The following is a 72089-nucleotide window of genomic DNA, read 5'->3' on the forward strand; positions in this document are numbered from 1 at the left end:
CACTCTTCCACCTCGCTTTCTGCCTTCTCTCTTTTCAGGAGCAGATTTCATTCCACTGTGTCAACACTCCGCGAGAAAAAAAGTTCATCGGGTCACCACGAGAGGGCACGCACGCACACTTCCTGGCAGTTTGGCGGGTAAAAATGTCATCCCGAAATTTTTGCCACAGACAATTATGTTTCTAACAAAAATAAACCATCCCTGCCTGGAAGGCTGAGGCTGAACCCTCTTGTTGTCTGTGTGCTTTTTGCAGACGGCCTGCCTGCGCTGGTTGAGATTATGTGTCGAATGGCTGTTAAAAACTGCCCCCTCTTTTAACAGGCAGTAAATTTGCAGGCTTCTCTTGCATCTTGAAGTTGTCGTCCTGCTTTCTCACAGACTTAAGCTGCTGGAGGAAGAAAAAAAAAAAGCTGAGTTGATGTTATGAGAGAGGGGAGTGGGGGTGGGGTCCTTGCTCTATATGTGCGTGCCATATGTGTTCACGATCAGCATGTTTCGGCTTACATCACGAGGAGAGCGCCAAAAAAGGGGGGATGTTGTTATTAATAATGTGCTGACAAAGGGGAAAGGCAGTCGTCTCCAACCATGGGGCCGTGCAGCCGAGGCAAGGATGATGAAAACACTCGTAGCCACTTTTTCCAGTAGGAGCTGTGTAAATTGCAGCGCTTGCAGCTGGCAAAAGATCAAACGGTGAAAAACACCTCGCTGCCTCCTCCACAGAGCTTGTTACAGGGACACACTCACTTCCTGTTTCTTCAGCGCACCGGATGCTGCCTGTCAGCCAGCGGGACGACACTCTAATGCTGATGTTTATGTGTTTTCAGTATGATGGATGAAAACACAGGTCCAGTGAGTTACCAGATTTATCTGTGACTGTTTGCTGCCTCGGGGTAACTGGAGGTAGAAATCCTCCTCCCTGTCTGTGCTCATAAAGAGGAGAGAAGCAGCAGTGGAAGCCATGCGGGGGACTTTCAATATTACAATGAGCTGAAGACAGAGGTCTGCATCCTCTGTGACCAAGAGTTTCTGGAACTTCACACATCAAACTTGTCTGGAGTCATCTTCAGAATAATAATTCCATTTTCAACCACTTTGTGTTGCATTTACAAAAATTCAGAGCTGAGATATTCAGAAAATCTGTGTGATTAAATCAAGTTTCTTATTTAAAAAGAAGTTATGTTACTTCATACCAGCGCCACTTTTTCACCACAGCACTCATCTCACCCAAGTCAATGAATCAAGTTAATACACATAATTTCATGGCAATGGTTTGAAAACAATGGAGTAAGCATGCAAGGCCATGAGTTGATGATGCTCTTGGTTGTCTTTCTCGTGAAAATACACATACAGGCCAGGAACAACATGCTGTAAACTTGAACCATGATGAAACACGGACTTTCGATTGGACAAACCACAAAGCTGGACAGGTGACTGTCAGCTATAAAACTAAGAGGTCCCAGGAGAATATGGACAGGGAGTCATTCCACTCTGAAAACGATCACTGTTTTAAGTATATCCACCACCCATTGTACATGTTTGTCCACTTTATCATCGTACTGACTAATGTGAATTCATTCAGCAGTTATTTCCTCCACACTGTTCAGAATGCTGATATCCTACATCTGTTATTCCAAAAAAAAAAAAAAAAAAAAAAAAAAATATATATATATATATATATATATTATATATATATTATATTATATATATACATATATATATATAGTCTGGAGGGTAGCATCGTTGTGTGACAGTAATTGCAAGCAAATTTGCAGCTCATGGAGTAAATGAGAACGTCAGTGAGCGTGATTTAGCTTGTGGTTAGCTTGAACTTTTGGCCTGAAACAAGCGGTTCCAAATTTTCTCCATGGCGGGAGGCCGCAGGAGGCTGTGTGTCTCCGCTGGTCTCGGCTTATGACACGTCTTATACAGGCTTGACTGATGAGCAGCATGCTGCCGAGTGTGACCTTATTTGATTTGTCTCCCTTTATTTCTGTATATTTACATGTAAGGTGCGACAGGTCATCTGTTTTTCAGTGGTATTACGATGGTTGCTTGACTATATTATTGAAGTTTATGGCTTAAATGTTTTTTCTTTTTATTAGGGAGTTGGTGATTAGTGACATGGTTTGATGTCAAGTAAATAGGCACATCTCAGTGAAAAGTAGCTCTATATTTATCATAAACAATTGAAAAGATTCTATTTAAAAAAAAAAAAAACTCCTGTACTGCACAATTCGTTACCGTTTGTGAATTTCTCCTTCATTCAAGAGTGAAATTTCAATAATTCTACCTGACAATAATCACAAATTGGTTATTTAGTAAGTATACACCACTGTTACAAAATAAAATATTTAAGATAGAAACCAGAAGACCAGAAAGTTGAACCTTCCTGGTGAGCTACTAAAGCTACATGATCTAATTAAAGTTACACATCATTTTCAGATGTTTCATCCAGGCCAGGAGTGAAGAACAGTAAAAAACCCCATGCTAACAGACAGAAAACTGACTGAAACATACAGAAAAAACACTCACAGAGGGCAGTATTTCTAAGAATATATCATGATAAGAAAGTGGAGGGTAAAACTTGAGTGAACTCATACATAGAACAGATTTTTTTTCTTTCATGTATCGAAGATATTTCCCCCTTTTAATAAAAGCTAATGGTAACACTTTACTTGAAGCCCCTCTTTATAACACATTATAAGTAGTTATAAACACTAATACATGATCACAATGCTTTATAACTCACTATACAGCAGTATACAGCACAGGATTAAGGTTAGGGTTAGGGTTAGGGTTAGGGTTAGGGTTTGGTCCTGGCATTGTGATCATCTATGAATGTTTATAACTACAGCTACACATGTTATAATGGCATTATAATGCTTTATGAATGTACTTATAATGTGTTATGCAGGGGGGCTTCAAGTAAAGTGTTACCAAGCTAATATGTTAATTTCATGACTTCAGCATCAGAAGCATCTCTAGATAGCTGCAGGCTATCTATAGATGCTTCCATTGTAAAATGCTTTGAAGTGTTTATGATACCTTGAAGCTGTAAGCATCAAACATTAGGAGATCTACTAATAAAATCTATAAGAAAGGCATTTGTGGAAGATCCCCGACCATGTGACCTCCAGCCACAAATAATTTATATTTATATGTTTTGATCACTGAGTATTGATGCTAATCCCAGTGTATTGATCATTGGTTTGACTGCTACACTTTGCAGTGATTATGGAAAGGGAGTCATGGCGAGATAACACAATCCAAACCCTGTAGAAACACTTAAAAGACCAGAAAACTGACAGTGTTTAAAGTCTGGTTTGTTTTTAACCTCCATTTTTAATGTTAAAACCACTCGATCATCCACATTCTTCCAAAATATCTGGCTGTAGCAAACTCGAGCAGCTCATCCCCTGCTTCACTGGCTATACTTTCTTTTTACTAATTTCAGGATAGATTAGAGTTCTGGATATGAAGTAATCCTGCACAGATTTGATCTTAAGACATGTTAAAAAAATAGTTATGATACAGTTTGTGTCCTAAAGGGAAAAATCCTTTACGAATGTAAAAACTTTTTCCCTTAAGGGTCCTTCTTGTTGTTCTAAAATCCATCTGGTTCATGTTGGAGGATGATACAAAAAAAAAAAAAAATGCCTGGATTAGCAGCAAATGTGAAAATTTATTAATAAATAAATAAACGTGGAAACATGAGAAGCTGCACTGACAGAAAATAAACAGCACTGCCAGAAACACAGTCTGACAAATCATCTGTCAAAAGTAGAATTTCATGGATTATCACTTCTGTCTCTGTGGATGTCATCCTTGAAGATCGACTTTGTCTGAATTTTTGCTGGCAATTCCACAACGTACGTGCGTATGTGTCTGTTCGGGGTGCTGCCTTCAGAAATGATCAGTTCTACTACTGACTTTGACTTCTTGGCTGACCTAGTAAAATGGGAAAAGCCAAGTATAACATTGTTGACACACAAGTGAAAATGCATTGTTTTAACGTTTTGATTTTTGATTTCCAGAAAGTTTCACATAATAACGGTTTGAAAACATGTTCTGTTGATTCAGAAATTACTTAGTTTTGCACAAGATGCTGATGTTCTGTTCTTTTGAAATACGCTGCAAACATCAGTTGGAAAATATTCATTACTCTTTGGTGAATTTTTTCATATACAGTATTTTTCTTTACAGTACATACAGGTACGATTGTGTATGAATGTATGAAGTCAAAATGACTGACTGCACCCTGCTTTTATTTACTTCTTACTTTTTATTCCCTGGTTTTTCTTTTGAACACTTTGGAATATACTTTTTTTTTTTATATATATTGCCCCGATGCTGCTGCCCTAACCCCGAGGCAGCACCACGGGGATAGAACTGTGGAAGGGATTTGTACTGATGGATGTCCAGTTTCTGGCCACATCAGAGAAGCCAGTGGGCAAGCAGACAGCAAGCGCTGCTCCCCTCCCTCTAATCAGAAACACATGGCTCCCCATAATGACTCCAATGTTGTGTCCTGTGGAGCAGAATGAGCCAGTGAGGGTCACATACAGTATGCGTGTATCACTGGCGTGTGGCACTCAGCCACTGTGAGGAAAAGTGCCTTAACTTTTCCTCGTAAACAAGAGAAACACAACATCGTGTAGTTCATATATTCATCTACATTAACAGACCCTGCTGTCTTGTATCGTTTCTGTTTTCATTTCAGAACAGTTTTGTGTTTACACAGCAACATTTTGAAAATGGAATCTGTGTAAACAGAAAGGGCAGAAACGATGTAGTTAGCATGCCAGACCACTATATGAGTTGGTACTATTGGTTGTCAAGAGTTCTGACCATTACACCATGGTGCTGCTTTCAGTTTGTTCTAGCTAAACAACACTCATTCAAACTTTACTGTAGTATTTCTGAACTAGCCCTTTCTTTCTGTTGACACCATGAAAAAGATACGACCGCAAGTAAAATTCACACTGACTCAAGTAGTCCCCACCTCTGTCCTGGAGTACTGCAGTCCTGCATGTTTTCAGTGTTCCCATTCCAGCACACCTGAATTCAATGAATGTATCATGAGGAAGCTCTGCAGAAAGTCTGATAACGAGCTAATCATTACTATCAGGTGTGTCGAAGTGAGGGCTCATTAAAACAGCGCAGCAATGCGGCTTTCTAGGACCAGGAGGGCCCACCCCTGCAGTTTTGGTAAAGAAAAATTGGAAGAAAATAAAAAAAAAGTTTGTGCCTCAAACACCAAAGCTCCTGGAAGCTCCAGTTGGTCAGTAGCAGACAGGTTGTTGAGACAGCCAGGGCTCACTGCATTAAAAAAACATATACCATCCACTTATTTTCCTTTGGATTTTGAGCAGACATATCGGATCTTGTGATCATCATCATTTTCTGCTGTTCCAGGATGGAGAGAAAGAAAGAGAGAGAGAGAGAGAGAGAGAGACAGAGAGGATTATGTGGAGCTGACACACGTTATGAAGTACATCGTCCCACTTTACTGCACAGGTAGCGGATGAATGGGTGTTTTAGGAAATAAAGAACAGGAGGAGGAACAGAGGAGAGAAAATAGGCTGCAAAAGCAATGGAGAGGGATGATTTAAAAACAAAAGGGAGAAAGGAAGAAAAAGAAGAAACAAAACATGTGACTTATCTGCTTTCTATTAGCCATCCAAATCTTCCCCGCTAATACTCTCATTCCTTGAAATTATGCTGACAAAGGGGGAAAAATCCAGGCCAATTTGAAGTCCCAGACAACTGTTTGCACACCCCTGCAAGTGAGGGGGAAGAAAAAGGAAGAGAGACTCCATCTGGACAGAGAAAAAAAAAAGAGGTTGTGGTTTATTCACATTTTTGGCAAACCCCGCTCATTTGTATTACCATATTTAAAGACAAAGTCATGAGGAAAACTCTTCTTTGTCCTTCAACATGTCTACAATAACAACACATCAGCTTGGCTCTGAGTAGGCCACCATGATGCTGCGAGTTGGAGGGGGAAGTGGTTTCCGTCTTGTGCAACGAAGCACAAAGCCGATGGGTCCATCCAATGGCACCAACCTCAGGTCAACGATGGCGTTTGTGAAGGGGTGCATGGTTTGATTCCTCCAGTATGCCATCTCATCTTAGGAATTTTTCAGAAATAGGAGGCTACTGTGCTGAATGGAGATTTTCGAGTTCGTTGGCTAGTTGGTTGTTTGGTTATCCAAACAATGTCAATTACAGCATACCTGTCTCATGACACTTTCACAGCTGACTTTCCTGACTGAGGACTTATCAACAATGTATGGTTTTAAATGAAGTAATCATCTCATTTGACCTCTATATGCAACTGAGTGACCTTGCCAATTAGATGATGACATCATTTAGAACTTTCCTGACCTAGAAGTTGGCAACAATGTATCAATTTGAAAGCTTTTTCTTTTTACAAAGCACAATAAAGTACATCATATTTAATGTAATTAATAACCATTTAAATGTTAAATTATCATTATGCACTTTCATTTAAATTATTATGACATTGTAATATGCATAACACAACTCAACATTCAATTCAGTTCAACTATATTTGTATGATGCCAAGTACGACACAATCATTTCTAGGCACTTTCACAAACCCAAAAGTTCCTCATGAGCAAGCACAGGCGACAGTGGAAAGGAAAAACTCCATTTTAAAAGGAAGAAACCTGTCTTTTAAAGGATAGGGGTGGGGACAACGGAGGACTATAGGAGTGAGAGCACTGACTAGAAGAGAGACATAGGTAAGCACTATTGCACAAGTTACTTTTAGAAAGTAATTAGTTATAGTTAGTTACTTGCTCAAAAAAGTAACTGGGTGAGCAACTGAGTTACAGTATTTGTAAAGTAACTAATACTACGCTAAGTAACTATTGCATTACTTTAAAGAATGAGTGTAAATATGTTAAATGGTTTGGATCAAGTCTTATCATCCAATAGAGGTATGCTAATAGATGTCTGTACTTGCATTTAAAAGCTGCCTTTGAATGATCAAGGTTCTCTTTGACTGTGTCTCTGTCATGTCATGTGACTCACTTTGCACCAATATAGTTTTTTTTCTTTTTGTACACAAATATCATTCTCCGCCAGCTCATCTGGACTCCAGTGGAGGAAAAACCAAGATGAAAGTGGCAAATTATAGAAATGGAACTGCACCTTATACTATTGTCAGTAACGGTAGCAGGATTGTAGTCCCATCACTGTCCATGTGTCTCAAACACATGCTCTTGAACTTTGGGAAGAAACTGGATTACCCAGAGAAAACCCATGTGAACCCAGACGAACATACAAATCCCACTCTGAAAAGCCTCCAAACTCAACAGGACATAGACAGACCACAACAAACAAGAAACTTATTAGGCTCATATGAACTAACTTCAGCTTGCTAAATCATGCTAATGCTAGATGGATCACATAAAGACAAGTGCAGAATGGTACAATTGCTAAACCTATTGATCACTGGGGATTGTAATCTGTGAATGGTAAAAAGAGGCTGAAACTACACAGATGTTTTCCCCAGCAAACAGCCTTGTTTCATTTCAGTCTCCTTCTAGAATGCTCACCTGGAGTTTCATTTCAGGGGTTTTGCAGCCCCGGCTTTAGCTTTGGCGGGTCACGAACCCTGTGAACTAAAGAGAGTTTCTATGTTTCCATCCATCTCAGACTGGGACAGCTTGGGTTTTCGCTCCTCTGACCCAGTTTCCGATTCTCAGCAGCTTGTCTGAACATCTCTTTGGGAGGTCGGCTTGTTGTGCGGTTGGTCTTAATTTGTGCATTAGGAAGAGGGGGTCTATTTTAGTTCAGTGACAACAAAGAGGGAAGTCTTCAGGTCTCTTATAACGACAGTCTTAAATCCCAAAGTGCGTAGATGACACTGGAAATCTATAAATGCACATTTGACGCTGGTGCTGCCCCAACTCCACAACTTCACCCTCTTTTTCTCTCTCTCTTCCTTTCTAGTTGCAGGCTGACCTCAGTTCTCAGTGGTTTTGGCTCAACCGAGGCACCAGCTCCATTTCCAGTAAATGTCATTTCATAGTTACTGCATTTCCACAGGGCTGAGAAACAACGTTTAATACGTAAGAAGGACTGCAATTAGACAGCGTTTCTCACAGACACAGAGTCGACAGGGTGAAAGAACACAAAACTGATTCTTTTTTTCTTTAGTTCTCCCTGGGCTACGTCTGATGCATAAAAGTGACAGCATTTTCAGAGATCTTGCTACAAAGAGTCACACGTTGATATCAAACAGTGATTTAAAAAACTGCTTTAGTGCTTTTTGCTTTAGAAACATTAAACTTCACAATCTCTTTGACACTGAGGTTTTTCCAGAGGGAGCTGGTGTGTAGTTTTTTTGGATGCTGCAATAGAATAAAATAAAAAAAATTTGAAAGGGAAAAAAAAATTCTCTCTGTGACTGCACAGCTGGCTCGCCTTTGTTTCTGGAGCCAGTTTATGCATGTGGCTAATGTACATAACTCCCCAACCAGTGATTCTTTACAAGCTTAATCCACCCACCCCAGCGAATGCTGAAAAACTCTCGACTTGGCCCACCATAAAATTAATATTTTCACCCACTTTCAAGTGTAACCCGACTCCGCTTTCTTTCTGCTTTGCATTGCAGAAAATATTTGTCTTTTTCCCCCTTGCTCATAAATTTCTTTCTTCCTCTGCTTGCAGAGACTGAAATGGTTACCAGATGTGGTTTCAATCTGTTCTTGTTACCATGGAAATTCGGGGACTGCTGTAGATTTTTTTCCTCCTTTTTTTTCTTGTGAGTCCAGGGTTTTTTGGCTGACTCATAGAGCCCAGGTTTTAAAGCCTCACGGTTTCTGTAGACATGGGACACTGAGGACGCCCCAGTTCCAGCTTCTCGTGTTTAGACTGGCAGACAAAGTGCCACTGATCGCACGCACGTACGCTTGTGCACATGCACACAGCATCTTACCTCCTTCTGTTCATATTTCAGGGCATCATTAAATAAAATTTGAGGTTAATTTTAAATGCACATATGCGATTTGAGGATTAGTAAATTTCATATATATATGCATATTCCAACTTCAAAAACCAATATGTTCTGGGCCAACTCATGTCTATTACAAGGCTGCAATGGACAGTTGAATTGTTAGAGGTGTGTGTACCTTGTTTTTTTACCCCTTTACCCTTGTTTTTTTTTTATGTGAGCTAACATGGACTCCCATTTTAATCTGGGTAAAGCAAGTACAGAGTATAGAATACATCATTGTTGGCATTAGAAAATAAAATGTGTCCTACTGGTTGAAGAAGTTTCATTTTTTTGTCCTTCACAATTATCAATGTTGCCCGTTCCCACTCCTTGACTTTTTGACTGCTCTAATAAAATCCAGCGGTATTGCACTTCTGTATCTTTTGTAATTGCATTGTCAAAGCGATTTTATGTCTTGCTTGTCAACATTCAATATCGAGGAGCAAAATATTACCCTTAGCTGGCCGCACAGGGGACATGAAAAGGCCAAGTTTCATAATCACATTCAGAAGCCTCTCTCTCTCCGAGTCCATTCAAGAGCGGCAGGCGCAGGGAATCCATCAAGACTTGGACAAATGCTCAGTCAACACAGTTTATCCTGAACTGCTGTGCAGCAGTGACATGTGATGTGCGTCTCCAATCTGTGACTTTCCCACAACATGTCAGGGATGAGAAGCCATGTGGTGGCGTGCTCAGCTGAGAACCTGCTCCATCTGCGAGCTCAGGATGGGCAGATGGAGGCAGTTGTGTCAACATTCTTTCTTCATTCTAGTAACAAATCTCACTATGAGGCGCTGTCACTTGATTTGTAGATTCAGGTCTGGAATTGAGTTTGTTATAAGCTTTGGCCACCAACCGTGAAAGGGATGTACCAATTAAAATTGGTTTTGGGAAATTTGGGAGGTTTGTCTTACTGAATTAAATGAAAACCAGATCCCAAAGGCTGGTGTGGTGCTGTTTAGCACCCTTGCCTCATTGAGAAAATGTCCCAGATTGAGTCCAGATTGGGCTTGCTGTGTGTTCTCCCTGCATACCCCTAACAATCTCAGAAAAATGTGTTTACTGTTTACTGGTGATTCTAAATTGGCCATAGATGTGTATTTGATGTTGTCCGTATTTCTGTATTGCTCTTGCAGGCTATGGTATTCTTTTTGACATAATTTTGCTGCCAGCAAAGATTTGTCCAGGGAGTTTGATCCCAATAGATTGTGACTCATCAATGACATATTCAACAAAAGTGTCTTGCCTTTCTGTGCCATTCTATTGGTCATGTCCACTACTTGGATTAGTGCAAGGGTTAAAAGTAGCACTCCAGATTGCCCCACCTCAGCCTGAAGGTCTTCACATGTCCCGTGTGATATTTTTCTCTAAATTGTACCGACCTTTAGAGTTTCTTTTCAACTGCGCAGGAAGCCTCTCAAAGTTTTATGACTGTCATCACAAACTGTTGAACTAATCACCTTGTAGTAAGTACTGTGGTCGATAATGGCATTCCTGACGTTCCTCCGCAGCTGTTGCAAAAATAATCTGCAAAACATGTAGAAGAAACCAGCACCTTTTTTCTCTTTTTAAAGTTTCAGTGGTTAATTCGGAACACATGAGCATAAAAACTTAAATCTTGCTTGTTAGTCATCTAAATAGTTAAAAACAGTCCCAAATACATTCACAAATTGCAATGATTTAATTTTTTGGGTTACTGTTGGTCATTTTATTTGTTGTTTGGACAACAAAATATCATTTGTGACTCTAATTTCTGTACTTTGTCTTATTTTTTATATTTATCTGAAGCAGATCTGTAGTAAAGCATGATCATCCAGTTCAGCAGCTGAGTGAATCTGAGACTAAACAGTGACTAAAACAGGAAACAAGAAGTATTTGTCAGGCTTTAGACACAGCAAGAAAAGGCTGATCATCTTTTTCTGAAGGATCTGCAGAGGTCAGATCAATATCTACTTGTACTCAGTGCCAAAAAGAATGTTGATCAGCAGGGTTTTTTTTCACCCAAGCTCACAAAGTGGATAGTAAAGGAGTCTCAGGTTTTACAACCCTGAAAATACAGCTCAGCACTTTTTATATGCATTGCACACATGCGTGGAGTTAGTAAAACACCACGTCAAGGGAGAAAACAAAGCCGCTTTGCCTTCTGGTTCCAATTACTCATCACATGACCTATCCGTCGATGCTTATATGCATCCATTCATCCTCCTTCATTGCCTTGTGGCCCAGTTTTAGCTATATCCTTCTCTTCTCTCCCCAAAAAGAGGACACATATGCAGCGCGTGATTAACTCCTTAGCACAGAGTTTCCACTGTTTTTCCCTCATGAAAGGAGCTCTTGTCCCCCCTTGTACCCAAGCCCACTCCACCTCATCCTGAAGGAGCCAAATCAACAGTCCCCTGGTTTCCCTCGGACCCTTTGAAGAACCGCTGTGACTGAACAACCCCGCTGGACTCCTGCAGTCCGGTAGCACCCAGTCACAGGAAAGGCTCAAATATCAATCAGCAAATTATGCTCTTTTGAGGACACAATAGAGGATTTATGTGGTGTTTATGCTTCGCCACCTTATTGTTGTTTTAGTGGATTGGATGGCGGAAGGAGAAGCCAAGGAGAGTTCACGACCCTCTGGGAACGGGCGGGGGCAGCAAACGACGGCTGTCACTGTACACTGATTCAATGACTGTCCGTCTTTATAGTTCCAGTATGACGATGGTCACATACAATGGTGGGGTTTTTTTATTCCAAGAAGTAAATGAAGAAACACCCATTTAATACACAAAATGAAAGTTTCTATAAACAAACCACAAAAAGACAAAATATTACATTTGGTAATGTTTTTGCAGCTTTTCAGGCCCTTCTTTACAAAAATGCACTGTATGCCTATGAAAACAGGCATGGGCCAGTCGAGAGAGAGAGAATAGAAATTGCCACTTCAAAATTACACAATATTATGACTTCAGGAGTATGCAATTATTTCAAAAGTGGTATTATAGTAGTGCTGTACAATCCTTTCTGTACAAGTTTTTATGGGAGGCAATAATAACAAATGGAAGGAACAAGAAGGTTACAGATTTCCTCAGCAGCTATTAATGCCATATAATTACACTCTGCGTCATGCAGTTAAGTGTTACACAAACAATAACATCAACAGAGAACAATTACCAAGCCAATGTAAACTTTACAGAAGGAAAGTACTCATACTGCAGGTTTGTTTCGGAACCCCCCCAGCCCCACCCACCCAAGACACAAAAGAGAAGCCAGTTCATTTTTACACCAAGAAAAACAGAAGAACCTAAACAGGTCACATAAGCACAGCTTACAAAGATAATAAAAAGTACACAACGTATACAAGTAAAAAGTAGAAAAAAAAAATAACCGAAGAAATAAGTTGTACCTTTATCAAAACACAAAATACAAAGTTTTTTTTTTTTCTTTTTCGCAAACTAGCTGTAACTGTGAAATCTTACTGGTTGAAGTATACTGAATTTAAACATCCCCCAATCACTTTTTCTGGTTTTATGCAATTGGATCAAACATCGCAACTGAACATTCGTAACAGAGTAAGGCAAACATCACTTTTTGCTTGAACTGATCCACAGTTGAGGCACATTTTTTTAACACTGTAATGCAGAGTACCATGTAGTCCAAGAGTCTCAGCCCACAACAATGAAGTCAAAGCACCTATTTTTACCTCAGCGTGCTTAAGATAAAACGACTGTCAAGGGACAAGACGGCCTTTGACTTTTTTCCACTGAGTACCCCTACGGCATATACAAACTCACATGAAACGTCTATAACTCAAATTCTAACATCGACCTAATTTTCTGCGAGAACCTAAACAAAACAAAACAACACAAGGCAGACTGTCTCCAAACTGGCGACGACGATGCTGAATGTGAATATTTTGAAAACATAATCAATTGCACAAGGAGGATATGATGGCTTGGCGTTTCATCTTTGGCTTAGTGGTTTACCTGATGCTATAAAACGAACAGTAAGAGCACATTCTGGTGATCTGGTGTTAGCAAATGTATGAATCAAGTCCTTGGTAGGAGTTTTGGTTTAAAGATCAAGTCGTTTGGGACTTAACTAGTTTCATCCAACACAGTTTGGAACAGTGAAAATATAAGTTTGAGTAAAACAAACAACTGTTTGATGTGAAAAATAAGATGATATCCAGTTCCAGAAAAAAAGTACTTTTAAACCTCAGGATGAAAATGGAAGGGTGAAATTATCCAGTAAGTTGCAATAAAACTACAAAAGTTCCTCCAATCTAACACTAGTGTAGTTTGTAACCTGCAAAGACATCCGTTGACATAAAAATGTAGCTCTTTATCTGGATTACATACTGCATTTCTTCAGGTGGCCTCCAAATGAGAGGACACCAGTAAAAAAACTTTGCAGTTGCTAAATTTTGTTGTACCTGTTGTACCTGTGAAGAGCATATAAACAATAACTGTTTTTAAATCACCAGCATGAAAAATCACTGTTAAGCAATCCATATATAAATATAGTGGTGGATGTACTGCAGCAGAAAAATAGAGATGAATGAACTCTTGAAAAGATATTGGTGCCACTGTCCTCATAGTTGTAGCCAGCTTCACCACAGGTTGCGCTGCGAGGATGATACAAGTTTGTTGAATTCTTGAAATGTGATATAATGGTGTATATATGTTTATATAGTTTATCTCTCCTGTACAACTCAAATCCACTCTTAGATTTGGAAGAATATTCCAATCTTGACTTGTCCTCGTGTCATAGCACACTTGCACGGAAAGATTAAACTCCTTGATTGGATTGGGTTGATTTCCTTGATGGGTAACCTATTTTGCTGTCCACTGTTTTTCTTCTTCTCGAAATACATTTCAAACTTTGTGCAATGTGTCACTAAAAACCCTTATTTCACAACCTGTGGTGGCATAATGGCTGTCTTTTGCTGAGGGGTTTTGCTTTCAGGCGTATCCAATGTACCCTCTTTGCCTTTCTTCCTGGGTGGCTTTTTTATGGGAGTCTTCTTTGGCGTTGGATCTGACGAGTCCCCTACCCTGGAGCCGTTCAAGTCCTGCTTCTCCGGGCTCTTGGAGTCGGGGGTCCCGACGTTGGTGGCCACAGGCGCCACCATCTTCTGGAGACTGCTCGAGGTGGGCAGCAGAGGCTTTGTGGAGCCTTGCTGGCTCAATCCGCCAGAAGCCGTCCTCTTTGCTTTCTGTGGAGGTGTGGGCTTCTCCCGGTTCGACTTGGGAGTGGAGAGGCCATTGGTTTTCAGTCCTGTCCCCTCATTTCTATTGATGCTTTGTGTTTTCTCCTTTAACTGAGCTGCCAGCAGCGTGGCAGCCTCCGAGTTCATATGAGGATGGATGACTTTTGGACTTTTAGGAGGCTCTTTAATGGTCTGCTTAGGACTGTCAGCACTCTTTTTTTCAGACGAGGAGCTGTGGAAGTTACTGATCTTCTTGAGAGCATTCTGAACAACACCATTGATGTGCTCCATGTGACTTGGACTGCTTTGCTCATCCCCAGACTTCTTACCTCGCAGAGGCTTGTGTTTGCTGGGTGACCCATTGGTATCTGACTCCTTCACCTTTTCCTTCATTTTCTGTCGCTCTTCACTCTTGGACGAGCCATCGCTGGCACTCCTCTTTTTCTCCTTTGGCACCGCAAGTGCCTTCATTCCCCCCTGCTGCTCCGGCAGGGGAGACCCCGTGGTATTTCCATGAATCCATGACACCTTGGGCTTGGTGGAAGGGTCTGGAGGGCGTGGTTTAAGCTTGCCAGGTGATGGTGGCGGCTTCCCATTCCGCTTGGCCTCTGGTGTAGGCGTCCCGTCCCCATCCTTGCCACTGCCCTCTTCGTCTTTGGACTGCTTGGAAAGGCGAGCGATGCGGGCGTAGAGGGCTGCAGTGGTGGACTCAGAGCCGCTGGTGGAGCCTTCGCTGTCAGAGGACTTGAGTAGGGGCTGCTCGCTACCCTCCGGTTTGGTGACACTTGTGTCTTTGAGGGACGTGTACTCCCCTGCATCCTCTTCATTAAGGACTGCTTCTGGCTTCTCTGTGGCGGGACTCGGGGTTCGCTTCTCTTTGCTTTCACTCACAGATTCTGTGGATCATTAGCAGATCAAAAGATATTACTGAAAAACACTGTTGTCTCATGTGGTACCTTTTGGTCTTTGGTATATACAGCCTGCATAGTTTTTGTAAGACAGACTCTTGACAATAGGGATGTAGACTGAAAGGAACCAGTCTTTGCTGTTATAATTACACCATCTGACTATTGGAATCCATAAGTCATGGACTAGAAAACCCTACAAAGCTCCTGTTTGTCTTCAATATTATTCCTGAGCCAGCAAACATATGTACCTCTTATAACAGTCAAAATTTTGTAGCCTCTTTCATGTCAAGCATGTCAACATTAAAACCATGACTTAGAAAATTGATGAGCAGATTCTGAATATATAATTTTGACATCATTCTCCATCAAATATTTACCTCTGAGTCTGAATTTGCTGAAACAATCAGTCCTGAACCAATTTGTTCAAAGTTCAGTTTGCACGTAGATCAATTCACTTCAAGTATTTCAAATGATCTGACGATGTTCTTCAGTTTTGTGCTGGGAGTCTTGCTAATTCAACAAACTTTAATGTGAGAGCCTTGGAGCATGACACTACACCATTCATATACACTTCTAAATTCACTGGTTAAACTTTTCACTAAATCTGTAACTTCTCATCGGATTGTTTTTCTGGATGATATAGAAATGTAATGTGTCGGTCTGTACTTTTGTTAAAATTCAGACTATATCCAAAAATGAAAATGAACTCAAAGTCTCCTTTGTGTAATTTCAGTGACAATATCCTGATTAAAACCGCTTTCAGATAATAGCTGATGATGTAACACACTAACACCACCAACAATTTCCTCAGGAAGTTAATTTCCCGCTGGATCACTTCCTTGCAAGGTTACTAACTGGACTCAATTAGTTTGATAGTTTCTTTTTTAGCGTTGTAGAATTTTAAAGTGTGAGAATGTATGTGAATTGTAAATCTGTGCTCTTCACACATTTCATTGTTTCCTCTGTAAGGAAGCCATTTTTTCAGACTTTTTCCCTCAACAGGAAAGCACTTACACAACAGTTATTTAAAGATTTGTAGGTTGTTGTTGTTTTTTTTTTCTTCTTTTTTTGTATTTTTATTGTGTGGGATGGAGTGACTTCAGCGCAGCAAAGCGTGTCTGTGAGGCTCTAAATCAAAAACCGCTCACATTGTTTACAGATATCATTATGTGCCTGAGGCTTTTCACTCAGAATCCATTGTTTTGCAGCCCTTGAACTGCTCAAGGGGAGAAAATGAACTAAACCCAAACAGCTGCGCTACGTGAGCAGTAAAAATCCATCAATCAAACATGCACACAAAAGTACTTAAAGCCTGATTTGCAGTGTCATACTTCCAGAATAGAAACTGATGGAACGGGTGTTTTCCACCAAACTTCAAGGAGTTAGTCACTGTTTGGATTTGCGCCATATGCTGACATGACCGTTCCATTTCCTGTTTATATTCTCCCAGTTCCCAAAGGAAAACCTGGACCTAGATGGCACAGGCCTAAAACTGTATCCAAAATAAGATTTCCAGAAGTGCGTGAATCATCGTCACATGCCGTCTATTCGTATGTGTGCGTGACAGCCGATTAGCTGAAGACAAATTGCAGATTCATGAGTGTCACTGGAGATAACTAAACTGTTTATTTATTCATATAATGACTCACCTTCATGGGGAACGCAGTAAACGGGTCCCTCGTCTCCGCTCTCAAAGGAAGAGAAGGACTCCTGGGACGACCAGGAGGAGGGGGAGGGCTGCTCGGCTACGGACAGCGGCTCGATGAAGCTGCAGTTGAAGGTGTTTTCTGGGTCGTGGTGAGCGACTGAGAACAGAAAACAAATGCAGAAGCCAAAAGGTCAGTCTGGGGGTATTGTACTGTGTTACAAGATCAACAGTCTGCTCTCATTCAGTCTCAATGACGTGGTTTTAAAAAGCAGTGGCTTGAGTGAGTCTGCAGAAAAATGTAAATTTTATTGGTTTTACACGCTGACAGACATCTCATTGTTACAGATTATTAGATGTGAATATAAATAGTTTTCAGTATATTCCCATGCCGATTGTTTCTTCAGTTTACATTTTTTCCCAGTTCCATTAAATTCATTGAATTTGAAGTAATGCATGTGAGAAAGCAATAAAACAGCCTATTACTTTTGGTGGGTGTGCAGATATGTTGTCTCAATGTATCTGTCAATTCAAAATGAGCAGAGCAAAACGATTTTCAAGTAAAAAAAAACAGGGAAAACAGGTAGGTGCCTGCCACTACAGAATGACTCTATAGGGGGGTGCTGGAATGTACCCAGCGAAAGTGTGGTGAAGGTCAAGACTTTCTTGATTAAAACCTATATATCATAAGGTTGTTTTAAAACAGTAATTAAAAAATATTTTTACTCATTGGCTTTCGACGCAACATAAGATTTTACTCTTGAGTTTGTTTTTAAAGTTCCAACTTTCTGTCATTAGGCATGTCTTTTTTTTAACAATCATTAATGTGAAGCAATTTGTTTTTAGATCTGTGTTGTTCGGGGGGATATTTATGTACAGTACTTTGCTTCAGCGGTGCTTGTTTTTGAAGTGCTGTGGAAATAAAGTTGAGTTGAGAACCTGATCAGTATATGCGGAGGGACAAATTGTCTTGATTATCAATTCACTCTTTGATGCAGAAATCTATATGTACATGTAAAATGTTTGTACATGTCTTGCATGAAATCCGTAAATAAATTGTAAAGTTGGAAAGTTCTGAGTGATGTACAGTTAAACAGACTGTGAGTATATGGACAACAATGATGTAAAGGTGAAGCAGCCTGTGTTGTGTGTGATCATACAGTATTAACAAAAATCACTTTAGCCGCTTGTTTTTGTCTGGATTAAGAAAGAAAAGTACCTTTTTTCCAAGAGCAACGCTAGGTGTGGGATGGGACTCACTTAGAAGTTCCACATCCCATTTTTTGTCAAAAAAAAAAAAAAAGATGAAAAGGATATGAGTGATAGGTAAAACCAGGAATTATATAGTTGAAGCACATGTGTATGATGAATAAAGGAAATTAAAAATGGGTCTTTCTTGGGATTCCAAAAAAATTTTTTGGTAACACTTTACTTGAAGCCCCCCTGCATAACACATTATAAGTACATTCATAAAGCATTATAATGCCATTATAACATGTGTAGCTATAGTTATAAACATTCATAGATGATCACAATGCCAGGACCAAACCCTAACCCTAACCCTAACCCTAACCCTAACCTTAATCCTATGCTGTATACTGCTGTATAGTGAGTTATAAAGCATTGTGATCATGTATTAGTGTTTATAACTACTTATAATGTGTTATAAAGAGGGGCTTCAAGTAAAGTGTTACCAATTTTTTTTTTCTTTTTGCTTGAGCATTGTCAACACATTTTACATGATCCGCAACAAACACACATGCATGCACATCCACCCCAGTACTTTTTTAGTACAAGTCTAAAGGAAAGCTGCTGATTTTAACAAAGATAAACCATTAGCCACTTGGTGACCACTGACCACTTGGTGGCATCGTTATAAACCCTCCTCAGCCATTTCTATCCTAGAAGAAGTGAAGATGAGCATTCCTCCCACTCATAGCACACATGGCAAAGAAAAAAGTCTATTACTGAAGAGAAAATTCTGATAGACAAATCATGAGCTGGATCCTGATTTGAAAGTTGAATTTTATGTGATGATCAGCCATCGCTATTTTTCTTTTCTACTGTAGTGATTCACAGCTAAATGAGCCCCAAATGGCTTCTTTGGTCAGCTTCCAGTGACTCGGCCTCCTCAACAATATGTAGGTCAAATCATGTTCCTCTCTCTCTCTCTCTGCTCTGCTCTCTCTTCCTTCCTCCCTTCCAGACATCAGCACTCTGTTGACCCTTCGCTCTCAGAACAGCTGTGCTTTTCCGAGGGATACTTGGCTTTAATCTTCCCATCTGGCGTGAAGAGCACAGTTGTGGGTGAAACTGTGCTGGGCGTTAACTCGACATGACCGACCACATCAGATGCTTCTGTTTACATGCCCGATGACATATGGGTCCATCCGTTTGTTTAGCTCTCAGATAAACTCTCTATGGAGAGAACCCCCCCCTCCCTGAACTGTACCAGGACGCTGGATAGGAACAACTCTTTGCCTTTAGTTACTGTCTCACTTTTAGCGGGACTTAGTAGCAGTTGTAAATTTAAAAAACAAACAATAAAAGGAGTTTTGGGGCTTACATGTGTAATTTCCTAGTCTTCAATGTAACCAGTAGGATCTGACTTAAATGTAACAAATGTACCAGTTAAGATTAGGTTAATTTATGGCAGATCATCTGAATTCCATGCAATCTATTGTTCCGCTGGTACTTAGAGGGTAGATAAAGTCAACACAGGTGCAACATGTCTAAGCAAACCCAGATGTGTCTGAAAGAGTCACAACGTAGCAGAGAAAACAAATATTTTGAAATATGGGGGGGACTTCCTTCCTTGGACACCCACTAATGTGATCGCTGGAGGATATCCTGTTTACCCCAAAGCTACCAGCCTCCTCTGTCTACAGTTTGTGTGAGACTGGTGTTGCTTCAACTTGAAGCACTACAGGCTTGATTGTAATAACTGATAACTAAATGAAGTGAAATCCATGGGCGGTATATTCCAGGGGGTATTTTGCTGTGGAGAATGGGAGTAGTTTACCTAAGTCTCTATGTTTGTATCTCCTTCTGCAGCTTTATTTTGACAGTCATTACAATGAGTAATCCTTTTTTTTATATAAAGCATGACATCCATATAGGAAATATTTTAAGAGGTAATCATTAAAATCAGAAGTAAAAATTCGCATTCAGCACTGGAATTCATATAACAAGATTGGTACCAAAGTATTGGCCCTTATGACACTACATCAGTTCTCAAGTTAAAATATCAACATTTGTATTGCAATTTTAATTTTTAGAGAAATTCTGTTACACTGCTCAGTTTCTACTTCCTGCTGGCCAGCAAAACAACTTCCACCTACAATTAATGGTGCTAATATAGCTGTATAAATGCCCCAGCCCTGCTGGCCCCTGATGATCACCGGCACAGTCCTGTTTAAAGCTGAGATGAAGAATCAGGAAAAAATGCTGTTCACCTTGGTGTACCTTTCAGAGCTACAATTTGAAATATAAATTCTTTGACTTCTTCCAGATAAGTTGAGAGTCACTGTCACAATTTGGGATTCTGTGTCAGTCTTTTATCAGCTGTGCTTTGCTTGGTATTGTAACAGAAAAGAGGTCAGTGATATCAGCCATTATTAGAGACGAGGCCACCACTGAATGCTAATTCTGATTCCTCCTTCTCAGATCATAATGTATTGCAGCAAACTAACTTCCCCAAGATGTCTTGTTAGTGCTCTTTAAAAGCTACTGAGATCTGAGCCAAGGGTATAAGATAGGAACCTGACAGAAAAACCGTCACCCCAAAAACAAATTAGGACCAATGCCACCGCTGACAACCCCAAAGAAATATTTATATGTAATGAACAATTATTCCTTGAAATGTATTGACAAAAACAACCCCAGTAGCAGAGATGTTTCGACACCATCAATTCGTCCAGTTATCTATACGATCATCCTCAGGATCTGCTTTATCCAACTAAGCATTGCAAACAGTGTGGGTTCACCATTGGTGTGAGTAATCGTTAATCACAGGATATTTTGGTCTTTATTCAGAGCAGCAGACTTCCACTGAGTGAAACTGATGAAGTCAAATTACATTCTTCCCATCTACCTTTGATCAGTTGATTCCAACTTGGGGCTCGTCACCTCCATTTGCGAGGCACCAGAAATCCCAGTCAGAGAAAAAAGGAAGCCCAACACTTGTTATATGTAGAGGAAAATGATAAGATTATTTAAATAATGTTCAACAGACATCTGAAGCTCCCAATTGCTTAAATTTGGAGACTTCTGTATTTGTATGTCTGTTAGTGTGAGTATGGCCACTAATCTTCGGGACTGTATTTTTGTGAATCAGATGTTGTTTCAAGTATTTAGAAAACTGATGCAACCAATTAAGAAATACATAAGTAAAAAATAAAAATGTAACATATCACTTTACACAAAACTTTAGCTGTGCTCTCATTTGGAAACATTGTACAATGTGCCAAACATTTCTAAAGGATGATGGGTCTAGATTGCAGACAGGACAGCTTAACACGACAACGTTTTCATTGCAAAGTCGTGCCGCTGGAATACGTGCAAATACTGGGTCACCATACTGCTGGAGTCAGCAAGACCTTCACCAAAACAGAAAACATCATCTGGATAACACCTGTTCGTGCTGTTCTGCATGAATGGAGGTCTCACACACACAGATGTGCAGGTCACTCATTCATTCACAGATGCGGCCTTCTGAATAAGGCCCTGGCAACAAGCTTTCAGGTTTATCTCCATCAGACCAGGTGGCACATGTAGGCTTTCATCTTTTCACTCTAAACAAGCAGTTCATTGAAATATCTGATTACTGAATTTACAGATTAGTGCTTTAGTTTTCATATCCATCCTGACACAGTGGGACTGATCTACTAAAGCTTTGCATGAATAACAATAGAAGCCAATGTGATGTGGCTATTTCTATCATGTTTAAAAACGAGATGCAAACCGGCTCAGCCTTCTGCAGAAATGCTGCTGTTATTGTGGTAAGATGCATTTTCTCTGCTGGCACATCATGGCTTTTATTTGTAACTGATCTTCTATCATGTTGCATTTTCTTTCTTCTTTATTTGCTCAGAATTCAGATTTATTTGCTGTAAAGCCTCAATCTATTTAATAACTTTCTCCACCAACACGTCAAATCTAAAGTTTCATGCTCCGCTCCATTATATAACCCCACGATGAAAGCAAGTGAGTGAGCTGAGCATGAAAGTGATACCACTTCCAGGAGGGCTTTCTTTTTTAAAACGGAGCCTAAATCACGGAAAACCCTGACTTCAAAACTTGTTTGCACCTTATGTCACTCATAAGTAAATCAGCCTAAAAATGCATACAAACTGCAAGCACAATGCATTGTGGTGAGCATGTGAAGTAGCATGGTTTAAGCAGGAGCTCAGTGACTGAGGCCCAGTGTGAGCTCCGTCCACATTTGGGCCTGATGCAGAGCAATGCAGTCTGAGACTCGGAGGAACTGAGGAATGCAGAGCAGCCAACCTATGCAAAGAGCTCCGTCATGTTAGTCAACGAGATAACACATGGGCATTTAGCGAGATTACTTGCACGTAGTGATGAACAACTGCTGCCCTTGAAATCTGCTTCCTCCAGACTGTTGCTGGTCTAGTGGAGCAGATTGATTCGCAGACGCGACGCCACCGTGATCCACCCCCCCATATGCAAGCGGCCAACACACAACAGGGCATTATTGACACGTCACAGCTGCACAGCTCCACAGCCACAGTTGCTTGGTAAGGCATCGGTTGTCTCAAGCTTAGGGAGAAGAAAGCAACACGTTTTAAACAGGCATGTTATTGGAAGGACCAATATTCTTGAATGGAACTCCACATCAAAATGCTAAATTGACACAACACTATGAGCCAGTTCCAACTCATGGACTGGCATGCTATCGTTTTCATCGTTTCCATGTGATTAGATATTTTCAAAAACCTGCCATGAACACTTGAAACTTTTTTGAAATGGAAAAACTTGAAAATAGTGTATTTTAGTTTAGTGTAGACAGGGCCTCCGTGCCTCTTCAAGACGAAACAAGCAAAAGAGTTTCTCAACAAGGTTTTAGCAATTATAAAGCAAACAAGCTGCACAATGACATAATGCAACAAATATTCTTTGTAACATCAGTGGAATCAGTGGAAACTAGTTACTTATTTGTGAAAATAAGTAATAATTTTAATATGTACCTTTCCCATCATATGAAATTGCATATGTACTGTATAAAGTTAAATCTCAGTCAGTCATTTGGAAGAAGATGCTGGTGATTCTTGAAAGTAATGGATTCAAGAACTGTTTCCCATATAGTATGTTGTGCAAAGGTTATAAATATAGAACATACAATGTCATCCAGCTTACAGCATGTAGGTCACCGCTGGAGCATTTTTATTACCAAACATGCTTAACTGCAGCTTTATATAGATTGGCTCAGGCCACTAAAAGCGGAGCCGCTGTTTTCCATCAGCAGACGATGCCCTTCTGAGCGGCTTTAGTGTGTGAGAAAGTTTTTCTGGCCATTTTATGAGCAGCTCATGACTGCATTGTAAGTATGGCTACTTAGACGTTTGCAAACCGAGCCAACTCCCTTTGGATAAAGATGAAAAAAGCAGGTGGAGTTACTCTCAGTTCTCCTCTGCGAGGAAGTAGTTGGACAGAAGATGGGAGGAATTCTTCACAAGACGCAGAGGGCGTACAGTAAATACGCTCAAGAAGGAATGCTCAACTACAAACAAACAGACAAGTTTGGCCAAGAGGGGAAGAGGTGAAAGTGTGTTTATGTAGTAACTTCTCCAAAGGCTTACAATGCTGTCTTCTGTCAACCGTCTCCCTCTTCCCTTTGTCTTGCCACATCTGCTGCCACTGACCCCACCGTGGATAAATCACAGTTCTGACACTAGCTGGGGTAAATTTGACCACTTCCTGTTTCCAGCCCCATCGGGCCCCTCTGGAATGTGTGTGTGTGTGTGTGTGTGTGTGTGTGTGTGTGTGTGTGTGTGTGTGTGTGTGTGTGTGTGTGTGTGTGTGTGTGTGGCTCCCATCACAGTTAGAGTTTCTAAATGTTGGCAGACCACAATTCTGTGGGTAGCCCCAACGAAAGCGGAGTTAATGTGAGGGTTAAAATCTGAATAGGCTAAACCAGGAAAAAGAGGAAGGACTTTGACCATTTATAACCGGTCTGCATTTACATTTAGTTGCATGTCTGTGTCGTTTTTTTTTGTGTCGTGTCCTAATATTTTGAAATATCAACGACTTAAAAGCTTTCTAGCTTTCCTTACAGACTGACAACATTCTTGCATCTTCATGCGAGACAGTAAAGGGTTCGAGTAAGCTCTCGACAAACAAGCGGCAAAGCCCCACACCAAGATGATGACAAAGGCAGCTTTGTCCCCGTGTGGCATCATGACCCGAGGTGTAATGGAGACGGACTGTGGCCTAAATAATCAGCTGCGTAACCGAAAAAGCACATGCTGCTCATACACACAGAAGAAAGCAGGCCATCGTGTTTTAACTCCTTCTGTGACACAGAAAGCTTCAAAGATCTCTTTGAGATCAGCAGCTTGGAAATGCTTAAACTGTGTCTCTGTCAAGTCATGTAAGGAGATGGACGCACACAAGGCGAGTTGCGGCTACAATCAGCGCGAGGGACTTTTGGAAGTTTTAGACAGTCATTTTACTGTCGATCCGGCATGCTGTGTAAATAGCAAGTGTGTGTTATAGACCAACTAAAGTTTTAACTCAATAGTTCAGGATTTTATAGTAATTTTTATGACACAGAGAATCATGTGCAACAGGCGGCAGTGAATCTTGAGTCCTGTTGTAGAGGCTCCTCGAAGATTTGGCATCATATAGTGTGAAAGCACATATATTTTTCACTTATTTATTTCAATTGTGTTGGACGACAGTTGTTCAAAGTGACTCCTATCTTGGCCATATAAAGTCTCCATATTGAGTTTACAAACACAACTACCAACATCTCAGAAAAAAAGTTGTTTGACTCAATGTGGGAAGACTCATTTTTGCTGCTAATAAGCAGGTTTAAATAGCAAATAATGAAGCAAAACACAGGACTCAGAAGTGATGACCAGTGAATCGTGAATGGGTTTACAGTGGAGCAGCGGTCAAATAAGAGTTGACTCCTGGAGGAAAATAGGCAAAGAAGAAAAACTGACACTGACACAAAAGAGAGTGAGACTTTGGCTATATTCACACTGCAGGCAACAGTGGAGCAAACAACATTTTAGCCCAGATGTGACCCATATCTGATTTGAACAGTACATATCTGATGTTATCGAGTGTGATCCACACCACGTCCATATCTACTTTCAAACCAGATACTCATCTGGCCATTCATGTTGCATTTCATCCAACTCTACATCACTGCAGCAGGCATCGTAGGGATATCATAAGAGGTGGGACACTTGAAGATCTCATTTAAAGAATGAGTCGAAATCCACACTCACACATAGGATACCACAGTTTCACCAAAGGCCATTGTTAAAATTTGTAAACATAATTCTTCTTTGTCATGTTGGAAATCATCCACAGAGTAATGGATTTATTTATCACTTTTGTTTTACCATACCATATTGTTTTTGCTGTATTTGTATAGTGGTACAGTCACTACAGCAGACCTGGTCTAAATACTACAGCATTTTTCACATTTCTGGTGTTTTGTGTGAACAGACACATTTCTTGATGGGATTATGTTTGTAAATGGAAAAAGTGCCTCTCCATGTGGAGGGTTCCAAGACTCAGATGTAACAAGAGAAGAGCAGGAAGAGAATGAATGGAAAATACTGATAAGAGACAAAATGAAACAACTCACACTATCAAGACAACTGTACAGAAAGTCAGACATGAATCAGGACAAAGAAAAGACACAAAGAAGACATGCAACACAGTGAACCAAGATGGAAAACAGATGATGAAAACAATAAATGTCCAACAAAAACACCCAGGCCCTTACATTACGGCTTATCTCATCCCTACACAGGTCACCAGTTCATCACAGTCACACACGTCTTCATACTTATTTGCAATTTAAAGTTACCAAATTACCAAACATACATCTCTTTGGACTTTTGAAGGAAAGCAAGGTACCTATGAAAACCTTCCGTCTTGCAAATGTCAGAAATCTGTCTATAGATGTTGTTATTTGGCAAGTTAGGATGCTTCTCAAAGCAACTGAATGTAATGCAGGAAGAAAATGCAAACTCCACACTGTAAGATCCCGAAATGTAATCATCGACTCTTTCCTTTGATTCAGGAGGTTAACCACGACCCCACCAAAGTTATGCTGCTGAACCAAATACTCTTTCGATCATGTAACTATGTGCTCTGTCACAGCCAAATATAATCATTTTTGTGTTGATGTAAACATAAAAACCTGAACAAAAACTGCTGTAATGAACTAAGTTTTCAAAGACCAGAATATTTACTCTGTCCATAGTTGAAAAAAACAAAAAAAAAAAAAAAAAAAAAAAAAAAAAAAAAAAAAATACAGACTGGGGTCACAGACGGATCTGTCACACACCACGAGACCTTCGCATGGTGCAGCCGGTCTGCAGCGTCCACCCAAACAGTGCGGCCTTTGATAGCACGTCACTCACCACCAGACGGGGCCCCCCTCTAACACCACCGGCCTTCTTTTATTAACACAGCCCCCTCCTCAGCACCAGAAACATTTTCTTGGGGACGAAGACGATGGAAAAGAGTACAGAATATGTGAAGAAAAGAGCCGGAGTTTAGGGTTGTAATAATATGAACACATGGCATTTTGGAGTGCCAAGAATAATAATGGGCTCTAAAACCAGCGCATTCCTTTCAAATGAAACCCCACACTCGCCTGGCAGCCACCGTACACTTTTCAACCCTATTCATCATCCAACACTGAAGGTAGCAATGAAGGAGAACACACTGCTTACAGTCCGCTGCCATTCATTTCCATCATCAGCGCCACAGTGTCACACTGTAAAGCACTGAGAAACTACAATAACCCTCAGACAGGCTTCAAACTCTCCGACATCTCTGCTGTAGTGTGTGTGTCATAATCTCTCTGCAGCTCCGAGCTCAGACGGATACAGTGGAAGCTGAGAAGTGGAGCAGACTGCGGAGGGATATGAGAAATGGTTTTGGGGCTTACCGACTACTTTGGGCAGTTTCTGTCGCCTCAGTGGAATACGGGGAAGTTTAGTGCTGATTCGGCTGAATCGTCCACAGAGGATCCGCTTGGCTTTTTTGCTGTTGGTGGAGACGTCTTTGGTTAGGATTGAAAAGCGATGACGGCATGGAAATCCAAATGAATCATTCAAAAACAGGCATTTTAAAGCTGGCCGTCTGCCTCTTCTGAGGGCTCTCCGGGGCCGCTCACGTTGCTACTTACACTGCAATGTCAATACGTACGCGCACTTAAAATATAATTTATGTGCATTTATTCATTTAACAACCTGGTACCTGTGAGAAAATGTGAAAAGAAAATATTCCCATTTATTTTGCTAACCACCACAAGGCCCCTATGAGAAATCCGAACCCCCCCAACTGGGGCGCTGAGGTTAAGACAGCTAGCTGTCACTCACTTGTGGTCGTCTTTGTTTCGACAGAGGCAGCAGCAGCACAGCAGCGAGAGGAGGACGATCAGCAAGAAGGAGACCAGCGTCCCAGCTGCAATCACACCCATCCGCTGGTTCGGCTCTGGAAGACAAAATACACACACTGGAGCAGCTTTGACTTTAACGATCGGTCAAAACTCGGGGATCAAATGAAATTATTATGTTTTCATTAGAAAATACTACCTTCAAATGACTACAGATGAGAGGTCAGCCAAACCGTGACCACCAGCAATATTAGGCCCCGTTTATACAACAACCATATCGTTACGCAGCAACACTGTGAAACGTTTTCAGAAAGTTTTCCCTCCCTGTCTCCACAGAGACAGAGATGCACCGTTTTCAAAAGGTTCCACCTGAGAAGCTGTTTTCAAAAAGCTGCATTTGTTCAACACAGTTGCAACACAACAAAAGCTTTCCTTTGTAAAATGAGTCAGTCAGTGTCTTATTGTTGCTTAAAGCCACTGATCAGATTTACAGTGACAGATGCTCTTCTCTACACAGCAGTATCTAAATAAACAGCGATTTTAAAACAGCAGGATAGGAAATGAGGATATAACATTTTGCAGGAAAAAACAAAGTGGCAGATACTTATTGACTTCTTTGCAGAAACCAGATCAACTGAAGTGTTATTATAATAAAATACACCGAAAGAAAGCAACTCAGGCTAGTTTGAAATTGACACTCATCTCGAGAAGACAGACGCATCTCATCAAAGCAATTAAGCTCATAAACAGCAGTTTTCACTATGTTAACATGTTGAGCAGGGATACCGTCATATTGGATACATTGAATTTCAATTTTTTCATCACATTCTGGAGCACAGGATGATAAAAGTCATAAATGTTGTTGATTGTATCAAAGTGTCTGTGACAGCAACAACAGAAAGACTGTGAAGAATTCAACCAGCAGCAGTCAGACTTGATGGAGTGTTTTTCAGCTGCTATTTTGAAGGCTTTCTCCACAAGTGAATATAAAGAGTTTCTTGAAAAGTAAAGTATCTCTATAAAAAAAACACACTGCAACAGGCTGAAATTCATAATTCAAAGTTAAAACGACCTCAGTTAAAAAACAGGACAAATTACAGTTTCAGTGTTGATCTTCGACAATCAATTTCCTCCTCTAACCGCATTTTTTCTGCACAGGCCTGCCTATAAATCATTGCTGATTTACTGGCATCCCTCCCCTTTTTTAGGTAGGATACACCCCAAAGATAATAAGTGCAGTGTTGCATGAGCATTGCGTGGACAGCTTTTGGCAGCTGTGAGGACAGACGACACCAAAAGAGAAGCAAATTATCAGTAAAGGGATGAATAGCGGTGACCTACGGGCCTTTAACCTGTCACATAAGACTGAGATGAATTGCTGGCCGGTCTGGGTGTGGCACAATGTCATTTCTGGTGAGATAAAAACGACAAGGTCTTATGAAATCACTGACCAACCTGCCACCACCCACTACGTCTCCTGGCAAAAATCCCTGCTATCTTCTATGCTGCAGAGTGATGCTGTCCATGCCTGCCTTCCAAATGGGACTTTTTTGTAGCTTCTGTCTTCATTCCAAGTTTTCTTTTTCTCTCTCTTTCTCCATCCTCCTCTTTTAAGACTTCTCTCTTTCTCTCACTCTCTCTCTCTCTCTCTCTCTCTCCCTCTGTCTCTCGCCCTGACTGGACGGGAACTGAGCCAACAAAAACAGCCATAAAAAGGACACCAGTCTATGTCTGGAAATGCTATCAAGGCTCCGAAGTCTCCCACTACACACATTGACCTGAATAGACGAGTTTGTTGGTGCTCAACGTGTACGGCCAACTATTAGGACATTTAATACACAAGCAGCAAGTAACAGGCATCTGACGTCTGGACAAACAGTCCGGAGTGTAAGAACTCTGGTCTGCACTGTAAGAAATATCTGTTTAGTCTCAGGAAAAGGAACATTATTAGGAAAAACACGCGTTTTTGGACTGGTGAGTGACCGCAAGGCATGTGGCTGCTCTTAAACAAAATGAAGGTTTTTCTTACGGAGATGGCAGGCACCCGAGACGGGATCACAGTTCTTGTCGTGGCAAGAGCAGCTTTGGTTGCAGTTGACTCCGTACTGGCCAGGTTGGCAGGTCATGTTGCAGCTTGAGTGCAGAGCGGAGACAAAAACAACATCTGTTATATGTTGATTCCAAGTGACAGATGTGTAAAATGGGGCAAAAAAAAAAAAAAAGGGGGGGGGGGAGAAAGTGGAGATTTTGGATTTGCTCTTTGTTCTGAGCGTTTTCCTCTGATTGATGAAAGTTAGCAAGAATTTCACTTTTCCAAGAGTGTGCTTTATTAGATTAAATACAAAAACCTAAAAGCCCAAAGCTTCAGCTCCCAAAAGGTAAAAGAATTTTACAAGTGCAATATGAAAGCCATCAAACCTTTTTCACTTGGTAAGGTGTTGAATGAAGTGCAAGCATAAACATGAATTCTTGGAGGCTATTAAGTGTCTCGTGACTTACTAGGTGCCGTAAAACCCCGGGTCACAGAGGCACTCTCCGGTGACAACATGACAGATGCCGTTGAAACAGTGGCTGCAGTTGTTCTCACAGTTCTCGCCGTATGTGCCGTTAGGGCACCGTACCTCGCACCTAACGCACACAGAGGAAACGCCACGATTACTGTCATCTTCGGGCCTCAAGCAGCGTGAGTCACAGGTATTATCACAGAGGGGAAAATTACACCGTGGGAGCTGCAAGGTAAACATACAGCGGCTTCCATTTAAAGATCGACAGGAACAACACAACAAAACAACTCTGTGTTTGTTTGCATTATTTCCTGGTTTTGATTCCTGAGCCTGTTAACACACTTCTATTATGTCTTATTGTGACTTCTTGTTGTTGTATGAAAAACTATTTTACACTTAAAACATGTTGAATTAATGAGACATTATTTGGAGCGTTGTAATCCATCAATAATCACATTTACTTGCAACCCATTATTCAGTATTACATCTCAGGAAGAGATGTTTTCAATTCACCGTGCAAATTTTCCTTAAAAGTTAAATCTATTTGTCATTTAAATATATAATAACCGTAACATGTTTAACACTGAGGACTTGACTTTGTTCATTAATATGTCAGTTCTTTGCTACATATTGTGTGCACAGCTGTGCTCTTTTGTGTCACTGTTTTTAAATATTGAACTTTCCATCTACCGGGACAAGAAGCCCGTTCTCATCTGTTTCATGCATCACATTCGTTAGTCTGCTACTGTTCTTAACCACTTTACACAGGGGGGTTTGCTGTCTGATGCATGTGCTGCGTCGCTATGATCGGTATGCCTGGAAGTTGAGTTCAGGTGCACTGGGAAACGTTCAGTTATCGGAGGAAAAAAAATAGAGCATGATTAAATACACGGAGGTCGGTGTGAGGCCCACGCTTGTCAGGTTTAAGTTTATGGTAAGAGGTAAAAAGAAAAGCATTCTTTCCACAGAGCGAGTGTGTTTTCTTACCTGTCCCCAATCCAGCCGGGGTTGCAGTGCGAGCATTTGCCATGGATGGGGTCACAGTGGTGGCCGTCTTTACAGGTGGGACACACTTCCTGGCAGTTCTCTCCAAAGAAGCCCTTGGAGCAGAGCTGATCGCAGCGAGTCCCGTTCCAGCCCCGGTCGCAGGTGATGCAGCGTCCCTCCGTCACCTTACAGGGCTGCTGGCCTTTGCAGTGCCCACACCTGGCGTTTGAGGCCAAGATAAAAAAAAAAACAAAACATTTACTGTTGTTTATTTTGTTCTAATAAAACAGTTTGCTTATAATTTAAATGTAATTGGTTAAACAAAACAAAAGTGTTCATGAATGTGAGTGTTTACTTGGTGCTTCACAGTGATTCATGTTCATAAGTAGAAACTAAACCACAAATGTGTGCCAATGATCAATATCGTCAGAAAAATTTCAGTTAGGAGCCATTCATACAACATTTGAATTGAAAATGCATCCTTTTGCATTTTCCAGAAACATTTTGTGTTTATACAGCTATGATTTGAAAGTTGACAAGTAGAAATGGCAAAAATGCTGAAAACAAAGAATTCAGCTAGAATTTAATATAACTTGGTGCTCTTGGTTGTTTCTGTAATCAAACCACACACGCATGTGCACAGAGAACAATACACTCTAAACATTATTAACTATAAAACTACCCGGTCCAAGTATGGTCCAAGAATATGGACTGGCAGTCATGAACAGCAGGCCACGATTGTTGTGATTGTCCATCTTCTCACGCACGTGCAGAAGAACTATTCACTACAGCCATGATTTACCCCAGTTTAATGGAAAGGGATTGGGACCTTTATTTAAAACTGCTTTTTCCCCATTCCCAGAAGATGGAGTTGAAGTGATTTCAACAGTTCCTCCTTTCAAATCATTTGAAGAAAGTCAAAATTTCAGTGGCCTTGAGCATTGTTTTCATGTAATCAGACACCCAAAGTGGAATAAGTTTGCTGTTTTCACTTGAAAACTTGCAAACAGACCAGTGGACTGATGCATAAATGAGGAACCAAAATTGTGTGAAATCACCGATGAATTTCTTCTAGCTATTTGTCAAATTTTCATGTGTGAATTAAATGGCAGATCCATACAGGAAGACACATGATGCTACAGAGGTTTTCAAAGTCACAACACAGCCTTTAAAGACTTGCTGTGCTTCACTTGTGCATTTTCATAATGCAATTTCTGACATGGAGATTGATCAGGAGTGGAGTTTTTGCAAGGTTACAAAAATTGTTGTCCTTGTACTCGTCTATAATCATTGGAAGATGGAAGATGGAAGGTTAACGCCGGAGTCTCATATTTCCTTTTGATTCATAGCAACAGTATCTTATGAGAACAGCACAGTCTGTAGAAGGGAAAGCACTTAACCTGAATTGCTTTTACATGTTGGTTGATGATTATAGGGATAATGTGAATACCAAGTCTCCAACCTCACTTCATCACTGCCCCATTAAGTTCATGTTAAGATCTGATGTATGCTTCTGCTGATAACCCTTAAAATATCTTATTTCCTATCAAAACCACAAAATGGCACTACATTATGGATCAAACAAGCAAACTGAACATTTGCCATCTGCAAATCTGTACAGTTCCTGTGTGTTTGAAATGGTACATTAGCTCTCTGCTGAGTTTTCCCTCCCACCTGTTCCTGCAGTTTTGACCGTAAAATCCAGCAGGACATGGTTCCCTGCAGAACTTCCCACGGTAGCCGGGCGTGCAGGTACACGATCCGTCGGCCTGGTTGCACTTGCCGTGCACGCACTGGCAGTACCGCTCACATCGCGGGCCCCAGAGCCTGTCCCGGCACTGGCAGCGTCCGGTGAACTGGTCACATGGGGAATTGTTGCAGTTACACTGGATCGCACAGTTTCTCCCAGTCCAGCCCGGATTGCACAGACACCGTCCCGTCATGGCATCGCAGATGGAGTTGATGCTGCAGTAGCAGTTGTTGTTGCACTGCGGACCCCAGACGCCGGGGTGGCACGTGCACTTCCCGGTGTCCTGGTCGCACTTGCCTTTTTGGCATAGACATGCATTCTCACAGTTCGGTCCCCACCGATTGTGGTTGCAGGTACACTTGCCAGTCAAGTCATCGCACTGGCCATTGGGGTAGCAATTGCATTTTCCTTTGCAGTCAGGGCCCCAGAACTGGGCTGGACACTCTGTGAAAAGACAGTGCAGTCACAATCAAGAATCTTTGGAATTCATTGTTATATGAGTAATACTTCAAAGCTTAATCAACTATTTGATTAACTGATCACACTGATAGACAAGCATTTGCTCTTTTTTGCAATGGGAAGTTGTAAAGGAAATTGACAAAGAGCACAAAGTCCACAAAATCCAGAACAGGAAGCTGCTCGGGGGTCTCACAATTCATAATGGGAAATGTATAAATGTGTGAATATGCAGACGACCCCGCTCTTAGAGACTGCCGAGGCTAAAGGGAAAACTGTGGAGTTGACTTTGCCTGCTGCCTTCCAAACATAAAACTGGTGCTTTAATTCCTATCTCCACCTCTCCATGTGTCCAGGTGTGTTTGGATAATACACCATTGGATAAATGTGACTGATTGAGTTGTAATAGTGTAGTTAATTTTTTTTTTTACGACAGCGGTTCTGTATTTGATTATATATATATAACCAGCCAGTAACGTTGCTAACGGGATTCACCAGAGTTATAATTGCAGTTGATTTCTTATAAAAGCCGAATGTCTACATCAATGGTTATGGCAATCATTTGAATCTGTGTTGTCAAACAAGGGCCTCCAGGCAGGTTTATTGCTCACAGGGGTAATTCAACTGTTTGATGAAAAGGAAGTGAGTGTACTTTTCAATAAAATAACTATTGGGTTTTTTTTTCTTTTTTTTTCCACAGGGGGTTGCATTGTTTTAGAAAATAGAGATGATGACACTGCAGTGAGACCCAAATCTGAACAACGAATGGCAACAAAGCTCATCACCCAGAGATCACCTAAACAGCATAGCCAAACCGATTTGGCATAAAAGTCACATGAGGTGAGTTTATGAGAACAAGCATGCTAGACGTTGTAGAAAGTACAGCAAAAATTTAAATATTATCGGATCTCTTGCTTAAAAACTAGCGATAACTTCACCGTCTTTATAGATAAGAATTTTACCAGTCTGAGCAGATTGAGGTCACATTTAACTATATATTGACCCTGAACAAAAAGACTTTGCCACTTTTAAATAATTGACATTTCACTCAAAACCAGAAGTCACTTTATCATCAAGAGCTTGACTCATTCTTTGAGTACCACTGATCTCGAGACTTTTCAGTGTATGAAAATGTAGCGGTTAAACCGACTTACCTGCCTCAAACTGGATTCTGATATAACAACCAAAACAACTGTCACTTGATGTGTGACACAGTTTCCTTCTATTTGACCTTGAGACGTCGCAGTCAAGGAGGAAAATGGAGAAACTCTGAATCAAGACAGCTTTTAAAGGGCCTTACTTGTGTCACAGCTCGCTCCAAAGTATCCATGGCGGCAGCGGCATTCGTTAGGCCTGACACAAACCTCATTTTCGTTGCAGGTGAAGTTTCCTTCACAGAGAGCTGGGGTGAGAGAGAACAGGCCACATTATTCATCCGCCAGGCACAATGAGCCGCACGACGCGTCATGTTAGCGCTCTGTATGGTACATACGTGTCAGGCATTCATCCCCTTGCCGCTGCCATCCGCTGCAGCACACCGATCCTGATGATCTGTCAGGAAAAAAAAAAAAAAAGAAGTAACAGAATTAGGGAGGAAAAAAAAAATCTCTTAACTGGAATAGTGTAAAACAAACATATATCAAAGCAGCAGCATCCACACCCAACTCATGTCTCTTTGATCTCGCCAATCTTATTGATGTGGCTGATGCCAAATACTGCAAACGTACACAGGGGCATTGTACATGACGCACATGCTTCGCACATTGTGGTGTAATTATCTCAATATGGTGCATTCCGATCTAAGGGCAATGCACACACTGAAAATCCCCAAACCCCTGAATCTATGTAGCGTATCAGGTTCTCCGGCTTTCCTCCGCCTTTGGGGAGAAAGATTATTTCGAGACAACGTTTTGCAGACAAGTCTGAGGCCTGACAGGAAACAACGGATGAGTCTAGTCTTCCTCCCATGCATGTGACCTCTGAGGGGCCCCTGCAACACATCAGCTTCCCCTAAATTGTTTGAAGATGGCAGTTTGCTTTCAGTTATCATAAAGGGAGCAGCGCTGGTTTTTATCCAGTCAAAAACGGCACGTGGTTCGAGATCACAGGTCGAACCGCTGGATTATTTGACAAAGTATGAGTGGGAAATGACACAAGAGGTTTTTTTTTTTCTTTTTCACTACTGCTTTGTGTGCAACCCTATGTAAAAAATAAAGGGCTAGATGGATTCAATATGAAATTATTGAAAATGGAATGCAAATACTTGAAATTAGTTATTAAAGGCATCACAGGCATATACTCCAGTTTCCAAATAATTGCAATTGAGGTTTATTGATGGCACTCAATTGCCTGCAGGTGTAATTGTTAATGTGATTGTCTCTCTGTGTTTGTCCTGCGATGTACTGTTCCACCCATAGTCATTTCACAACTGGAGAAAAGTGGATGCAGGAAAAAAAAAAAAAAAAAAAAAATCTCTAAAACAGAGATGTGTTTGAGTAAAGACAGACTGAAAGAGTCCCGTGTATCACATGTACTCAGACAACGTTAACAATACTGATGGTGAGGTTGGTTGGCTTCAGATTGTGTTGATTAAATCTGCTGAGGTAAAGAGTAATATTTCTCAGCTCAAGAATGTGAAGATAATGTACAAATAATGAGGGCATAAAACGAAAAAGCTGTCTCGAGGCCCAAACTCATTCAAAGACACTGAGACTACGTTAATGTAAACGGCATGGCGGTATATCTGTGAAGCCACGAGGAATACACAGCCACACATGATGCCAACCACTGCATGCAAACTGTGCTTAAATAGCAGTAAATGAGTCCAGGTGCACAACTGATGTATCTACTGTAGACCAATTAAAACTGAACACATTTGATACATTATGGATTTAAAAAAAAGAAACTTTAGACTGTTACTCAGCTGAGAATTTTATGGCATTTTACTTTTAAGACTGCAGCATATGTCCACTTCAACTTTAAAATGCTCCAGATTATTGCTAATAAATGAGTATCAACAAAGTAGTTTCAACAATTATGTTTAGTTTCTACTGTTCTTGGTTTTAAACAGATTTTAAATTATTTGAACAGTGTTGAGTTGAATTTACTCATTCCAAAGGACTTTTTCTTTATCTGTGCATCTTATTTTTTTATTCCCAAACATTTTGGAAACAGCTTGAAATGAATACAAACACAATAATCCTTCAATGCAGCGCGAAAAAGCTGCACGTATATTTCCATCAAACGTCATCAATGTGAAGACAAACGTCAGAAATGCTGGCTTAAAGTTGGTGATGAATGCCGTGCTACTTCCCTCTATTCATTTGATTCAATGCTGAGAATATAAAAACCATAATGGGTACAATAAGAAAAACGAGTGCAGAGTTCACTGCCATGAATACTGCTCGAAGGGCAAAAAGTCAAACTTGCACAGCTTTGCAGGTCGGTGCTGTGTATTTAAAGCACACAAAGCACTAAAATACTGTGTGGATAAAGATTTTTTTTCTTTTTCTGGTGAATGACATTTTGTTGCCCTGTGAAGCAAAGAAAAATCTATGAGATGACAGCGCAAAGGCAGCTTTTGAAGAGTAGGTCCTCATTATATCTGCTCTAAAAGCACAGGAAAATACAGCATGTGGCTTTTCAGATTAGATATTTTTAGTCTGAACCAGGAACATTTACCACACAGGAAGTGTTCACTTTTAGCTTAGTTGTACACAAAGATTTCCCAAATTCAGTTGGGAGGGTCTTTATATGTACAGAAAACTAATTGTTCTTCAACTTTAAGGGGACAGCAGCAAAGAAATCTGTCAGTCAGGGGAATTTCTCATCCCAACATGTTTTTTGGGGAGCAAAATCACAAGGTTCAAAGCCCTTCTTTAGACGGTATTGGAACATTGATTCCTGCTCTGTATTTGCTGTTTTCTCTCCCTGACTGCTTCATAGACAGACCAATTTGGATGTCATTAATTGCAGACTGGATTTTCTTTCTACAAAACATCCAGAGATTGGTGAAAGCTTTAAAAATGTAGGCTTTAGTGCGTTCACGAGAATTTTTAGAAACTATTCAATAGATACAGTTTGTTTATCAAAATCTCTCCAAAACCGGTCTGGTTAATTAAAAAAAGTGCTTTCTCAGGTCGAAGTGTTATCAAACGGTGCCACGACTGCTGTGAAGGTCAGACAGAGCGCCCCCTACAGAGCAAGGACAGCAGTCCTGTTCCAGATGTACACATCTGTATGGCTGCTTTCTTTTCAATGGACTCCTCCTATCGCTGCAGCCACAGAGAACGCGTAATATGTTTTTTTTTTCTTCTTCTTAAGATTGATTAAGCGAAATATATCAAAAATATTATTACTGGGACTCATGCTCCTAGACAAAGTCAATGGAGAGGACGTCGATTTAAAAATAAAAACAAAACTTTTTCCACGATGGTGAGAACCGCTATTTGTGCGCACAAAAAAGAAAAGAAAAAAAAAGTCCAATCAAGTTACGAAAGTTCAGTTATAAAACACCTTTACCCCTAGAGAGTTTTAACAACTTTACGAAACATCCTTGATTGGGCATTTTAGAATTTCTGAAGGAGGCAGCGATTATAGAAAGGAAAACTTATAAATCTTAATTTCTTAGTTTCTTCTTCCCTGAGCACTCGTGCTTACCCGAGTGTTTTGCACACATTTCTTCCTTTGGGGTTGAGTTCTTGGCTGAAAACGGAGCAGAAGAAGACGCAAACCACCGCGACCACAGCAACAGAGCTCTTCACTTCCATTGTAGAAGCAGCAGCATCCTTCTAGACGCCGTATTTACTCCGCATTTCCCGTCTCCAGAAGTAACGGTGGTGGGGTCTCACTCAACTTTACGCACTCCGAATTCATCCACGCACATAATCCAGACGCATGTGCTCGATAAACAGGCTGTTAGATCCTTCTTCCTTAGTTTGTTTTCCTTAAAAAAAAAGGGAAGTCCTGCCACCACCTACGCCATCGAGAAACTCAACAGCCAAAATGACCAGCGACGCAGATCCCAGCCGCCACACGCCTGCAAAAAGAAAAGAAAAAAAAGTAATAAAACCCCAAACTTGCAAATCACAGTATGATGGTTGTTTTCCTGCAGTGCGCCGTTTACTCCACGAAAAGCTCCATCAGAGTCCACAACACGAATGTCTAGGCACTCATAATGAATTAAAAACTAACTGACTGGAGCCAAAATAAAAAGTCCGTAACGCGTCAGGAAATCTACAGAATGAAACGAAACAAGGCAGATTATCTCCGTTTGGATTTGGTTTCCCTCTCCTCCCAGTGGAAAAACGTTTATTCCCTAACTTTGGTCCTCTCTTGTGCTCTCAGGAGTGGCAAGGGGGAAATTCCTGATTTGTTACTCTATCTTTGGCTTTGTGCGCCATGCGTGCGCCACCGTATTTGCATAGGCCCGTGCGCAGCAGGGTCCGCTGGAAGGGACGAAGTTAGAAAGTTCAGAAAGGAAGCGAATGTGCGTGGCCTTACTTCACATTAAAAGTGAAAAAAATAATTATAATAAATAACTCAAGTACTTACATTTAGGGGAAAAGGGCACTGTTGTTCAATACATTCAAATGTGACGTTAAAAATATAAACATTTTAATGTTTTGCAGTTTGAATTTTGTTGGCATAACTATTAAATATTTTTAGATATATGTGACTGTCATAAAAAATATCTAACTGAATGTAGTTTTAATTAGTTGGCAGGATGTGGAAGTCTTTGTGTGAGGCCGGAGTGTCCAGCTGTGTGAAAGCCCACATCTGAGACAATAGCTCCCCCATCTGTTTGCACCAACGAAGTGATGCGGACACAAGACGCCAAGCAGCTTTAATGCTGTGAAGCAGGAACCCTGTGACACACACAGATAATGAGCATCTTTTGGCTGCTGCCTTCCAGGATCCACATTTGACTTGGCACAAGTTTTACGCTGGATATGCGCCACAGCGCAGCCCTGGTGCAATTCGAGCCCAGATCACACAGACACAACATCACTGCTCTGACATCTGAGGCTCCAATTCATTATTTCTTGCATTGTAGAGCAAATGTATGGCATGTATAATGGAAGTTCTCCACCCACGTGCACGCATTTCTATAAAATATCCGCCATGAAACATTTTTCATGAACGTGTTCTCATGAAATTGCTTTTGATCACAGAGATTATCTTTCTTTTATTGGCAGGAGGACATTTTCTTTTATGACCCCTGATGACATATTGGTTTTATAACATTTAAAATATCAGTTGAACTGGTGCAAGTAGTTGACAGAAATTAGGAAAGAAATTATTATTTTAGCAATGAATTTAATCTCTAATGACAACAATGGTCATGCATTCATAATTTTAGGTTCTGCTAGTTTGAATCATGCACATTTATTAATGGCACCCCCACCAACACACACACAAAGAAAAAAGAAATAATAATCTCAATCATGTTACAGTGAGCCATCATTAGTAGTATTGTTAAAGATTAATATGCAATTTCTAATATTTAAAACACAAGCACATGGATAAAATTGTTGACTCCAGCTCTTTATGTCTGTTTTATTTGTGTTCGTTGGTGGATCATTTTCCTCCACGTCACCCCATGCCCTGCCTCCTCTACTGTTACATGAACCATATCTTCCTTCAAGGACATCCATGAGCGCTCTCTGAGGTGAGCTGCTTGATCCCAGGTACTGAAACTAGTCCATTTTAACCATCTCTCCTGCATTCAGCCATCTGTTCAGACACAAGTATCCTGTCTTGTCTCCACTGACCATCATTCTTCTTCCATTCAATAAGGTCTTCTACCTCCACCAGCTCTTCACTTTTCACATAGAACACAATCCCATCCACAACCTTCATGTCTACCGCAACTCCGTCGTCCCTTCTGTCATCCTTTCCATCACCATTTCAAACAAGAAAGAGCTGATCAATATGTAATCCCACCCCTACCACAAACCCATTTCTCGCTCTGACTGAATGCCTCACCACTGTCTCACGTGTCCTTATGTATTTAATTCACCATCTCCACAACTTTTCAGCCTCTCTGAATTTTTCATACAGCACCAAAATTCTGCTCTCTGCACACTATCATGCTTTCTCTTGATCCACAAAGACTCGATGCAGCTGTTTTTGCACAATGTAAAGCCTGAAAACAAAGTTCCATATGTTCAAAATTAAATATCTCATTATTTGACTTGCAAATTATACCTATAGGCAGAGAGTGGCTTAATGCAAATCTTCTTTTATTCTAAAGAAGTGGTGATTACTTGTTTGCAGAATGTTTCTGAACTCAGGAATATAATGGATAAAATGTGGTTGGACAGTGATTTGTTCAAGTGAACTTGCTGGCCAACATCATCTTTCTTTATGTGTTTGCATGTTCTCCCAAAGCATTCGTGTGTTTATTCTGTGTTATTTGCACATGCTGCTCGTTTTCTCGTAAGGTTAATTTATGACTCAATAAGTTGGGATAGTAGATCCTATCCAGCATACCTTTATTTCATAAGCAAACTGCATAAAACCTATGAAAATGGCTTTTAGTTCCAAGAACTATACATAATATGGGCTGCAGGTAGGTATTAGATTTTAAAAGCATCCTTCATATGACTTCAATCATGTCAGGAAAAATTGTATTTTGTGGATGTTGTCCAGTTAGTACAGTGGACCATTCTCAATCAGAAAAAAATGCAAATTCAGTTCCCCATCCAGCCCTGCTCACATGCTCAAGTGTCCTTGAACAAGACGTCAAACTGTTATCACTGGACGGATGGGGGAGCCAAGCATAGCAGCTACCCCCACTGGTTTTACGCAGTGATGGCCTAGATACTGCAGAAAGTGACTTGTAATTGGAAGTTTGCTGGTTTGGATCCCAATGCAAACAGGTCACAGTGGATCCCCTGAACAAGACCCTTGAATGCCATCACTTCCACAGAACCTTGAAACAAGATGGGCAAATGTAGATAGGTGCATTGTAATAATTCACTATGAATAGTTTAGTTTATTACGATCATGGGTCAGTGTTGTTATTGCACTATAGTCAAGTTATTACATCATGGGCTCTGATATGATGAAAAAAGTCCCAAATAATTACATTATTATACAAAATTAATAATTTCTTAATGCATGTATTGTGTTTTGTGAACAGGTTGCAGACTGTCAACCCTCTGTGGGGGGCCCTTCCAGTTGTGGGCCCCTCCCAGGATTTTTACCTACCTGTTTGCAACGCCTCTGAGAAGGTGGAAACCTGCGCAGGGCGAGCGGGGCGTGCGTCACGGTACTGCGCGTGGATCTGCTCTCTGCTTGTTTACACTCCACGCGCTGCTCCGCCTGGAACCTGTCGCCGCTGCTCTCGCGCTCACCTCCCGGACCGCTCCTTCACCTCCCGGACCGCTCATGTTCCAGGTCCGCGGCGCCGCGGCCCTGACGCGTTCAGGGGCGGACATTCACTTCAGACGGCTGCTCTCCTCCCGGAGGCTCCGCTCCACGTCCGCCTCACCGGCGACGACCCGCACCGAGCGGCGGGACGATGCGGGAATCCGCGGCGGGGCTTGGGGTGCGGCGGGGCGGACGGAGTCTCACGGACACCCCGGCACCACTAATGAGATCTCCGTGGACTTCGAGCAGACCCAGGAAGCTTACAAGAGCAAAGACTCATTAGAGCTGCTCAGAAGTTTGGTGGTTTTCAAACTTTGTTCTTATGACTTCCTGGTTGACAGGAATAAAGAGGTAACTTAATTCACACTTCATTCAGCCTGACAACTGAGTGTAAATGAGTTTAAAACAAAAATAATATCTATTTCAAATCGGTGCTTACAGCATTACAGTGTTGATATGACTAACACACTTTGCTATGACAGTAAACCGGTTCATTGGCATTTATTTCTATTGGCAGCAGACTCAAAGTGAACAAAACTCAAGTTGAGACGCAGTCAGGTTGTTTTCTGCGGAGCTGTTTGTACACCAGGCTTTCTGTTCATCACCCACCTCTCGGATTACAACCTGTCTCTACTAACATGTTACACAACCTTTATTCATATTATAGGTCCAGTCTTTAAACCACATCCAGACAACATCAACTGGACGATAGAAATCGAGATGTGGTTGTAGAAGTTTCGTGCCATCATGAGTTTCAGTTTGATCTGCAGTGTTGGTGCAGTTTGCATGTTGTTGCCTGAGGGTGGGGCCTCATCCCAAATGCCTCCTCTCAGAAGAACATACTGTACTGTTTTTTCTGTCTACCTTTTTTGTCTGTTAAGTAACACCTAATCCTCAACATACCCTGCAGGGGCCGTTATGGCTCATATAGATTAAGCATGTTATGTGTGTAATATATGCTCTCATGTCTTTTTTTCTCTCTCTCTGTTCAGATAATGGATCTTGGGAAGAAGGTCCTCGGCCAGAAAGTTTTCGACCAGTTCATGAAGATGACGTTCTACGGCCAGTTCGTGGCTGGAGAAGACCACAGGTCCATCAAACCGCTCATCCAGAAGAACCAGGCGTTCGGCGTCGGCTCTGTCCTGGACTACAGCGTGGAGGAAGACATCAGTGAAGAGAAAGAGACGGAGTATGAAAGTTCCTGTGCTATCATGCACTGGTGTTTGGAGGGGTTTTATTTAACACTGGCTGTCAAGAGGAATTGTGAGTCGACACAAACTGCTCTGTGGTTAAACAACCACAGCACATGTTTGTGTTTTCCTCTGGATCAGTTCTAAATATAAGTTTACCCCCTATTGTCAGCATGAAGTTACCCCTCCTCTCGTGCAACATGATTTGTTGACATGGTCCTGCCCCCCCGTCCTGGATTGGCCGGCCGAACAGTGTTAGGAATCCTGTCACATAAGCAGTGCACGGCAGAAGCCATCTGATACACGAGCTGACGCATGCTTGGGAAAGAAGGAGACAACCTTGTACAAACAGTCTCTCTTAGCAGCAGCAGGGTTACTACAGCTGCAGTTCCGGGCAGTCACGCATTATTAGTAATCAGGATGCCGCAAAGGCATTTTTGACACCTTTAAAAGTTGTTTTGCATCCAAATCATTAAATTGTCAGAACACTTTACCAAGTTATTTTGCATGAATGTAACCACCAGAAACAACTGACCTTTTATTCCTTGCACAACTCCGACGACCTAAAGGTCAGATGTAGCAAATAAATAAAGTTGCTATGCAGGACACTCAAGCATTAAGCCAATTGGTGCTGACATTGCGCGACAGTGAACTGCGTCATCAGCTTCCTCCAGACATAATCTCCGCTGTTATTGTTTCATCATGCCATCACTCCCCGTCAGGTGATAAAGCTCTGGGGCAAGCCCTTTGCCACAACCCCTGTGTGCACTTTAACTCTGGATGTGTTTAACGGCCCATCACTTGTTACAAGATGTCACAACACAGCTTTGATACACTCTGTCTTGGAGAGGGCCGCTCGGAAAAACATCAAATCAGGGCTGAGACGGGTTTTTGTTTGGCGAGCGTGCACCTTCAAACCGTCAAGGCTGAAGGACAGAGCGCGTTAAGCCAGCCTGATCTGGCACAGCGGGGTTTGACAAACTCACCGATGATGTGTCAAGATAGCAAACAACAACATTAGTCAGTTCCTCGCAACAGCAGAATACATAAAGAGTGATGCAACCTGTAGATATATGAGCTGTCAGGATGAAAAACAAAAACATGACATTCAATCTTTCACCTGTCCAAGTTTTTGGGAAAAATTCTAATTCTTTTTTTTTTTTTTTAATGAAGAACAAAGTTGATATGTTACACAGGATATATATTGCAAATTTATCATAATCCTAATATCAGCATTTGTAATATGCGTATCGGAAAGGACTGACTGAAATGCAGTAAATTACATCTATTCATGGTGTGCATGTCATTTACCTTCAATATTTCAACATTTCATTGTTCCTGGCGCAAACTGGAAGACAGCTGAGACGACATAAAACAAAGAACATTAACTTAAAGCATCAAATTTTTAGAAACTGCTGTGCTTCTGAAATGCTGCTGGTAGAAAAGCACACATGATTAAACGAGCAATAAACCATGCATGCAGATGGGGAACATGCAAACTCCACAGTTGTCCATTATCTTTGCATTTGCAATACTTAGCATGATTGCATGTTTAACTGATATAGAGCAGCACTGACTCAAAGTGCACTTCATTATGTGACTGTTGAAGGTGAAATATGCAGGATTTCCACTTTCACAGCTTCTGTGGTGGATTTCAGTCGTCAGCCTGCATCTGATCAGTTGGTCTAACAAGTTCTCACAGTTGTTAGTAACTTGGACTGTGTTAAGTAGTGTGTGAACTTGATACTTTTCCTCAAGATAAACTGAGAGCAATCCAGAGTGACCCACGTCGCTATCATTTATTGGTATTTCAAGCATGAGCGAGCTGTGGTTGGTTGGTCAGAAATCAGTGAATGCTTGCCCGTGGGAGGAAATGTTAAAAGAAAGTCCGATGTTCAGCATGCTCACTGTGCAGTCGTGTGTTTGGTTACATGAATTCCCTCATGCCTCATGATGAGGGAGGGGAATAGGTCAAGTGTGGAGTGATGCTACAACTCCCCTGTGTGGAGGGTCAGCAGGAGACAGCTCAGCGTATACGGGGTCACGGTGTCGGCCTCCGGCGTGCCGCTGCCACGAGGCCAAACTGTTCACAGTGAAAAGTGCTTGTTTCTCCACTGACCTGTGGTGGAACATCCATTTCTAATGTTGTAAATTAACATGATCCTCCTGTGTCCTCTCCGGTTCAGCTTGCAGAACGCATCCTTTGCAGAGACAGAGAGCATAGGTAAGCTGCCGTGTTTCATCTCATTTGCCGATGCAGTGTATGATGTAATTAGAAGTAATAAGCATGCAAATTTGTTTTTGCCCCCAGGCGTGAGCCACAGAGAGGGAAAACATAAAGTGCACAAACAATCCGGGGACCGAGGTGGGGGAGCGACTGAAGCTCGCACGTATTTCCACTCAGACGAGGCCAAATGTGACCGGCACATGGAAACCTTTATCAAATGCATCAAAGCATCTGGTTGGTAAACAAAAACTCTCATTAAACGCCCAAAAAACTCGGTTTGTTTTGGTACTCTCTGCAAAGGCCACAAGTTCATCTTCAGTTCCAGAGAAGTTGAGGCACTGTGTAAAATCTATCTTTCAGTCTTCGACTGAAAACTTATATCATGAAGCATGAATAAGCTGAAGAAAACTGCAGCTTTTCACCACCTTATCTACAATTTATTAGTTGAAAATGTCCCATCAGAGACTGTACTTCCTGAACTGACTCATCAACGAGTGGCTTGTTACTATTGGTCAGCTATGACGAGCATCCTGAGCTGTGTTTCTCCAGTTGGACGCACCTCGTCATTAAGTTTCCAATACATTTACACTGATTGACCACAATCAAACTGATTGATTTCTAAAAGAAGGCCGGCTGAGTTTTTAAGGACCCGACTAATCTTCTTCCTAAAAAAAAAAAAAGAGAGAGATCCTAACATTTGTGAAAGTTGAGCAGCATTTTGTGCCACACTGGAGATGTTATTATAGTGATGATGAGCAGTATTGATCAATCCCAGCGCAGAGTATTTTGTCCATTGTCCATCGGTTTACTGTACTGACTTTATCCAGACTTTGCTGCACCTCAGTCTCACCATTACAGGCTGAAAAAGTAGAATCTGGCCAAGAAATGCAATCACACACACGTCTGTATCAATTTAGGTTTACTAATCATCAACAGCTGAACTGAAAAATGGGGATTTTGCTTTTTTTCTGTTTAAATAAAATACTGCACTTGCACTTTGACATTTTGATGAGTAGATTTTAGGTAATGCTGCCTACTAACATGTTATAATCCCTCATGTTCGGCCAATAAACATACTTTTGGGTAATTGTCAGGCAACAGTACTAACCTTTCTCGAGTTTTTTATACGTCCTTGTAATTATGTCATATGCCATGTTATTGTAACATAAACGGACTGATTAGATAAAAAGTGTGTGTGGCCTGTAGGTGGGGCTTCAGCGGACGGCTTCGCCGCCATCAAGCTGACTGCGCTGGGACGACCTCAGTTTCTGGTATGCACTAATGGGTGATTAAAAGGTCAGTGTACCAATTAGGCTGATGGTGTTTCAGCAGAAGTGAAGTGAGCTAAATTTATGTTGTTTCTTTCCTTTGTGTGTGTGTGTGTGTGTGTGTGTGTGTGTGTGTGTGTTGTTTTCGAAAGCTCCAGTTCTCAGAGGTGCTGCTGAAATGGCAGCGATTTTTCACCTTTCTGTCAGCACAGCAGGGGAAAGATGGCATGGAGGCCTTAGACCAGAGGCTGGAGCTCGCACAACTGCAGGTCCTGTTAGCGCCTTTTCTGCTTTTCATTCTGCTCGGGTTTCATTACGGCGATATGTCATCCAAACATCACCTCCGTCTGTCTGCTGCATACAGCCTGAGCACGTCGATACGGGCCATGCTGCAGCATTAACGGTGCAGTTCTTTGGATTTCTATCTGATTTCAGGAGTTTTTGACCAAACTGGGTGCAAAAGGAGATTTCCACGGCTGGTTTACTGGAAAGAGTGAAGAATCTGTGGAGTGAGAAACTGCAAATATACACAAGATATACAGTTTTACTGATATTTAATGATGATGGCATTGAAAACATGGATACTTCCTGTGCAATCAGTTCGAAGCATTTCACTGGGGAATAACCTCAATAACAATACAGATGGCTGTCAGAGCCTTTCTTTTGAAGTGGAAAACTGAGGAAAAACTTCAGAGGTTCATCCTTAAGTTTCCCCTCTGATGACACGCTCAGCTGCACCGAGCGAGATTTAAAGCGGCGCTGCTCCTTTATTGCTTCTCCCGCCTTTTTTTCCCCTCACAGATGCATTGACATGCTCGACTGGAACAGCCTGATAGATGACAGAACAAAGATATCGGATTTGCTTGTTGTTCCAAACATTGAGGTCAGTGGTAATATGACTCTGAAGGAGAGCATTTTGATGGGAAATGCAATACAGTTGGAATCATACACAAGGAGGAATACATTTTTTACATTAACTCATTGTCATCACTTGCTATTTCCTGGATTTATTTGCATATGGGTGATCCTTTGGGTTCAGTTTTTATTACTCAAAGTGTAGATATTTTATTTAAAATTGTTAATTGAACTTAAAATGTTTTTGCGTTTTAATTTCAGGTTGGTTTGTTTTATGTAATTTTTTTTTTTTTTTTTTGGTTTTTACAGCTTGGTGAGCTGGAGCCTCTGCTGAAGCAGTTCACCGTGGAGGAAGAGGATCAAATGAAGAGAGTGTTGCAGCGCGTCGATGTCTTGGCAAAGGTAATCTCACATCGGCTGAGTGAAGAAGTATTTACGCCGGAGCTTAACCACATGCGGCATGTTTGTGAGCGTTGCCGACATGTTTACGGCTCAACATGCAACCGCAGGGCTGCGTTTGTTTATGGGATATTCTGTAAAAGTGTCATGTAGGGCATCATATTTTAATGATCCTCTAGTCGGCGAACACATAAATAGATTTCGCTCAGGGAATAAAAATGAGTTGAGTGATGTAGAACAGGGAAATTTTGTATTCCAACATCATGGACCTGATTTACTAAGATCCTGCACAAATAAATAATGGGTATTTTAAATGTTGGAAATGTAGAAAAGCCAATAACATGATAACTTAATTAATAACAGCTTGATAATTAAATACGTTTCAGTGGAGTTGCATTGATAAATCCTGTGGAAATCAGATAACTGATGCCAATAATCTAATAATATGTAAATAGGTCTACACTTAATCAGAATAAAAGATGTTTTTTGCAGTTTTTGTGCGATCAAAAACAGGAACAGTGAATCATTATGTAGACTTTATATTGGCAAGTTATTTGCTCCATCATATTTACAGTGAAAGGAATCATTACATCATTGACAGGCATTACATTCCTGATTGCATGTTCACAAACTTGTAATAACACAGAAGAAAATGTGATTTTAGTAAACTATAAGTTAATGTAGCAGCATTGATGAGTATGTTTTATAATCCACTGTGTTGTTACATCCCCCGATGTTCCAGCTCGCCCAGGAGAACGGCGTCCGTCTGATGGTGGATGCGGAGCAAACCTATTTCCAGCCGGCCATCAGCAGGCTGACGCTGGAAATGCAGAGAGTTTACAACCGAGAGACGCCCGTCATCTTCAACACCTATCAGTGCTACCTAAAGGTCAGGGCCGGGTCAGCTGAGACGCCTGAAACCTGCACGTTAAACATGACATGTTCAAGAACAAATAAGAAAGCCAATGAAGAAATTGTTCTGCTTAGATTCTGTAATAAATAGAAGTCAGTCCAGGGTGATCCTCCTCATCCATGTTTGCATTCGCTGGTCTGGATTTGAGTGTCTCTTCTTCATCGCCCCACAGGAAGCTTACAGCAGTGTGACGATGGATGTGGAACTGTCTCGACGGGAGGGCTGGCACTTCGCGGCCAAGCTGGTGCGCGGGGCCTACATGTATCAGGAGCGCGACCGGGCAAAAGAGTTTGGATACGAAGATCCCATTAACCCCAACTATGAGACCACCAACTGGATGTATCATAGGTGAGACGCATGGTGTGTTACTGTGTTTCTGAACAGCTGAGCAGTGGGTAAAGCTTCCTCGTTTTGGGGGACATTTTGCCCAGAACTGCAGAAATGTCCAGTAATGAACGGCACAGGGATTTCTTTCTGGTTTTTTGGGTTTTGTTTTTTTGGTTTAACAGCGTGTCAGCAAGCTTCCACCCAGCTGAGTTTTCCTCTGCGCAGTTTGGAGAATACCAGTCAGCTCCAGGAGGGCTGTCCTGTAGCAATTTTCTGACAGATCGAGATTAAGGCCGGCTCAAAGAAACCACTTTGTTAAACCTCCTGTTGTGTTCACCTGTGAGAAACCGCAAAGAAATGTTCCCGCAGCAGACTGTGTCGGCGCTGCGCTGCAGGTCTGTTAGACAGGAAAAAGAAAAAAAAGTGCTGTTCTCAGTTACAGCACAAAGGATTAGATTAAAACCTACACAGTTAAACATTAAAAAAGATTATAAACCCGGCATCTACATAGCATTAAGCATTGAAACCATGAAAGTGGAAGTACTACCCATTGTCAGTTAATGTGACAAACTGTTGTTTTTCCTTTCTTATTTTGTTTTACAATTCGTTTATAATCTAAGAAATGCTTTAAATTAAATTCAGGCCCTATTTACATGACAACTCTTACAGTGAAAATGTTTTTTTGTATTCTCTCACTTTCAGAAAAGTTTTGTGATTGTAGGATAAAGTTTAGAAAACTATATCTGTCACCAAATATGGTCTTTCCCTGTGCGAATGGTTGAAGGTTGCAGAAAAAATGTGATGCTCCAAATCTTATTCAAAAGACTTTTTTTATTTTTAAACAAAACTAAATGTCTTCAGTAAGATTCTGAGCTAAACAACAACACCAGACAAACTCATTGCTAATAGGCGTCCGCACAGCTTGAGACACTGCATAACACAGTAACAAGGGACAGTATGCAGTGGCCGTTTCAGTGCTATTTCTTTCTGTGGATTTTAGTGTTATGGTATGTGCACAGTGCTTAGAGGTGTTTGTACTGTTTACTAGCAACAGGCACTAAATCTCACATGCTAATGAGAGCGACCCGTTAGGAGGCCGAGATGCTCTTATCACACATTTAGTCAGTGTTTTATATTGAACAAACTGCTCCGTGGCCTCTCTCGCGTGTGTGTCTGTATCAGGTGCCTGGACTACGTTCTGGATGAGATTGCTCTCAACCGAAAGGCGAATGTGATGGTGGCTTCCCATAATGAAGACACCGTTAAACACACGTTAATGAGGTAAAGTTTGATTAAACTTACTGGAGTTTGGTTTTTTTTAAGTTGATGAATTAACTTTGTAACCTCCTTCCACCCCTCTGACTCAGGATGAAAGAGCTTGGCCTCTCACCAACAGAGAACAAAGTGTTCTTTGGTCAACTCCTGGGCATGTGTGATCAGATCAGCTTCCCCCTGGGTGAGGAACAATAAACACCGTCTCTCACATTATCTCTGTATAAAGTCGATTTGACAGTTTGGGTTCAGCCCCCGCAGCATCGATATTGGCTCGTCCTCCCCACTAAAACACACACACGTCCCTCACACTTCATATATGTAGCTGGGACGGTGTAGCATATGAACCGAGACAGTTCGGTATTGACCCGCTGCTGCTTCCCTCCACTTTCTCTGTCAGTCAGAGAGAGACGCGGCGTCAGGCAGCTGTCTGTCAGCGTGAGGCTCAAGCTGAAATGGCCTCCACCTGCACTGATGTAAACAGACAGACACGTGTTTCTTCCCTGTGTTCTCCAGGGACACAGCACTCAACGCTTAAATCCCCCAACAATAAAAAAAAAAATAAAGTTGCTTTATGAAATAAGTCAGCCCAGAGCAGAGATCTGGGTTATTTGTCTTTCACTTACTGCACCAAATGTGCCGTATATTTAGTTGCTTTGTGATTTTGCCCTCGATATTGTCTGTACCTCGGGACTTTGTTTTATTGTATCGTGTTTGGATGTTGCAAACGAGTTGAAACAACGTTTATTTCCTCAAATCTGAGGAGTAAGCCTCTGTGAAACAGCATAAGACCTCGTGAGCATGACTGGCTGACGGCAGCAGCTCTTCAAACTGAGACACAGCTGCTGGGGAAGCGCGCGCTCATGTTGTAGTGATCAGAGGGACTGAGGCTGTCGGTCTGTGTGCAAACACAATCATCATGTCTCCCTCTAATGTGTCATTGGTAAAACTCACTCACAAACTAAAACCCGGAATTCCACAAAAGTTTGGACGGTTATGCACTCATCTAGAAGGGTAGGTGCATATCTTATATAAATGTCACGGTGCTAACAACCTCAGTGTTTTTGTCGTCTGGACCTGCAGGCCAGGCGGGCTTCCCCGTCTATAAGTACGTCCCGTACGGGCCGGTGAACGAGGTCATGCCGTACCTGTCCCGGCGGGCGCAGGAGAACCGAGGCTTCATGAAGGGCGTCCAGAAGGAGAGGGAGCTGCTGTGGAAGGAGCTGAAACGCAGACTTGCCTCCGGGGACCTCCTCTACAGACCTGCGTACTGAACACACAGCAGAGAAGAAGACAGAAAACAAAGTATTTTGTCTTTTTTGGGGGGGAAAGCTGCTGTGTGGCTTTCCGTTCCATCTTTCCCCATCTTCGAATGTGTCCTGTTTTTTCAACCTGTCCTGGGTTTTTCTTGCTGATGGACTGCTCCCTCATGCCATTCTCTCTTTTTTTTCCTGTCTCGCCGCTGTTGTTATTCTCCATTCTCAGTGATGTTTCTTCTCCTTTCCCCCGCCCCCCTGTAGTTGTATACAACCTATTGTTCTCTCTACTTCTTACCTTATCTGCCTCTAGATCCATAAGCATTCCTCATTTCTGTCCTCCTGTTTTCTATAGAGTGCCTGGTATCCATCAAATGGACATCTTTACTGCTCCAAAAGGCCTCCCTAAAATGTCAACAAGACTTGGCTGGCCATCCTTTTCCTTACTGTCCGATTTATCATAAATAAGAGACAGAAATAATACAAAGGTAACAGGGTAGATTCAAATTGTAGCAAAGAAAGCACTCCATATTTAGTTCTGTTCAATACGTTACTGTCAGCAGGTGTTTGTGGGCTGTGTGTTGGTGTACTGCTGGATTTTAATCAGTGTGTGTAATGAGTGAGTGAGGGAGTTCACCCAGCAAATCCCTCTTGTTCTCAGAGTGTCTTTTATTGTATTTACCAGAAGGGGCTAAATTCTCAGTCAGGGAGGAGTTACAAGGGGAAAAAAATGTGCATTAGTTACTCAGGGAGTGAATCTCACTTTCAATACAAGGGTAGTTTTTGTTTTTTGTTTTTGCTGTCATTGTGTTATAGAATAGATCCACACTGTGCAGTTGTGATGTTTGGTCATTGTAAATAAATCGACACCAACTGTACAAACCGTGTCCATTTTTCACATGTAAGACCGGCTACTCTGTTAGCGACAGAGTTCCTGCAGCTCCGAGCTGTTTGCTTCGGGGGAAGTTTTAATTTGGTGACATATCCCGTTTGGTTATTGATAGACAATTAGTATTTGAGTCAGAGGGTAACCAAGCTTCAAGATAATTATGGCCCTGTCATTTTACGAGAGCAGTCAGTGCTCTGTAGAACCATCATTTAATTACCCATGATGCTACGCTCAATATAGATCACAGAAAATTGGATGCATAAATCATTACTGAGAAGAAACTTTAGTGGCTGTTGAGTTTTCACAGAGGCAAACAGCCACGGAGCTGTCACCGCCGCTGTATTCTATCGGTTTAATTAAGAATCAAGCCCAGTTCTGATGCCTTTGGGTATACATTTGCCAACAAATCCCTGCTTACAGGGTGGTGGAGCCTTTTCTCTTCTCTCCCTGTAGTGGGCTTCAGTTGATTTATAAAAGAAAATTCCAGCAGCAGCAAAAACCAGCTGGAACCCACCACAAGAACACTTCTCGCCTCTTTATAGCAAACTGGACTGCAATAAAGTCTTCACAGTGTAATTTGCTTCCCATAATGAATGTTGACATTGTGTAATGCGAGATGAGGAGAGCAGATGTAAGCGGTTGCTCTGAGCCTCTCGGTCATTGACTGTCACGACTTGACGTGTTTGGTTGGCCTCCCCTGGCCGTGGCCGAGCGATTTTCAAAAGGAAGAAGCACGACCGTGCAGCATGGTCGCATATGCCGAGACAGAAACGGACCTGAATAAATGCACAGCCTTATTATTCAGGAATAAAACTTTTGAAAAGATTTTGGTATTTTCTGCAGCACAATGGATGGATAGGCTTGCCGCTGCATTCCAGCTGCCACTTAAGCTCTAATCAGGGTTTGTGTGCCAATAGATGAACTGACAGGGAGGCGTTCGGTGGCTTTGAGCCGCCCAGGAGTATTATGTATTTTTATCTTTTGACGGCAAACGGAGAGATTACTGGCACACAGCGCACGGAATGAGAAAGTGGGTCTGAGCACTTCCAGTGGAAAGGCTGTATTACCATCCTCAGTGGTGGCACGATTGTTGACGTTCTTCAATTCAGAAGAATTGAGGACAGGTGAGTGAAATCTAGTAAAATGCAGAAAAAAATAGTAAATCATGAAATCCAAGCTGAGTATCATTAATCAGCAAGATGGTGGATTTGTGTGGAGTGTGTCCCAGGTGTTCTGGGAACTTCAGACCACAAGCTGCTACAGGAGTGGAAGAACTGGTGGAGCAAGTTAGAGTCAGCCCGGGGGCGGGGTAAACAAAGGGGCCCTCTTCGTGCTTGTTACAGAAGCGTATCTGGAGACAGTAATGGTGATTGATTTGTAAATTTGCATGTTAATTCAATTCAATTCAATTCAATTCAATTCAATTCAATTTTATTTATATAGCACATTTAAAAACAACTTCCGTTGACCAAAGTGCTGCACAGCAATACAGAAGTAAAAGAAAAGGATAAAATAACTAAATAAAGTAACAGGCTCAGTTAAACATAATAAAAAAATTAAAAAAAACACAGATAAGACAAATAAGACACCAAGAATATACTCCGGTTTTGCTAGTGTTTAAAGGCCTTCGAGAAGAGGTGTGTTTTTAGTCTGGATTTAAACTGTCCCACAGACTCGGAGGACCTGACATCTAGGGGGAGGTTGTTCCAGAGGGTGGGCGCTGCTACAGAGAAGGCTCTGTCACCCCTGGTTTTGAGCCTGGCTTTCGGGACAACCAACCGGAGCTGGTCAGCTGACCTCAAGTCTCTGGTCGGCATGTAGGGCTGCAACATATCACATTAACTATGAATGTGAAAACAAATAAGCTACTGTGCAATTTCACATTTCCATTGAAGTGACTCAGAGTCATGATAATGCTTGGTCAGGCTCTGTTTACATCGGAGGTGTCAAACTGCATTCCTGCAGGGCCGGCGTCCTGCATGTTTCAGATGTTTCTCTGCTTCAGCTCACCTCAATCTCCTGTTGTCGTCCTCCAGCCTGGATTAAAGCCAAGGAACAAGCTTTCATTGCAATCAGCTGTGTTGCAACTGGGAGAGACCTTAAACATGCAGGACGCCAGCCATTGAGGATCAGAGTTTGACACCGCTGGTTTATATGATCATTTTGCGTTTTTGTATATGAAAAGTTTTGGGTCTACACAGCAACATTTGAAAATGATGTCCGTTTTGAAACACTGAAATCGATGTAATTTTTGTGTTGGACCACAAGTGGGTGCCGTTAAAAAAACAGTAATGGCATTGCACATTATTGCATCTAAATATGATTAATATTTAATGACATTTTGGCTTTACAAGCATATTGTATGTGCTTATAAACTGATAGAGATTGTTGAGAATGAGAAAGATCTCAGAAAGATCTAATAAGATCAGCTTTATCTTGTTGTTTTCTGATTTCACTGTTGAGATCAACCAGAATGAAACAAGCTGGCTTCTTCTAAAGGAAGTGACCCCACTTTGACTTCCCAGATAAGTGGCTCGAACCATTGATCCTCCCTGTGTAGCAACATTTCAGGCAGATAATCAGAGGGGCCATCATTGCCCTCCTATGCACGACTGTGGTAATGGCCGCTGTACTCCCTCATTACCTTCCTGCCGACTGACCTTTGGCTGCCATTTCGCTTTAACAACAACGCAGAAAAAGCTAGTTTTCTGCTTTTGCAGACGTGTATTCAACAAGTTGCTCGAGATGTTTCACAATATCTTTGTGACCCCAGTCCAGCTATAGCTTAATACAGGAGGGATGGAGGGAAAAAAAAAGAACAGAAAGGAGACCTCCAAGAATAGACAGTAGACTATATTTCCTGACATTGCACCATAATCACAAGATCATTTCTACATGGCCGGTCAGAATGACAAGCACGGTACAAGTCAGCAGAAGCGAAAATGCTGCGTGACATCTTGTCAATATTTTATAACGGCATCTGAGGCTAACTTGGCTCAAATGTCTAACAAGGAGTAAGGGTTGTTAGCTTTTCTGCAAGACACTGACATTTCCCTGTAAAATAATTGGCAACGCTTAACAAGAAGGTGCACAGAGAAGTCGGAGTAATTACAGAAGAGCGACTGAGTAACAAACCAGAAACTTTGCCGGCCGCAACTAATTAATGAATACCCGACAAACAGTCGCTGGATAATTGGAAATACTAAAAAGTCTATATTCTACAGTGGGCATGCACTTAGAGGGAGTGTCAGAGGTAATTTGGGGAAACGTGCTCAGTTGCTCTGTATAATAAATATGAAGAAGTATTGGGAAGTAAGTCCTTGTTAACCCAGCCAAGAAATCAATGCAAACAATGAAGATGAAATATTTTCAGTGTCTATTCTTCAGCTTTCTGTCAGAATCGTCACAGACTTCAATACAAACTTTTCCTTCAGAGTTTTTTTTTTGTTTTTCTTTTTTTGTTGACATCAACAGACCAAAAACAGTCACAAACAGAATTTGAAATAAAAGGCAGTAAACAATAAAAAAAATATTGTAAAGTGCCGGCTGGTGTTTAATGACCGAACGCTGGGATCGTTCTGATGAGTTGTAGTTTAGGTGAGGGTGCTGACACACAGACAAGGCGAAGCGGGAAATCTCTGCCTCTAGCTTTTCGCTCCACACCATCACATAGAGAATCCAATCCTGAGTGTCAGGAAGCAGGATGTGGATCGACACCTCCAAATATGAATTATGTCACAGAAAAACATGGTTTTGAAAGAAGATATAAACAACTTAGCCTGTGTCAAGGTTCACAAAACCAACAGCCACCATTATTCATTTACTGTACATCTCACCAGGCTGTTTGTAAATTTCCATAACATAATATATTCATGCTTGGTACTCTCAGTCATGTAGAAGAGGTCAAGGACTAAATGAGCAAATGCAGCCTTAGGCAGGGATGAGTTTCATTCTTGCACATTTAAAAAAATGCGAATTCAGATTTTAGCTTTTCTTTACCAATAGTAGTAAAACAGGTTTACAACAAAGTCATATAATCAAATATATGATCATCATTAGCATGACTCGGTATTATAGTTAGTGGGGGATAGATGTGGAAATCATTAGACTGTAAAAATCTGCTCATCCGAAAAGCTAATTTCCAACCTGGCATACATTAAAGCATCATGGTGGACAGCATTTAGTTTCCAAGGAGTTTTATTTGTCTGTGAATGTCTCCAGCTGTGTCATCTACATAAAGTGAAACTTGCTTCACGTCGCCACCTGTCCTGTCAAGCCGTGATCATGTGAGCAGCCATTTCCCTGCAGACTGCAAACAGTTTGGCGTGTCAAAGGCTTGTTAATGTCACCTCAGAACACAGATGCAGCAGTATTAGTTTGCTGACGTGACCAAACTGTTGAATCTTGATCAGCCAATACTGTCTTTTTATTGATCTCCCTCTTCTGTGCCAACCCACTGCCATCGCCATCATTTATTCCGCTCAGAAATGAAAGGAAACGGTACGATTAGTAAGAAGTGTGATGAATCATCGAGCTAAGTTGACCTCGCTGTCCAGACCCAACCTGACGCCCAAGGAAACCCCCCCCCCCCCCCCCCCCCCCAGTCGCCGCGAGCTCTGATGTGAACCAGCGAGTAAACAAATGAGTCGTGAAGGCAACAGATGGGACCTGCGATGACTAATCTCACCGGGCTGTATGGAGCGGCGGCACGCAGCACGAATGATCACAAGAGCAGCAAAGAGGGCAGAGAGAGAGAGAGAGAGAGAGCTGGAGAGGGAAAGTTTTCTGTCCTGTCAAGTTTGCACAACAGAAAGTGCTTTCATTTCACACACTAAAGCATCACATCCTGCATCAGTGTCATCAGCGCACTATCAGACAGGAATCAGAGAAATCATCTGCACAGTCTCTGGAGTGGATTTGCATGGCAGAGCGGTGGCATATCTCAGTTTTTGTGACAGGGAGGGATGGGGAAAGTTTACAAAAAAAGCTGATAACAAGGCTGTGATTTCTGATTAAAGCAGAAAGGGGGAGGATTTCTGCAGACGGGGATTTGAGGGGGGGGGGGGGGGGGGTTGAGTATAAAAATAGAAGGGAATGAGAGTAAAACTCACTGGATAGATAGAGGGTGAAACGGTGTAAATTACTTTTAAACACCAAGAATTCACAGTCTGGTCAAAAACGTGATAAATGAAAAACGAAAAAAAAAAAAAAAAAGTGCCGCGAGAAGAGATTTACTGGAGCTTCACTGTTGAAAACAACATTCCAAGAAAAGTCAGTACCTGGTGTGAGATAACCAGTGTGAGTTTACAGCTGTGGCAATGAATTTCCACTTCCAGAATGTGAGAGGTAACAGCTCTGCTTTGGGCCTTTAGGGGAAAATTACCATTTATTTACACCTGAAGCTTTTTCTTGCTGTTTGTCTTTTCTTTTTCTTTTTTTAAAACTTACTGTCATGAAATAACTCTTTACTCGACGAAAAAACTTTGCAGAGCAAAAGTGAATGTGAGGATATGACAGCAGGATGGTGAAAGCTTGTTGAATACTTCCAAGAGAATTTCAAACTAATTAGGAGTTATGAAACAACATGTTGGTCAGTTTTACACTTTCCATCGTTTCCATCGATTTCCATTAATTGTTTTCAAAAGGAACTAAAATAATTAGAAACAGTAGGTGTTGAAATGGTAGTTTTATTGCTGGAAATCACCTGTAACCACAATCCAACGTGGTCGTCTGTCAATAAGCATGTCTATGTAAATGGCTGTCATTTTCATAAGGTTGCCATGCAAATGCAAAACTTTTCTGAAAAAAAAAAAAACGGACAAAAAACGGAAAAAAAATGAAAGTATTTTATCTTTTATTATAGTCAATATAAAAATGTCATGCATGTTTTTGGACAGATGAAATACTTTTTTTTCTTATATTGAAAGTCAGGATTACTAGGAAAAGTGTGTATAAACATGACAAACAATGAAAAATCAAAAGATGCCTTGGATAGACCCAGTTTGAAGGGAATCCAATAAGCTTGAGCTGCTTCATCTCTCTTTAACGAACATCTCCTCTGTATTTCCACAGGTAAGCCACAAATGTAATAATTGTGGATATTAAAAAAAAACACTGAATTGAATTTGACTTCATAGAACATGCAAATGCACATTTTAATATACATTTTATCATAATTGTATTATTTTTTAAATGATTATTCATGTTGATAGGTGCCTCCCTTCACTGTGAGTTCCACTCCTATACATTCTATTCTTTTGTTTCTCCTTCAGTGAGTTCGTCATTACTTGCTGGTTTGTGTTTTTAGTGATCTTATTAACTGGTAAAGAAAGCTGCTCGGCAGCAATGAATAACACAATAAGCCTGACAGCAGCCTATTAACTAAGTCCCAGTTAACAGGAGACAGCTTGATTTCTCCTGGCGTACTTTCTCCTGTTACACCTTCGACTAAACTCTTTTATTCAATACCAAACAATGATGCCCATAAATTAAACATCATTATACCACTTTCATCTCCTCTGTTTTTTGGACGCATGCTGTTTTCCTCTTTGAATGTGTTGAAAAAAAAAAAAAAAAACTGTGAACCACCACAACTGTGTATAAACAAAGATAAAGGCTGAGATCTCCAAACCACTGCTGGCAACACACATGTACAAACACCAGTGTGGACTTGCGTGTGTGTATGTAAATACACTGAAAACACATAGATGTGGAATTAAGTATGCACACACAGATGCACAATTATGCTCCGACAACGTAGGCTCACACACACATACACACACTCACCTGCAGTTGCACACAGATACAAATACACTCCTCCTCCCATCAGTTCCCATATCTATCAGTGTGGGTTGAGAGATGATTTGGAGCCGCTCAATGTTTTGATCATTAGTTTGGACTCATGGAGTGCAGCAGCAGTGAAAAATGAGACTGCTATCTCACGGCCACCTGTTCTTTAATAAGAAAAAGAACAAATCTCAATCACAGGATGGATTGGACCCGATGCCTGGGGAAAGGAAAATGAAAGGAGATGGAGAGGTAGTGGGAAAAAAAACCCCCCAAAAACAACAAAAAACACATGCACCTTGTTCATTTTTGCCTACACACATCCTACACACACCTGACACTCATGTATCATATGAAATAGGTTGTAATTTGTGGTTTACTGTGGGATCATCATTGCTGTAATTCTCAAAATAGCATAAAAATTATTGCTTTTTTGACAGTAGCTACACTCAGTAATTTTTCAACACGAGTGATTTTCTATAGTGATCTTGATTTTTGCAGTCATGCTGTTCTTGCTTTATTTATGATTCTCACTGATTTTCTATATTATTGTTACTGCAGCCAACTCATTATTAGTTTTTTTTTACAGTACAATAGTGTTCATCAATGTTTTACAGAAGAATGAATATTGCTGTCAGGTGCTGTTTATCACCGATCTTAACATGAACAACAAAGTCCATGCGTTAAAAAGGTTTATATACAGACTCGCTATAATCTACCTTCGAATGCATTTCCTCAGCATTACATATAAGTAATGTTGAAGAAATGTATTCTCATATATGGGCCTCTCACTGATTCATTTGGGTGGATTCCATGAATATAGTGGGGTCCCACACATATGTAGAAATTTGATATTTATCTTATGTGTGCCTCCATTGTGCTTTTGTACATTTCTTAATAGAAATGTGTGTGTGTGTGTGTGTGTGTGTGTGTGTGTGTGTGCCTATAGGAAGCAGCGCATTACCAGGCAAACACAGCATGGTGCGTCTCGGTTTAGGGATCCAATTGTCATGCCAGAACAGTAGGAAGAACATTTACGCGACTGGCGATGCTGAGATAAAAGCAGAGAGAGAGAGAGAGAGAGAGAGAGAGGGAGAGAAGCAGCCCGGCTGGCTTCCCTGCAGCTCCGTAGTGGGCACACACACACACACACACACACACACACACACACACACACACACACACAGCCATCAACTAAGATTGGTGTTTGGCTTTGTGGGAGGTAATACAGGGGCTGATTTCGTGAAGGCTGCAGAACTAAACAAAAGTAGAGCATGTTAAAGTGAACCTTACAGGTCTGGCCAGTTTGTAGAAAGGACGTATTCTTTTTTTTTTTAATTCCTTTATACAGTTTATTTCCAAATATCAGGCCTGGAGGGGATGAACTGAGTCTTCAATGAAGTGTAGCCCTCCACTTTGACTTTTAGCCCCTATCCCAACTATCAGTTTAAGTTTCTGTCAGATTTCACTTCCAGTTTTCTACGTATCCAGAATTTTCAGGTTTTGGGGAATATACGTGAGGTGATTCCTAACGATGGGCTTCAAGTCAGGTTTTGACACTTTGTTTTCACTCTGAAAAGAAACAAAATAATAATGGGAAAACATCAAAGATATTGTCTGGAGAAGTGAACCGCAGCAACGTTTCTCTGATCCATGCTTCAGGGTTGCCAGAGAGAGTGATCTGAGTTTTTATCCTGGAGTCCTGCATTCTGATCATTAGGCCAGAAGGGCAATCTGTTTTTATATCACAAAAATGTGCAGTTTAACAACAACAGAGCCCCACATCCTGCTGGAGATCCAAAAGACAACTGAACACTCTGCAGCAGCTTGTGGTAGCTGTGGATTTTATTATCGTTGGACGAATTAAACTATGTTATATGGCCAAATGTTCACCTGACGACCAAGATCGAGGAGGATGGAGCAGCGAAAAGGCAAAATTCAAGCTAAGCTTCAACCTTTGTCAGTTAAAGCAATTGTGAGCAGAACAATGCAGTAAGAAAGACGATGACATATTTGAGGAAAACACAACAGGCCTGCATGAAATGTTTATTTTCACAAAAACAATGAACAAGTAGTGTGTGCTTTTTGTGTATTATTTCTGCTTCTAATAATAATTATGGTTTACTCATCAAATGAGGTAAATGGTGTGCTGTATCTCAGGGAATGACTGAAGGAAGTGAGGTATTCACTATTTCTCCATTTCAAGACAGTCTGATCTCGGAGTTTTCTCTACACCACCATATTATCCGTTTTAATTGCTGACCATTTGTAGTCCTTAAGAAAGGGGAAACCACATCCCACTGTTTCTTTTTCCAATTGTAGTTTTAGATTCAAGGCCTGGGCGAATTTTAGCCACAGTCATTAAATAGCTTTTGGCTTTTTTCAATTGGTAAGGTTTAAAATAAATGTAGTTTTCAAGGAAGCATGTTCATTTTATTCAAATCAATTCTTTAATGAAAATTTAGAAATATGATTATGTTCCATCTGCTTTTACCTCACTGAGATCTGTTCATTAATGAGAAACGACTTCATGCCTTTGCAGGATCTTTGTTATTTTAAATAATAGTATAATTCTTTTGATCCTGAGGAGATTTGAACTGTTTGAAAATGCTCCAACTTTGTCTTCATGAAGACAAGCATTAAGCACAACTCTCATGAAATACAAATACAATGCATTTCCCTGATTACATGACAGTCTAAGACAACAATTGCCGAGTGTTTAAGTGTCCTCAGTGACTGATAATAAGGGGCAGTTGTGAGTGAGATGACAGCAAGTGAATCACGACAGTGTCTGGATGCAAAATATAACAGAGACCAAAACAGATAATTATTGAACGCTGAAGAGGCAAACAAAACCAGGAAAAAAACAGCTCAATAACATCACAATGCTTTGTGATAATGAATGACACAATTCTCTATGGTTTCATGATTGCAAAGAACCCATATGAATTGTGGTTTCGCTGCACCACATCGACCATGCCTCCACAAAAATTCAGGACCCAAGTTTTTTTATCATTCATTTTATCATTCATCCTTCTGTCTCAGCTGACAAGGTGGGAAGACAGGCTACATCCAGGACACTCCAAGACGGCATATCCTTTCATTTCAAGCCTGGTTTTAATGACCTGTTGTCCTGGTAGTTCCTTTTTATAAATGCCATTTCTAATTGCCAAATTTATTGAGATGTTTGTCTTCACTACAATGTTTTGGTAAGTCAGATCAAAGAAGGGTGCACAGATTTATTTAGGTGCAATTTATGGATCTCCACTCAAAGAAAAATGTTTTGAATCACTGGTTTGATGCTAAATCAAAACCTCGACACTCTGATCTTCCTTTAAATTTTATTCATGATAGAAAAACAAAATACACTCTGAAGAGGAAAAATGACGCTTTTTCGTCTAACCATTTACCTCACATTTTCATGCATTCCCCCTTCAGGGGTGAAGTATGCTTAAGACTTAATTAGACAGACGTGCTCAAGATTAAAAACGGATTGCTTGGGTAAATACAATTAAGTTGAGCAATCCTCTCAAGAACACAATGAAGAGATGGACAAATTAAATCGGCTTCTTGAGTGAATGGAGCTAATTTGACAGAGGACAATCCAAATGATCCGCGTAGATGCAGCAGATGTAGAGAGTACAGTAAATACACCGAGCGAAACTGAGAGGAAAAGCAGTAAGAAAGGCAGCGAAGAGCCGTGTCAGCAGAATTAACTTATTTGATCCCCCTCCAAACAGGATGTGAATAATTGGTTGTTTTATTTCAGGATGATGAGTCAGAGATGGCCTGCCGGCCCCTCCCTCGCCTATTCTTACACAACCCCGGGCTGAACGTGAGGTGGCAAGCCTTATGAGGGCCATGATTTTGTGGATAAGGGGGAGCCAAGTCTGGCACATCTTCACTGATTTCTCCCTCTTCCTTTCTTTCTTTCTTTTCTTTTCTTTTTTTTAAGTCTGTGTAGGCTCTGCAACAAAAGCAACCAAAACAAAAATGGAACCTAAAGAAACGTTGTGGAGGGGGAAGGGGGTTGAATGGACATCTATTTCAATCTTGGACGCCCACTCCTCTACTGCAGCTCATGATTCCTGTTTGAGGAGCCTGAACCCACACGATGTGGCCACGAGTGGGAAAAAAATAAAACACACAGTTCAGGTGGAAAACACCAGGGGGCAGTAGTAGGCTTCAAGGCCCTGCAATCAACCTCGACCCAGCTGTGTGTGTGTGTGTGTGTGTGTGTGTGTGTGTGTGTGTGTGTGTGTGTGTGTGTGTGTGCGGGAGAGAGAGAGAGAGAGAGAGAGCGAGAGAGGGAGGGAGGGAGAGAGAGAGAGAGAGATCCTCAGCAGCATCTTCTCCACAATCCTCAGTCCTAAAAAGCCCCTTTTAAAAGGCTGTATGAAAATTCATCATGCTTTCAAACTGACCTATTTTGGGAGATTGGTTGCTCGGCTTCTCTGAATTCCTCTCCTCTTATTTTATTTTTTTTCTCTCTCCCACATTCTCTCTTATCGTGATGGGGATTTTGAGAAGACAGAGGAAATATTGGCAAGTTGCTGGGGCAGATTTAAACACATGGAAGCACACTCGCAACGATTTGCGGTGGTCTGGGCTAAAAATAGAGTCGCGATAGTCAATATGTCTTTTATTTTCCACAAATTACCTTGAGAACATATGGCATTCATGCACCCACTCACAGAGATATGTAACTCTTCTCCTTTCTTTCTTTTTCTTCTCCCGTTTCATGCTGTTCCATAAAGCTTCTTGGATATCCAAACAAGCCACGGTCGCTGGGTGAGAGCACTCCATTTCCACAGACACGCCACTGTAGTAAACACAGTAATCCCCTCCTCCATGTTTTAAGGATTAATATCATCTTTATTCATAAGCGTAGCGGGAAGACTGCTGTCGTGCTTGTGATGGGACGCCACACATGCATACACAGACGGACGTGTGCGGCTGAAACAAAACCCACAGTGTCATGCAGGACGGCTCAAACACACGTGTCCTCGTCTCGTCGCCGCGACGACACGATCTGTGGGTGGCAGATTGATTTGGTCCAGCCAGAGAGAAACAATCAGATCAAAGGGTAAGTGAAAGGGAAAGAGAGGGAGAGAGGGAGAGAAAATAGGGAGAGACAAGGGGGGAGAGTGAGAGACAGCGTGAGCTCTTCCACTTTGACTTGATGGATTTTACTCTCATTCAAAGAGACAGACTTTTGACACATAGAGCCTTTCTTTCATCTGTACTACGAGGCCTTTTCCACACACACAGGCATAAACAAAGACCTCTGACTCCATTGTCTTGATAAACAAATGCCCAGGTCAGTTTGATGACTGCGTCTTTTGGGTCCGCTCCGGTGCGTTTCGCATTGGGTGAATCAGGCAAATACTTGATGGGATGGAAATGAAGCCCAGGACTCAAACATGGGCTACAACGCAAACCAATTTGTTTTGTTCCAGGATTTATAGGAAGACAGGAGTCTCCGACCTTAATGCAGTTTGGTTTTGCCAAGAGTTTGATCTATATTAGATTTGTTGTAAAATAATAAAGGTTTGAGAAACATATAGGGGACCTAATGAACTGTGGCTAAGCACTGGCACATCAAGGCTCAAGGAACAAAGACCACCAACAGATATTATTCATTTCATAAAACAGCAGAACAGCAACCACCAACGCCATCAGCAACGATCCAAACCCAGACTGGAGACACTGATGTCTGTACATTTCATTCATCCATCTATCTTGCTGGGAACTGGAACCGATCCCTGATCCTAGCTGAGGGCAAATACCGGTTTTTAACCCTGGAGAGTTCACCAATACGTTTCATGAATTGCTCTTACAGATCTTTCATCCAACAGAGATGCTGCAGCGCTAAGCTACTTTCATTTGTTGAAGCTGATTTTCATCTTTATTTCTTTAGACCATGTTCCTGCAGTCTCAAAGCACTTTACACTTTGTAAGTTGCGTTCACCCATCCACACACATTAAGGGAGAGCGTTTTCACAAATGGCTCAGTGCCTTGCTCAATGAAGCTTCAGCATGTGGACAGTGTGGAGGTCAAGACACTGAGACGGTACACCGGGACATTTAAGTTATTGTTGGTGTGTCAAATGAATGAAGTCTCACTCATAATTTCCAATTGAACACAAATTATTAGTATCTAAACACACAGTGCCTCGGAAACTCATGCTTATTTTTGGCAAACATCCAGACATGCAGCTCCCCTCCCTTCCCTCCTTCCTTGTGGAACACCTGAAACGTTCTCCCATTTCCACTTCACCTGTAAATTAGCTAGTGACACCATTACACTGTGTTACATAAATAAACATACATCCTGCTCCTCCTTGAGATGGGTGATCAAACCCTCAACTTTTCATTTGGAATCTGGAAAAAAAAAATTTCCTCTGAGACTTTTCTTTATTTGGATTCAAACATTGTCAGTTCAGCAAGTGGCAGCAGGCAGGTGACATGTTAACATGCAATGACTATTTCTCTTGTCAAACTACTGAACCACAATATGAAATACAGTATTTACAAATCATTTTGTGAAAGCAATACAGAGGTTAACTGCTATAGGTGGACTTTTATATTAAAACCCAGTCAGACCTTTTTCCAAGACTGAGTTTGCCCATGTGTAAACTGCAGTAATTTAACAGAAAAGCTTGTATTTTTCACATCTCATAGCACAAGTTAGCACTTCCACCAGGGCTGCCAACTTTTGATTGCAGTTAATAGCGGGATTTTTTTTTTTTTTAAAGGGAAAAAGCCAAATGAAACAGTGTGTTTGTTACCATCAGGATGATTGTCACTCTATGTTTAAAGAATTGTGTTTATCATGTAAGAAAAAAACAAAAACAAACAAACAAAAAAAAACCCTGGAAGAATGAAAAGGGGCCTCATAAGAAATACAGGTGAGGAAACACTCACTTGAGGTGTTATTTCTGAAAGACAGATGACTGAATGCTGTAAGGAAAAAATAAATTGATTTAAAAACATTCTTTTTGTGTAATTTTTAAAAGGAGACCATAGAGAATATGTTTATTCAGCAGGTAAAAGTAAAACTGTGTGCTACATGGACAAATGAAAACCATCACTTCCATTTGGTGCATAATAGACCATTAACTGTTTGATTCAGGATTTATTCTCAATTAAAACAAAAACATTTTTATTGCTGCAGACAAGAAATTCAGAACTGATTTAAAAACACATCGTATGGTTTATACACATTTACTGGAATGTGACAATAAATGCATAATTCTCAGAAACACACCATGCCTTGCCTGGTTTACTGCTAAATTATTTGTATTATAATATACTATCATTCAGATTGAAGAAATGTAATCACAGCAAATGAAAATCGTGGCCAATGCTAAGTTGTGTAAGTTTACATAGTGTGGGAAACTCTTTCAAAATCCAACTGATATTTATGATTTTGAAAAAAGCTGACAGAAAAATAGAACTTTATCAATCAAGTCAGTCAGTGATTATGATACACATTTTCAATTCATATTAATATAATTAAACAATATTGGGGGCCAAGTGGTTAAAAATAGCAGAATCTGAATTGGGAATTGGCTGGTTTGAGTCACACATTAGGCAGGTGAGCAAAACCACTGATCCCCATCAGCTTCCAACCCACCATATCCAGAAATAATGTAGGAAAAAATGAATTCCCCCAAGTATAATCATTATTATTCAGCTTATCGGTTGTGATGGATACCAATGATTTCCTTCAATCTTGATAAAAATTAAAACAGGTCAGTTTTAACTTGACACTTGAACAAAAATCTACTGTTCCAAAAAGTTGATGAATGAAAAAGTTGTGTATGTCAAATTACAACTACGAAATGGCCCGACATGAATGCTTTTCCCTGTCATATTTATTCATCATATTTTTCATATGAAGTTGAAGAGCTTAAAATTCTCCAAACATGAATCCCAGTCATTGACATGAGGCTCTCAGTGAAGCTGCCTGGGGCGTTTATATGCATGCATGTCATATTACTGTGACAGGAGGGAGAATAAATACTTCCAAGAAACTGTGAGAAAAACAATGTTTCCAAAAAACCAGTTCAGAGAGTATAAATATAAACCTTGTTCCTACAATGAACCCATCTGATATCAGAAGTATTATTTTTGTACAGATTTTCACATCATTTTGAAGCAGATAAAGAACCTGGAAAACTTTGGAAAACTTCAGCTGACATTTTGACAAAGACGGGTAAGATCTAAGGTAGTGGTGTCTTACCGTGGTCCTGAAAGGTCCATCTCTACCATGTTTCAGATGTCCCTGTCAATGCACCTCAATGTAATGATTAATTTAGCCATAAGATCCAATAAAAGTGTTACAATGAGTCCATCATTTCAATCAGAAGTTCTGTAAAAGGGTGTAATCTAAACCTGAGATTCCCCCCTAGGACAAGGTTTGGACAGAACAGAGGTGTCAGACACCATCAGCTCCATTAAAATGATTTGCTTTGGTTGAGGGGAGCTATTATGATAACTACTCTGAGTTATAACATCCATTTGCTGGGTCAACACCTCTTTGACCCGCCACTGATGTTCTCAAAATACCCCAAACTGGGTCATTTCTTCCAGTTTTTAGATTGCACGCTGTCTCCACTCTATCCAAACAAGCCCACAAAACCTCCAACACTCATCTCTCTCCCTCCCCCACTGTTCTCATTTTATTTTCTCTCAGAGACAACTCCAGCTAACAAGCCTGGGGCTCGGGGGTTGCATTAGTATGGTCCAACGTCCGCGGTCCCCACTGCCGAGCTGGGGAAAAAGGTTTTCCGAACACCACTATCTATGTGATTGCCTGCTTGATAAAAGAATAAAGCTGTTAGCAGAAGAAGAGGAGGAGGATGGAGAAGGGGAGTTTCATCATAACAGCCTTCGGGGTGCCATAAGTTTAGCTCCTCGGGGCAAGATTGTCTCTGATTTCCCCACATGCGTGGTACCCAGACTGATAAGACACAGGAAGAGTGCATGTGAGTGTGTGTGTGCATGGGGGGGGGGTGGAGAGCTTCTAGATATGTACTCATGAGGTATCTTGGTGACATTTTGTTCATTGGAGTGTGTGAGAGAGTGCTGTGTTTGTCAGTTTGTGTGTTTGCTTGTGGTCCCAGGCGAGGATTACCTTAGCACTCATTATCACTCATGGTGAAGATCATCATTACAGCCTTGCCTGCCCCACACGACTCTCCTACCTCCCTCCAGTAACTCACTGCTAATACCCACACTGCTCTGAGACACACTGTGGGAAGCAGCGAGCAGCGGAGAGAACATACTGTACATAAAATGAGGCTGTCTAGCAGAAATGCTTCGCTTCCGTAAGAGAAGGAAGAAAAAAAATAGAAAAAACATGAGATAACAGCAAATATTAGCTGTAAGTTAAACACATTCATCCATTGAACGCACACGTCTCGAAAGCCGGCAGATACACGACGCTGTTGGTTTTTCTCGGTATTGTTTCATCTGAGCGAAAGCTGCTTACAAGCTGCTCCAGTGGTTTACAAATCTGTCTCTGGAAAACAATTTCACTTTCACAGACCTCCCTCATACCCATTGTTCTCATTCTTCTTCGTCCCGTGTGAGCACTGCAGCCAGCTCAACCCTTGATCTCACTTTATGCATCTAATCCATTGCTCCTTGAGCGCAGCCGCCACGTCTATTCACCACCTTGTCATGAAAATCCTGCGTGTGTGCAATATGCATGTTGTTACACCACGCTAATCCTGTAGAGTTGTTCTATAACAAAGACTGTGCCCATTTCATTCAAAGGTTCAAGAGTTAAAAGTCAGATAATGATATTCTGGATTGGGAAGTGAAGCTGGCAGCAGCAAAAACACATTAAAGCATTGACTCAGTGTTTATGAGGCTGCGGCTCACTGAGTGCCAGGATTGAGGATGACTGTTGTGAAGGTCAAGATCTGGTTTTGGACAACTCAGGAAATTTTTCTTACTCAGTTTTATATCGGACCTCTTGTTTCACTCACTCTTTCCCTTGCCTATTTTATTGAGTTCAGTGTTGCAGAGCTGAAAATTCAACACCAAGCTCTCCAACGCAATTTAAAGGAACTGGTGAAGGACTACGCTCCGGGGCTGGCTCCACACAGCGGGGGGTCCTCGGTGAGATTTTCTTTGAGAGCCCCACTTACATTGCCAGTTAAGAAATGAAACAGAAAATGAAATAAGCAGCTGTCTAATCTGCTTAGGGTATATTCAACCGATGAAATATACATCTTTGCCCGTTGCTATGATGTGACGACCCCGATATGTCCCGTTATCTTCCATCACTCCTTTCTCTGCACATGGTTGGAGCAGAGCATCTTCAGCCTTCCCTCCAGTCTGACATACCACATGGCTTAGGTTAACTTTCTTGTTTCTTGCCGTGGTCATCAAGACGGCTTATGACACTGCTGTAAAACCTGTCATTACATGGCAGTAAGAAGTAGTGACTTTCAGATTTATTGTCTGTGCAAGGTATGTGATGGTTTTAGATTGAGTCAGCTTCTAGTTTTCATGATAATTTTAATTTACATCAACGTACCTGTGACATTTGTAATTTGATGTGTGATCATTATTCATGACACTCATCCAGTCGGATAAAAAGTTTCCACGCAAAAGGCGTTGTAATCCAAGTTTTAAAATCACATTTTAATTCATTATACCACACATGGTAGCAATCGATCAGAAGGAGGAAGCACACACACACACACTCACACACACACACACACACACACACACACACACACACACACACACACACACACACACACACACACTCTTTGAATAAAATTACAAAGTCAATAACTCAGCAGCTATTCTACTTCTGAAATGCTGCTCACGACTAGAAGCCCATGATTCCCTTCAAATTACATCTCCAAAATTGATTGAGGCTGACAATGCATTGCTTATTGAATTCATGGTTTGAAACGCAAGTCATAGTTTCTACTTTGTTTCATAATGTGTTCATATTTTATTCAAGTGAACAGTGATATTTTGAGAAACACTAAGGGAATTTTCAAAATTCAGTCAATAAAATGGCTTACAATGAAAAAATGAAGTGATTTTAAGAAACCCATCAGCAATTGCAATACGTACTATTAGAATTACCTGTGTTCAACAAGTATCAATTTATTAGTCTATTAAATTATTGGTACATCCACAATTATTTTGTCTCATCTGTCATGCTCCGTTATTCAGCTCATTATCTGTGACCTTAGAAGTAAGTTGATAATGACATGGGCACATCACATAGATGTGTAGCTTCTTTTGATGGTTAAATTTGATAAAATTGCTACTCAATGTCTTTACCTTGTCATTATCACACACACACAACAGCTCTGAATTCACATCCCCCTTTATGTTCTAACTCAGGGGATTGCAGATTGTGTCATTAGTCAACAAATGGAACTAGACTAATTAGGCTGGCTACCCGAACTGACTTTATTCATGCTGTACACATCAAGACAGTATTTAGTTAAAGGGATATACAGCTGCCTACTCTGGGGTGGGCTGGCAATAGCTGCTTTTGTTATCTCCTCACAGTTTCTAACACTATTAGTGCTATTATTATAACCATATTTTCTACTGAGCCCCTTCTCTAATGTGTGGATTGAAATCATTCTCTTTCTTTCTTTGGAAGTGAGATAAAGCATGTCCAGATCAATATTATCTCACTCTTTTCATTTCATGGCCTCGACATAAATTAGTTGGCCAATGGTATGAAACCACCCTATTGTCCTCTTGACACTCTGCCATCCTTTTTGTTTAAAAAGTCATTGGTTCAATCGATCCCGATGTGCTCATGATAACCCGATTCCTCCTACTTATTTATTCTAAGCAGACCTTTATTTAATCACTTCTGGGAAAGATACATTTAGAGCCTTCTCTGTTTCAAAACTAGGTCTCATCTCTCCGTCAGGCAAATTCAGAAAGCCACTTGTAATGTGCTTAGTATCAATCGAGGTTCCTCTTATTGTTTCCTTCTTAAACAGCTTGTATCAATCTTTAGCGTGAAACTAATGCTTGGAAATGACACCACACTTGAAGAAGTCGACAGCAGGTGGGTGGGTGTCACTGTTTCAGTTGCTTGCGTAGCTGTACCTTGGTTACTTGGTCTACCACAAGGCCCTCATCTGGGTCCCAGAAAGTTTACGAGGAGTTTGTTTTAGGCCTTGTTTACATGATGTTTCAAGTGAAACATTTTTGTGTTTTTGTATTAGAAAACCTTTACATTTATAAAACAACATGTTGAAAACCATGTCTGTTTGCATGGAAATGGCAGAAACATTGGAAACGATGTAGCATGCAAGTTGGTGCAGTGTCATGTTTTTGTAATAGAACCACACACACGTGCAGAGAACAATATGCTATAAAAATGAACAATTTCAGTATGTGAACATTCACAAGGGCAGACGACAAAGTGCTGTTCTGTGTAACTGTCAACTCTAAAACTACTGTTCCAGTAGGATGTGAATCTATGAGTCATACCACATGTCACAATGTTTGATCAATGCAAAGGACACTGAATAATTTAAGTATGACAAAAAAGTTCCTGTACAGTTGTTGCTATCAGGAAATCTGCCTACAACAGAGACCTGCCGCAGCTTTATGCAAGCAGGGGACTGTGGAGTCATTAGTTGAAGACTTGTTAGCTGTTTACTGCTCCTAAACTTTGTGGGTTTCTCATCTGTTGGACATGGGATCTGAGGACAGCTTCAAAAAAGTCTTTTTACACATGTCTTTCAGTGGTATTGTTTTTATCAGTCTCTTATTTGTTATTTTTCTGTCATGTCCCTGTTTTCTTTGCCTGCCTTTAATCTTTTATTGTGATGAATTTGTAATGGTTGATCTAGAAAGGCACGAAAAAAACACAAACTTGCTTGCATAAAAAAAGCCATTTTCTTCAATATCAAGTTACATCTGAAACACGGAGGAAGAGAAGAACTGTGAAGTCAGGAAATGTATGCTGCAGTGGCAACGCCAGGCTTTTGTCACACCAACAAAGTGAACCCTTTTCCTCCTTTTTTCACTATTTGTCAAAAAGTAATCTTAAAATCCTGAAGGCTGTCATCTGGCTCTCATTGCACGGTGAAATATAGTCTTCAAAAGTACAAGCGTATTATTATTCATGAGTGACATCAAGTCGCATTTCACCTACATTTTAATGTTGACTGAAGAAAAGTGGTGGGTTGTGAATAATGTCATCTCAAGAAATTCCGATTATCTTGCTA

General features: G+C 41.1%; 2 protein-coding genes across 2 annotated transcripts; one reads left to right on the plus strand and one right to left on the minus strand.

The window, feature by feature from the left end:
• Positions 1-11743: 11743 nt before the first annotated feature.
• On the minus strand, positions 11744-38463 carry scarf2 (scavenger receptor class F, member 2). Its single transcript, XM_030104926.1, has 11 exons — positions 37747-38463; positions 34580-34638; positions 34388-34489; positions 32556-33075; positions 30882-31100; positions 29890-30018; positions 29420-29523; positions 27374-27488; positions 26941-27038; positions 16783-16938; positions 11744-15121 (listed from the first exon to the last, which is right to left on the minus strand). Exons 1-11 carry the CDS (start codon positions 37854-37856, stop codon positions 13923-13925), a joined length of 2811 nt encoding a protein of 936 aa, XP_029960786.1. The 5' UTR covers positions 37857-38463; the 3' UTR covers positions 11744-13922.
• A 2894-nt stretch (positions 38464-41357) lies between these two features.
• On the plus strand, positions 41358-52048 carry prodhb (proline dehydrogenase (oxidase) 1b). The gene is made up of 14 exons (XM_030105319.1): positions 41358-41814; positions 42456-42652; positions 44840-44877; positions 44965-45114; positions 46087-46151; positions 46301-46417; positions 46584-46657; positions 46950-47031; positions 47313-47405; positions 48145-48291; positions 48488-48663; positions 49825-49923; positions 50010-50098; positions 50998-52048. Exons 1-14 carry the CDS (start codon positions 41482-41484, stop codon positions 51186-51188), a joined length of 1851 nt encoding a protein of 616 aa, XP_029961179.1. The 5' UTR covers positions 41358-41481; the 3' UTR covers positions 51189-52048.
• Positions 52049-72089: the final 20041 nt, after the last annotated feature.

Source organism: Salarias fasciatus, chromosome 12, assembly GCF_902148845.1.
Source record: "Salarias fasciatus chromosome 12, fSalaFa1.1, whole genome shotgun sequence".
Taxonomy (NCBI): domain Eukaryota; kingdom Metazoa; phylum Chordata; class Actinopteri; order Blenniiformes; family Blenniidae; genus Salarias; species Salarias fasciatus.

Excerpts from the sequence above, each read along its gene's own strand:
- scarf2 (XM_030104926.1), bottom strand. The coding sequence starts at position 37,856 with ATGGAAGTGAAGAGCTCTGTTGCTGTGGTCGCGGTGGTTTGCGTCTTC. Across the intron at positions 31,101-32,555 it reads GGTCAAAACTGCAGGAACAG|GTGTGGGCACTGCAAAGGCC; the intron begins GTGGGAGGGAAA and ends CTCAAACGCCAG. Across the intron at positions 27,489-29,419 it reads CTCGGGTGCCTGCCATCTCC|AGCCGAACCAGCGGATGGGT; the intron begins GTAAGAAAAACC and ends TTTGTCTTCCAG.
- prodhb (XM_030105319.1), top strand. The coding sequence starts at position 41,482 with ATGTTCCAGGTCCGCGGCGCCGCGGCCCTGACGCGTTCAGGGGCGGAC. Across the intron at positions 46,152-46,300 it reads TGGGACGACCTCAGTTTCTG|CTCCAGTTCTCAGAGGTGCT; the intron begins GTATGCACTAAT and ends TGTTTTCGAAAG. Across the intron at positions 48,292-48,487 it reads CCTATCAGTGCTACCTAAAG|GAAGCTTACAGCAGTGTGAC; the intron begins GTCAGGGCCGGG and ends ATCGCCCCACAG.